The sequence below is a fragment of the Rattus norvegicus genome, chromosome 2, assembly GCF_021556685.1.
Source record: "Rattus norvegicus strain SHRSP/BbbUtx chromosome 2, alternate assembly SHRSP_T2T, whole genome shotgun sequence".
In the NCBI taxonomy this organism is placed as follows: Eukaryota; Metazoa; Chordata; class Mammalia; order Rodentia; family Muridae; genus Rattus; species Rattus norvegicus.
In genome coordinates, this window is record NC_141535.1 from 197,647,501 (window position 1) to 197,713,447 (window position 65,947).

At 47.3% G+C, this 65,947-nt stretch overlaps 4 protein-coding genes across 13 annotated transcripts; 2 read left to right on the forward strand and 2 right to left on the reverse strand.

Moving 5' to 3' along the window:
• The first annotated feature begins 6,088 nt into the window (after window positions 1-6,088).
• On the forward strand, window positions 6,089-20,004 carry Eps8l3 (EPS8 signaling adaptor L3). Of its 4 annotated transcripts, XM_087620328.1 has the most exons (20): window positions 6,563-6,747; window positions 6,852-6,936; window positions 8,591-8,645; window positions 8,785-8,849; window positions 10,280-10,438; window positions 10,698-10,847; window positions 11,020-11,075; window positions 11,515-11,672; window positions 11,760-11,878; window positions 12,036-12,156; window positions 12,238-12,299; window positions 12,510-12,584; window positions 12,908-13,056; window positions 16,744-16,825; window positions 17,041-17,075; window positions 17,541-17,733; window positions 17,912-18,040; window positions 18,341-18,414; window positions 18,891-19,023; window positions 19,241-19,539. In XM_087620328.1, exons 3-20 carry the CDS (start codon window positions 8,615-8,617, stop codon window positions 19,250-19,252), a joined length of 1,803 nt encoding a protein of 600 aa, XP_087476454.1. In that variant the 5' UTR covers window positions 6,563-6,747; window positions 6,852-6,936; window positions 8,591-8,614; the 3' UTR covers window positions 19,253-19,539. The 4 variants fall into 4 exon arrangements, with proteins under 4 accessions (XP_087476444.1, XP_087476454.1, XP_087476451.1 ...); XM_087620325.1 differs by having other exon boundaries at window positions 6,601-6,747; window positions 12,036-12,299; NM_001106463.1 differs by lacking the exon at window positions 6,852-6,936 and having other exon boundaries at window positions 6,610-6,747; window positions 19,241-20,004.
• Window positions 20,005-23,517: 3,513 nt separating this feature from the next.
• Gstm5 (glutathione S-transferase, mu 5) lies at window positions 23,518-26,481 on the forward strand. The gene is made up of 8 exons (NM_172038.2): window positions 23,518-23,593; window positions 23,889-23,964; window positions 24,248-24,312; window positions 24,917-24,998; window positions 25,090-25,190; window positions 25,616-25,711; window positions 25,881-25,991; window positions 26,243-26,481. Exons 1-8 carry the CDS (start codon window positions 23,546-23,548, stop codon window positions 26,339-26,341), a joined length of 678 nt encoding a protein of 225 aa, NP_742035.1. The 5' UTR covers window positions 23,518-23,545; the 3' UTR covers window positions 26,342-26,481.
• A 9,841-nt stretch (window positions 26,482-36,322) lies between these two features.
• Gstm5l (glutathione S-transferase, mu 5-like) lies at window positions 36,323-41,972 on the reverse strand. 7 transcript variants are annotated; one of them, NM_001106464.2, is made up of 8 exons: window positions 41,750-41,828; window positions 41,354-41,429; window positions 40,917-40,981; window positions 40,548-40,629; window positions 40,351-40,451; window positions 38,856-38,951; window positions 38,663-38,773; window positions 36,323-36,960 (listed from the first exon to the last, which is right to left on the reverse strand). In NM_001106464.2, the coding sequence occupies exons 1-8, from the start codon at window positions 41,783-41,785 to the stop codon at window positions 36,871-36,873; spliced, it is 657 nt and encodes a 218-aa protein (NP_001099934.2). In that variant the 5' UTR covers window positions 41,786-41,828; the 3' UTR covers window positions 36,323-36,870. The 7 variants fall into 7 exon arrangements, with proteins under 7 accessions (NP_001099934.2, XP_087476483.1, XP_087476476.1 ...); XM_087620357.1 differs by having other exon boundaries at window positions 36,327-36,960; window positions 41,354-41,621; window positions 41,750-41,972; XM_087620350.1 differs by having other exon boundaries at window positions 36,327-37,112; window positions 41,750-41,966.
• Window positions 41,973-58,588: 16,616 nt separating this feature from the next.
• Gstm7 (glutathione S-transferase, mu 7) lies at window positions 58,589-64,037 on the reverse strand. Its single transcript, NM_031154.2, has 8 exons — window positions 63,984-64,037; window positions 63,637-63,712; window positions 63,138-63,202; window positions 62,771-62,852; window positions 62,573-62,673; window positions 61,453-61,548; window positions 61,257-61,367; window positions 58,589-59,212 (listed from the first exon to the last, which is right to left on the reverse strand). The coding sequence occupies exons 1-8, from the start codon at window positions 64,017-64,019 to the stop codon at window positions 59,123-59,125; spliced, it is 657 nt and encodes a 218-aa protein (NP_112416.1). The 5' UTR covers window positions 64,020-64,037; the 3' UTR covers window positions 58,589-59,122.
• Between the last annotated feature and the right edge of the window lie 1,910 nt (window positions 64,038-65,947).

Genomic DNA, 65,947 nt, shown 5'->3' on the forward strand with positions numbered 1-65,947 from the left:
CGTATTGCCTCACCTGGAGGTAGAGATCCTCAATTTCTTTATTAAATCCTCCAAAGGGGAACTGTTAGGAGCAGATATGTCTCAACCAAAGATAAATAACTTTACATCTTATTATTTGTGGAGTTCTGACGATTTTGAAAACCATCTATCTATATATGGCCATCTGGGCTGTTGTCTACTTACTGTCTTATTATCTTGAAAGTATTCTAACAAACTCAGAGCCATGAATTTGTTATTTGGCCCTTATCTCACATGTGTAATCAACTCTATTGTGGCACCAATAGAAGGACTGGCTCTAAACCTTGTCCTTTTAAACTTTTTTAACAAATAGTTTCTATACCAAGGCAAAGATACGGTTTTAGCTTAGTTACCAAATGAGATTATGGCTATGCAACTCAATCTGTTAAATTACAATCATTTCTAATTTCCTCGTAAAAACAACCTCAGAATAACCACTTTCAGCCCCCCAAAAGTCCAGGGAATCTGGGCGACGACTCTTCAATAACTTCTTCAAGTTGTATGTGAGCATTGAGGTATCCTTGGGGGGTAGGGAGTAGGGAAAATGGAGCAAATGTTGTAGCTGGATGTGTGTCTTGACTGGACCCAGCTGAAAGTCCTTGAGACCAGGAATCAAAGTAGGTACATTCTGCAAAACATAATTCTCAAGACAAAAGAATAGAGATATCTTTTGGTTTGATTCTCTTGAATCTAGCTTTTCAGGTGGTCTCCTCTCAAATCTGATCAGTATGACTATATGAGGTTTTCAGAGTCTAATTACCGTTTTTAAAAATGCAAAACCAAAACCTTTCTCCCAAAATACTGTGTTCTCTAGTCTGTAACCAGAAAAGCTTGTATCTTGCACTCTCTCCCAGAGTAATAATATAACCATAAAACTCAAAAGCCACACCCATTATGAAGATTAAACAATTTTAAAGAAGGAAGTAATCTAAACAATAGTGTGTGAGCCTGTCAGGCTTTTTAAATCTGTCATATCAGGAATATAACCCAAAATTCCTGTGGAGCCCACTTTAAGAGAATCTGAGCTTCCTGTTGTGGAAAATATCAAAAATAACCACAAACCCTCGCTGGCCAGCCTTAATGAGCTATATGGCCTTTAGCGGGGTAATTCATAAAACAAATTAAACACCTTCTATCAATTCTAATACCAAATAAGCAACTTATCAAACCAGGACTTTACCCCAAAATATATCAATCTGTCAAGCTCTCTACCCGGAGCTTCAGATTTTTATTTAACCTTAATAACTTGTAAATATCATAATTTTCTACTTGGAGTAACTAATTTTTCCCTAAATTCCAAACCGTGGGTGAAAATCCCCACATGATTCGGATAATCTCTGTACTCTCTTCTTAAAAACAGACTTAATCACCTTCTAATAATACCTGTCATTAAGAAGTAGCTTGTCTAACTGGGATTTTTTAACCCAAAATTCCTGTGGAGCCCATGTTAGAAGGAATATGAGTATCCTGAAAGACTTTCTAAACAACTTTCTTTAAAAAGCAGCTTTTAATCTCTAACTCTCTGAGCTGTCACTACTTATCACAGCAGGGGACCTACCGGGCTTTGTTTAAAATTCCTGAGCTCCAGACATCAACATGGTGCTGGCCTCCTCTCAGAAAACAAAACTTTCTCTCAACTCTTAGGATTACTAGTGGATTCTTGCCCACCACGTTGGTTTGCCTGATTGCTGTGGGAGAACCCAGTCCATTGTGGGTGCAGGCACCCCTGGGCTGGCGATCTTAGGTTGTCCAAGAAAGCAGGCTGAGCAAGCCCTGAGGAGCAAGCCAGTAAGCAGCACCCCTCCATGGCCTCCGAATCAGCTCCTGTCTCGAGGTTCCTGGCCTGTCTTGAGTTCCAATTCTGACTTTTTTTTGAATAAATATGGAAGTGTAAGACAAATAAACCCTTTCCTCCCCAACTCCCATTTTGGTGTTTATCACAGCAGTAGAAACTGTAAGACACCAGCGGTCAGGTAGTAATAAATGAGTCAGATGTGAGCTGAAGACAGAGATGCCAGGCCTTTTACCCCTTCTTCATCCTCTTATCAACATCCGCCAGCCCAAGAAGACAGTCAATGCTTCTTTTGAAAGATTTCTTTGATAACGTGGGTGGGTGTTTCCCTGCGTGTAATGTCTATGTATCACAAGTATGCAAGCACAGTGCCTTCTGAAGGCAGGCGTCAGAACCCCCTTAATCTGGAGTTAGAGATGGTTGTGAGTGGCCAGATGGGTGCTGGGTATGGAACCTGGGTCCTCTGGAAGAGCATCCCGTGCTCTTAACCACTGTGCCATCTCCACCCCCTGCCAATGCTTTTTGACAGAAGTTTCCTTCGAGTGCCTGAAACTAACAAGGTGAATGCCATCCTCAAAACTCTCAGGGCAGAGTCATTATCCACAGTAAGGCTACTGCTCATCACTGATCGTTGATCAGCAGCATGGCCTCTAACAAAACTTGGTGATTTTTCTATTATGCATTTCCTGGGTTTTATTTTAAAAGGGGGTGAGTAGCACTGAGGTGAGCCTGAATCTCTCTGCTCAACCATCCTCCCCGACGTCTGCACCAAATGTGCCAGAACCACCCAGTGTTCCAAGTCCAAACCCCGGCTCCTCTGCGTGCTCCCTCCCTCTTCCAGTCCTCTGCTCTACAATAGCACCTTTGTCTCCGGTGCATCTGCAGCCAGGCTGTCTTCACTGCCCACTTCCCATCCAGGTCCCTGCGGTTCTCCTCAGCTCACCCTCCCACCTCATTCCAACACATCCTCCCAGCCCAGGCAAAGGCAAAAAACTACAGTGCACAAATCAGAACATGCCACTCCTCCACTTCAAACCTCAGTGTCCTCCCACAATCCTGAATGGAAGCCAGACTCCAGCAAGACCATGGGCCACGTGTTCTGGCCACTGCCTACCACCCTGGGCTGCCACTCCCATACCCAGTCTATCTGGATTCCCTTCCAGCCACATGACCTTTGCCTGGCTGATCTTTTCTGACTCTCACCCACTGCTTTGTTTCATGAGACCCAGCTCCTTCTTCCCAAGGTTCTGAGGTCGTGTACCCCAACTTCTTCCCAACCTTCATACCCTCACACTACAATCCGTACCCCTCCCACATTGTCCTCCCTTGCTTTTCAGGAACCTGGTTATTATCATTGTGTGAATTTGTCTCTTCTACCTCGGAGATGTAAGCTCCCGGGGAAGGGACCTTCATCTCTCTGGTCCACTCCTTTGTTTGCTCAGAGAACTGTTCCCCCCACCTACCCACCGCATTCCAATAAAGAGCTTCTTCCTCCACAGCCCTTGGAGTTTGACACCTCAACAGAGCCCATTCTGGCACTTCTAAGGGATCCAGGCCTTCTTCCTGGGTAAAGATGGCTCTGAGGGCTCCTTGGTCCCTTCATTTTGAGACCTATGTGCATGCTGAAGTCCCCATCGGTAGCCTTTTTGTATAATGAACAGCCACAAATGGCAAAGCCTTCCAGGCTACAGCAGAAGTCACTTCTGTAAAAATCTCAAGAGTCTTCTACTAATAAGTGATGAAGAAATACACATACCCTATTATCTGCTGCTGCATGTGCACACACACACACACACACACACACACACACTCACACATACATACACCACATACACACACATACACACACATGCACACACATACATACACACACATACACACACATACACACACATACACATACATACACCACATACACACATACATACACCACATACACACACATACATACACATACATACTCACACACATACACACACATGCACACACATACATACACACACACACAAACACATGAACACACACATGCACATAGACACACACACACATACACACACACTAGGAGGGGGAGTAAGTTTGGGATATGGTCACACCCAGCTTCTCACCATGCGTTTCACCTCTCCACCCCAAATTATTGTTATAACTTCTACCTGACATCCCCTTCCCTCTTCTTTTCTTCGCTGGAATCCTTTCTGGCCTCAAAGGTTGACACCATCAATTGCCCCTCAGAGTGTCTTTCTGATGCACTCAAACAGACAGAACATAGCCATTTGTGCCTTCCACAGCACCATGCAATGTTTGTTTACGACTCATTCTCATCTCGGTCGTCATAGAGACTCAGAGATGGGGCCACAGACCTCAGTGTGATGCAGGCACTCACAGAATGACACACGTAGCAGGTATCTGGAGCCAAAGGCCAGAATCATCACATCCCTAGGCAGAGAGAAGGAGGTTTCTCAGAAGGCAAGAGTCACCTGAAGACTGTTTCCAATCGGTATCCTAGGCAGAGACAGCACCCAGTCAGGTGCAGAGGCATGACTCAAATAGGATTACAAAATGTCCTCCAAGTGCAGGGTAAAGTCCAAGTAGCATCAGGTGGTGGGAGATAAGGCGTATTTACAGCAGGAACCTGGACTTCAAGGAGGGACTCAAGGGGAGCTGAAGTGGTTTTGGTTCAAAAATGAATAATCAAATCCCCACTCAAGGAAGATCTTTATCCATCCACAGCCAAGGAGGCAGGATTAATAAGAACGAGGGTGGAGGCAAGGTGACAAGTTATTGGACTGTTGTAGTCAGAGGCAGACAATCTGACAGTCTGAAGGAGATGACCACAGAGTGGGAGAGGAGGGATGGTCTGCGTACTGAGGAGGAGCCCACACATGGGGCGGTGGGGCTGGCTGATGTAAGGGCTGAAGGGGGACTAATGAATGACTCCAGTTCCCCCGTGGGACACCCACAGGTGGGACCATGGCAGAAGGGCATGAGATATTTAGAGGGAGGTGATGAGCTGTATTTTGAAGTGACTGTGACTCACAAGTGTGTGTTCTAGCGCCTGGCACGGTGCCTGGCAGGAAGCTGCGGGGCAAACTAATGGATGAACAACGAGAGTTCCCCCAGTCTCTGTAGCCTCACTTCCAGGAAGATTCTCTCTGAGTTCTATTTCCTTCCCACCCAAGCCCCAGCTCCTCATTCACAGCCAGGATTGCTTGGGACTCAGAACTGTCTTCCCAAAGAAGCTCCCTTCCCCATCCCTAGAAGTGAGTGGCCTGGCCTCTCTGTGCTTCCTAATGCCCTGCTCTAGTCAACTTCCAAGCGCCTGGCACCAAAAAGCTCCAGTCCCACAACTCTAAGGACACCCAAAGGATCATGGAGTTCACGATATTGAGAGTTCCTGCTGGTACTCATCCTAGTCCAAAGATGTCGGCTAGGTCTCTATTGTGGGTTGAGTCTCTGCCCAACTCTGTTTCCAGGTAACCTGTGGAAATCCTTGCTCTGTTTACGTTGACTTGAGAGACAGGGTCTGGTCTGAGTTGGGAAGAATGAGGTCCTGGCTGGTCACCCAAGCCAAGCCTGAGAATGAAATATGACTATGGCCTTGATGAGGGAAGGCAATAAAGAGTAGGTCATTCAAACCTGGAAGCGGTACATGTGGCTAAGACCCCAACCAAGAGAAGGCCCAGGGAGGTCTAGAGGGCTAGTTCACATAGGATCATGGCGTGGTGCTGATCCAACAGGCAGTTTGACCTCTAGGCCCCAGAAATTGGCTGCCCAATGGACTTCCCTGGGGGCTCATACCAATTCAGGTCCTTCCTAGGTCCCTGGACTCTAAGGCCATCAGAACAATGCTGCATGAATGTTGGGAGCAGGACATCATCTCTCAGTGGGTCCTGAGGAAGCCAAGGACAGAATCCTGACTGTAGGCGAGTTATATGATCCGCATGAGTCTTCTCCACACATCCTAACCCCAACAGGGCCTGAGGCTCTGTCCCAAGAGGCCTAGCTCCCACATGAGCATCCCTGCCCATCCCCCCTTCCTTCTACTTCTGCCTCATTCCTTTCATGTCTGTTTATGTCTGACTTCCTACTCCCAGCTATGAGTTTCCAGAAGGTAAGAAGTCTGGCCTGCTCCAGGCACTATAGGAGGTTTTTAAACAATGCAACTTGCAGGTACTAGGCGGGTTCTTGAATATCGAAGGGAGGCCTTGGTTTGAAGGTATCTATCTATTTAGGGTAGGGCAAGGTGAGGAAGAAAGAGTAAAGAACAAGTGTGGCCAGGGTAGAGAGGGGACAGAAGGTGGACATGACCAGGACGAAAGAACCCTCATTGTCATGCCCAAGTGACCCTAGCTCAACTCCTCTGACAGGCCATGTTCTATTCACAGGCAAGACTTGGGCACACACCACACCCATGAGTGCAGCACATTAGCATAAAACACACGTACCAACCCAAAGCTTTGCTTGGGCCTCTGGTCCATCAGTAGCCTGTCCCTAACTCAGAAACTAGGCTCACGAGACCACATATTCCTTTTCTTGTTTGTGGCCCCAGTGCCTGATGCTAATCCAGGGGCCCCAGAGGAGATATGTAAAAGGTAGGGAGATGAGGGGCCACACCCGAGGCCAGAGGCCAACAAGGAGGAAGCTGGGGAACAGGGGTCTCTGGTGAGGCTCTGGCACCTGTCAGCATACTTACTTAGGTCCACTACAGTGCTGTGCGGTTGGTGGCCTGAAAGGCCTCCCCGCCCTCTAGAGTCCAAAGACCACAGGTGTGGCTTCCTCAAAGCCTGCTTCCTGGCTCTCAGGCCACCTGATCACCAGTAGGTCTCTGCCTGCGGCGCTGGCAGAGAAGCCAAAACAGAACTCCCTCGGACAACACTGGACCACTGGCTCAAGCATCGGCTTCCTTGGGAGACCAGACACCAGACTGCACTGGGAATCAGGTAAGAGCCTATCTCCAGCGAATAGCAAGGATTGGAGATCCTGGGGCCAGCATGGACACCGCTGTGGCTTCCTATGGTTGGGACATCTTGTGGTATCTTCTTAGATTCAGGAGCAAGGATTAGCCTCGGGAACTTAGACACCTGCTGGAGACCAGGAAAGGCAAGGAGCTCTAGAAGGCTTCCTCCAAGGTCAGCCTTATAAATATTCCTTCCTTGCTCTATACATACCTATGTATACAAGGGAGAGCAAAGGCCAATGCCTGACCTTAAAAAGGCCCAGGCAGGTCAAACAGCCCCCAGCCCTGGAGTGTAGTTTCTTTAGCAGTAGCTGTTATCTCTACCAGCCAACAGGAGCCCCTGGTGACCTATAGGGACCATCCTGATGTGGAAGACTGGGACAGGGCTAATCTGAAAAGGGCTCCTTTTTCTTCCATTTAGAAGCAGGAATTGAATGCCACAGCCTAGAGGGTGACGGAAGGTAGAGGAAAGGAACAGGATTCTAGCACCCTTTGCTCTTCTAGGAAAGGGGCTCTCCCTGATAGGGGAACAGAGATCAGCTGCTTGTCTGTGTTGCCATGACGCTCACTTGGAGAATAATTTTTTCACCTGTGAGTCACCTTACCCGCTCTCTATCATTTTCATAACAGTCCCCATATATGGGCGTGGGTGCTCCCTTACACTTTGGTCAGGATATTCCAGGGTTACAAAGAACCCAAGTGTGCCAAGCCGATCGATACATGAAGACGCACAAAACTGTGTTAAAGGCACATGGATAACACATTCTCTTGACACACACACACACACACCCAGCACATACAACTGCATGACATTTAATTCCACTCCATCTCAAAAGATGTGTGTTCTAGTGCGGCCCTCCTCTATGACCCACTACCTAGTAACAGGGACACATTTGTAAGCCACATAGTTCCGGTTCATTTCCCTACTAAACAATCAGTGTGACCCTAGGCCTGTTGTCCTCTTTGAGTGGCAGAGTCCTCATCTGAGAAGTGGGGATAACAGCTTCAGGTCTGGGGTTCTTTTGAGTACTTGCTGGGTCACTGAGGCAAATCCCTTAAAGCTACGCTCACCACTTGGTGCTGGAGAATTACCAGTTGTCAGGACTGCTGTGACCACTACTGTTGTTAGGGGGGAACGGGCAGCGCTGACAATGGCATCTGGGAACACTCTGGGCAGGCTGTGGTTATACCAGGCAGTTGGCTGTGAGCTGGATTTAGGGAGTTCAGGTGGGGAGGGTCTCTGGGAGAGCATCTGGGAGCACCAAAAGGAAAAGAGGCAGGAGTGGTGGTCAGACATCAGATGAGTGTAGGTCCCTAGCAAGTTCCACAGAGCACCTCCCACCGCAAGTCTGTCTATCTTCTATCTCTAATCTAACACACACACACACACACACACACACACACACACACACACACACACACACACACACCAGGCAGGGTCATTAGCTGGGAGCTTCCTCCCTATTTGCAGAATTAAAACAGGGCTTGCTACTGTAACTGAGGCCTCTGCCCTCCCAACAGAAGCAACTCATTCATGGTCTCTTTCACATCTACTCCCAGAGTAAGATCTGAGCCCAGATTCAAATAATGGGAAGCCATCCATGTAGTGCCCCCTGCCCCAGGCAGGCCCCTCCTCCCCTGATCCATGGTCTCCAAACCTAACAAGATGAGGACTTCTGGAGCAGGACATCAGATGGCTAGATTGGTCCCCTGGAGTCAAGGGCTTTAGTTCTGGTCACAGAGTCCCCAGGTCAGAGCAACAGCAGCCAAGCCTTGTACTCCTGTTCCTTAGTCCGATGACTGTCTCTGGTTTATTGTGATTCTAGGAAGCTGTCCTCAGCAGTGTCGACATGTCCCGGCCCAGCAGCAGAGCCATCTACTGTAAGCTTCATTCCTTTCCTTCCCTGCTCAGTCCCACTCTGGGCCAAGCTCTCCAAACCCCATCTTCTCCACTATCCCTGCAATTGTCCAAGCCTCACCTCCCTTCTGCTGCCCACTGCCCTTGACTTTGTACCCACAGTGCACCGGAAGGAATACTCCCAGAGCTTGGCCTCAGAACCTACCCTCCTGCAGCACAGGGTGGAGGTGAGTACCGCTGGGGCCAACAGTTTCTGAGTAGAGCTAGCATTCCTGTGTGCCCACTGCCTTACCAAAACATAGAAGCCTGACCCTGACACAGCAGCTCGACCTGACTGAACTCTGTGGAGTCAGTCACCTATCTTGAGGCCTAAGGGTCTGCCGAGCCAAGGGGAGTATAGGATAGTTCCAGGCAGGTCCAGCTAGAGGTTGTGGGAATGGGTGCTGGGTCCCTAGACAGAAGTGACAGAGTAAATAGTCAAGAGCCACAGAAAGCTATCTTTTTGATCTCCCTTGTTTCCCAGCCCATCTCCTGCACTTTGTTCAGGATTACACAGGGCTGCTGGGGAAAAGGTATGAGGGTTGCAGCTATAAGGGCCAATGTCATAGAGGGGAGAGTTATCCTGCACTCCCAGACCGGGTCGAGCCACTGGAATGGAGTCTTTGGCCCCACCCAAGTGGACAGCTGGCACTTGGTGATCTGGTCATTTTAATTGGCTTTAAAATGACAAGGATGTGGTCAGAAGAACTTTTTCAACTAGGACATGGTAGGGGTCACAGTGCATGGGAGTAGGGGATGGACAGAACCCACCCCAGCCTCTGGTGTTAAGAGACAAGTAAGAAACTCACAGTACAATAGAGAAGGGGCTCCCCAGCCACTATTTAGCTTCTCTGTAGAGTAGGGCTGAGAACTGGCTTCATTGAGACCCATCAGGTGAGAGCAAGAGGAGGTGGGCTCAGGGCAACAGGCTATTGGGCTCTGCTGAATTACTGGCAGTGTGGCCGCAGGCTGCAGCTGTTCAAAAGTGAGGACTGACAGTCCAGGGGCAGGAGTTAGACTGATTGTCCACAACAGGAATCTGGCGCACAATTGGAGGATGATTCAAGAAGCCAACATTTGGCTTTGGGAAGAGAAGAGGGTGGCTAAGGGAAATGGCACGGACTTGGGGGGAGCCTGAGAGCGCTTCAGGTCTCTCTGTGCAAGAATCAGGAAGAAGATCCTTGACCTTCCTGAGAGCCCCGCAGCTCTGGGTTGGCAGAGCTGGAAAGACATCTGGGTATGGGCAACAGGTATGGATAAAGGCACGGGTCAGGCAAGTGAGGTCACAGACCTGGGGACAATATGTCCTAAATGCAGCAAATGGACTGAGGAAGGTCCTGCAGCCCACACAGAGGAACATGGATTATTTTGTCGGATGATTGGAACCCACACCAATGACCGCACAGTGGTCCTGGAACACTCCGTGTATCACCTTAGCTCTAGACCTGGAAGCCTCTTCAAGAATCCAACTTCTATGAGCTATATTGAGAAACATGACCTCCCTTCATGGGGGACCAAGGACACACCTTCCTCCCTCACCGTCTTTTCCCTGTCTGCTAACTATCAGGGATCCTCTCTCCAAACCTCCTCCAAAACCAGTCTCTTCCTCTCCCCTTAGCATCTGATGACGTGCAAGCTGGGGACACAAAGAGTCCGGGAGCCAAAGGATGCCTTACAGAAGCTTCAGGAGATGGATGCCCAGGGCCGAGTGTGGAGCCAAAACCTGTTCCTGCAGGTCAAAGATGGCTGGCTCCAGCTGCTGGACATTGAGACTAAGGTCAGCCTTCCCTCTAAACCCAGTCATGGGTCCTAGCTAACCCAGGATGCTATAGAGCAAGGATCAGGCTCTCTGCCTGCTTCTCAGTGCCTCTCCACATCCAACACACATCTCCAACCAGGTAGAGGCAGGGTGGGAAGTAGGGAAGAGGCCTAAGAATCAGGATAGAAACTCTACCAGCCCACTGAGGGCAGGAATGACCCCTTCAGGGGTCAGTGTCTCTCGGTGACCTCACTCTTGGCCTTTCCATCTGTTTTAGGAGGATCTGGATTCTTACCGCCTGGATAACATCAAGGCCATAGATGTAGCACTTAACACCTGCTCCTACGACTCCATCCTGTCTGTCACTGTGCAGGAGTCTGGCCTGCCAGGCATCAGTACTATGCTGTTCCAATGCCAGGAAGTGGGGGTGAGTGACTGGATACGGTGGCCAGGGGTGGAGTCTGGTGATCGTCACGCGTGCGCGCACACACACGCACACACACACACACACACACACACACACTCACACACACACTCACACACACACACACTCACACACACACTCACACACACATTGTAATACCTGATGCTTCCTTCAGGCAGAGCAGCTGAGGACAAGCCTGCAGAAGGCCCTGGAAGAAGAGCTAGAAGAAAGGTAGGCTGCCTCTGCCCTGTGACATATGGGGTTTCTTAGCTCATGTTTAAGGGTCACATCCTGGCTGCACATTAGGAGAACTCATGATTCTGGTATCTGACAGACACATGCCTAGAACTAATGAAGGCTTAGACCGATGAGGGGCATGGAGAACATGCTGAGTGTACTAGATACTATCTACAGAGGCTGATATAGAACCCAGGAAAGCCCAGGGACTGGGCAGAAGAAACATGATGGAGTCAGGGAGGCTCAAGTAGAAGCTACGGAGGAGTTGGGTTCTTAGAGAAAGATGGTGAAGTCCATGGGGCAGAAGTATGGGCTTAAGTTTCTCTCTGTGTGTCTCTATGTCTCTCTGTCTCTCTATCTCTCTGTCTCTCTCTCCCTCCCCCCGCTCCTCAAGATGTTATCAAAGTTATATCTTTCACTATACCCTCAACAGACCTCGATTTGGAGTCCATCATCCAGGCCAGGACAGATGGAAGGGGTCTCCCCTGCAAAGGCCAATCCCTATACATCAGGCACCCCCTCTGGAGCAGAGGTTCTCTCCAGAGCCCAGGTTTCCTCCAGAACGGCCACACGACATGACCCCAGAACGAAGTAAGTTTGTCTGAAGGCAGGTATTGGAGAAGGTTTGGATCAAGTCAAAGAAGTTGTAAGCTCATGATCCCTCGCCATCCACCACAGGCATCACGCCATCCTCAAGGTCCCTGACACACTACCCAAGTGCCCGAGAACCCAATGGCTTCACTCTGCCTCCTCCCCCGAGGCGTGCTCCCTCTCCTGAGAACCCAGAGAGGGATGAGGTAACTGAAGGTGGTCAGGGGCTTCCAGACTCCCCAGGTAGACAGGGCAGAGCTGGGAACCAAGGCTGGGAATTATGGGATTATAGCAGGACCAGGGTGGGGAGTTTTGGGGTTTTCATAACCATCTACTCAAGGCCATGTGTTGTTGGGGGTCCAGGAGGTGCTGAACCATGTCCTAAGAGACATTGAGCTGTTTTCTGGAAAGCTGAAGGAGATCCAGGCAAAAAACAGTCACAAGAAGATAAAACTTGGGAGAAAAAAGAAAAAGTACCAAAAGGGTAAGTGCTTCGTGCCAGGCGAGAGACGCAGGGTCATCTTGGGAGGACTCGTAGACCCCACCTATATTCCTTCTCCCACAGAGATAACACAGGCACAGTACATCGACTGCTTCCAGAAGATCAAGTTTAGCTTCAACCTCTTGGTAAGTGGTTCTGGCCAGTTCTGGGCCCTTCGCCCCTAACTTCCCTTCTCTCTGATGTCAGCTACCCAAGCCTTTCCCTTCTCCAGCTTCTCCTTCTCTTGGGACTTTTGAAGGGTACCAAGCTCTAAGCCAGGGCACAAAACACTTATGGGGTGCTAGGGTTCTGGTGAAGTGGTGAAGATGGTAACCAGCATTGTCCTGTGTCTTCAGGGGAAGCTGGCCTTGCGGCTGCAGGAAACAAGCGCCCCAGAGTTCGTGGGCCTCATCTTCCAAACTCTGAGATTCGTAAGTGGAGGGCAAACAGCCTGGCAAAGGGGACAAGCTGAAGACCAGGGGCAGCAAGGAAGAGACAGAGGCTGGGGAAGCAGCAGGGCAGAGGGAGCTGTGCGACCTACCCTTTACTCAATACGTACCTTTGATACAGGATGTCACTCAAGACAAAACCCCCAACAGACCCGAAAGGTTGACAACAGAGTCAAGGATGTCCAGTCATAGAGGGGCTGGGGGACAGGCAGGAAGTGAGGAAACAGAGCAGAGGGACCCTTGGGCCTTTCCTAGTCCCTTCTGACTAAGACTACAGAGCTCTTCTGTTTCCATTCTTCTTCCAGATCCTATCCCAGTGTCCCGAGGCTGACCTTACAACCAAAGTGATTTCACCCCTCCTCACCCCCAAAGCTATAGACCTGTTGCAGTCCTGTCTAAGCCCACCTGAAAGGACTCTCTGGAAGTCACTAGGCACAGCCTGGACCACCAGCTGGTAAGTGAAGACAAGGGCCATGGAAGACCCAAAGCAGATATAATGTGTGGCCCAGTGTGACTCTGTCACAAACCAGGACCACATCCAGAGAATGGGGAGGGGGGCTCCAAATGGAGTACCCAGCTTTTCACTGAATGCTGCCTTTACCCAGTGAGGAAACATATTTCCTCTGGAGAAAAAGCAGCAAAGCCAGTCTTCTACTAAGGTTCATTTTCACTAGAGACAAAGTGAAAACTTGGTCTTGGGCTAGCTCAGAATTTCACAACAACTGACACAGGAGATGCCACAGATGTGACATCAGAAAGTTGATCCGGCAACCTTCAAGGCAGGAGTTAAGAGATCCAGAGAAGCCATGTTGCTACGGCTGGTCAGAGTGGACATGGGAGCAGTTAGAGAGTCTGGGAATTGGAGAAAGAAACTCACCTAGGCTAAGCTGTCATCACAGGAGCTATCTACAGAGGCCACACATCTGGGCCCCCAGCTGAGAGGTCCCACCTATGTGATAGAACAGTACCAGAGTGGACACAGTGAGAGGCTTGTGGTTAATCCAGTGGGAGCCCCTGGCTTTGCTTCCTTAAGCACAGTTTGTTCTAATTCCTGATAGCAAAGCCCAGGGCTCTGGGCAATGGTTACACAAATAAAGCAGAAGGCGGCTGGGCATGGTGGTGCATGCCTTTAATCCCAGCACTCGGGAGGCAGAGGCAGGGGGTTTCTCTGTGAGTTTGAAACCAGCCTGATCTACAAAGGGAGTCCAGGACAGCCAGGGCTGTATCACACAGAGAAACCCTGTCTTACAAAACAAAATCCCAGGCAGAAGGATAAGTAGGTGGAAGGCAAAAAGAAATCAGAGTTAAGAGAACCCACAAAGCAAAGGGATACAACTAAAATTAAAAAAGCTCATCAAAACCCCAGAGACATCAGCAGGCAGACATCAAGTCCAGAGCCTCTGACTGGGAAAGAAACCTACCATCTGTTTGATGAGCAGTTCTTTTCAGTTCAGGCCCACATGAAGTTTTTGTCCAGTTCAGTTAAAGACATGAATTAGTTCCAATGCAACCTACTTATTTTGATGGTAGAATATACAAAACAAAATATACCAATTTCAGCATATACTTCAGTAGCATTAATTATACTGGTACTGTATACCAACACCTTTTTCTAGATCCAGAATTTTCTCTTCCCAAAAGGAAAGGCTAAACTCCATAAAGGACAACTCCCCATCCTACTGCCCTGAGCCCTAGCTACCTTTGCTGTATGTCCATGAATGTTGGACTTATTCTAAGTGAAATAAGGCAGGCTCCATCATTTGTGATCAGCTGATTGTATCCATATGTCCTCAAAGTTCACCTGTTAGAGCATGAGTCAGAGTTTCATTGCTTTTGTGATTGACAGGTATTGCTTTGTGTAAGCATCAGCATTTTGTTTACCCTTTATCCAGCAATGGACATTTTGATTATTTATACCCAAGGCATCTATTTTAATGGCTTTATTTGTCTAGTTGATAAATGAAGAAACTTATAAATCCTGGGCCTCTTGTAACAGTCTTAGAACCTGGATCCTATGGCTGCACTGGGCTTACATAGCCCTTGGGGACAGCTCTGATGTCTGCCTGGTACGATCAAGATGGGAAAGCAGGGTCTGTAGAGGACTGAGACCATGAGCCCTCAAATGCTTTCATTCAGCCACCTTAGAAATGTTGTTTTATGTTTCAAAAACTAGCATTACTTTACAATTTTGAGAGATAGTCAAGGGGTTGGGGATTTAGCTCAGTGGTAGAGTGCTTGCCTAGGAAGCACAAGGCCCTGGGTTCGATCCCCAGCTCCGGGGGAAAAAAAAAAAGAGAGATAGTCAATAATGTGCCTGCTGTGCAAGCATGAGGACATGAGTTCGAATCCTCAGTACTCACATAAAAGCCACGCAGAGTACTGTGTCTTGTAACCCCCGTGTCAGGGTCAGGGTAGGGAATGGAAGGTCCATGGAGTGCCTCAGCCAGCCTGGCTAAAAAGAAGTGTGCTGCTTCACCCAGGAGGCTTGGTAAAGAGTGGACCTTAGCTTAAAAGAGGTCACTACCTGGTCAACAGAAGACCTGAGCATATTATAGGACACAGGGAAGGCACCAAAGAAGAAGAGTTCACTCCTAATAAGTAAACATGTATTCTACAGTACCAATGACTCAGCCATAGTGCAAGAAAGACAGCCCCTTGCTGCCCCAGCCAGGAAGTACAACATAGTAATAAACAGATCTAGGAGCCATGTACTATAAAGTGAGAGGCTATATATAGTAAATGCAGAGGTGAAAAATTCAACTGCCCCAGTGAGACAGGGAGAGGAATTTCCAGAGTTGAGTAAGCATTCTCAGGCAGTAGGTGTGGAGTCCAGAAATGGCGCAGTCCTGAGCTGTGTGTAAGGGAGAGTGAGCGCCAAGTACCAGCCCCATCCTGGCATTGGGGCAGAGCAGCCTCACTGGGATGTGTCTTCTACAGTGAAGATATTTGTGCTGTGTTGTGTTAAGGAAAGAGAGTTAGAAAAATACTGAACGGATCAGGCATGGTGGCACAGGCCTGCAATTTCAGCTGGAGGCTAAGGCAGGAGGATCGCAAGTTCAAGGCTAGCTGAGGCTACAGAGTGAGTTCAAGGAAAGCTTGGACAGCTCAGTGGACCCTGTCTCAAAAGTAAAAAATGTTTTAAAACGGGTGGGACACAGTGGCAGCAGGCACAGAACCTGCACAGGTCTGGGCCAGCTGGGATCCCAATGCTGAGAGAAAAGGGCTTGAGCCTCTATCCAAAACCTGGAGGCTATCTCTAATCAATAACTGCTCACAAATGAAAATTTAGTTTTCTCACCAGAACAGAGTCTCACCAGGTGTACAAACTACTTCAAAGGCTGGGCCTTGTGCATAGCCATAGATGGCCAGCACAGAACCAAGTGAATAGCATTTTTGAAGTTTTTTTGTCTTTTGTTACATAATGCTTTGTGACAAAAAGGCAACAGTCCTCCTCCTCCTCCTCCTCCTCCTCCTCCTCCTCCTCTTCCTCCTCATCTTCTTTCCCTCCTCTTCCACGTCCTCCTCCTCCTCTTCCTCCCCACCTTTCTCCTCTTCCTTACAGGTCCTTTGTGCATATATTATGTTATGATTTCCAGTTTTGTAGTTTTTGGGGGTTTCTGTATGTGTGTATGTGTCACTGTATGTGCTTTTCTGGAGCCTTTTCTTTGACTCTTTTTCTTCTACTTGTTTATGTCCTATTATTGGTTGGTTGTTTTTGTTTTATATGGGTGGGGATAGGGAAAGATCTGGGAGGGCTTGGGGGAGAAGAAACTAATCAGAACATATTGCATGAAAAATCTCTTTTCGGTATAAATAAATAAACAAATAAATAAGAAAGGGTAGAGCCAGTCTTTGAAAGACCCCAAAGGGGTCTCCACATTACACTACTTTAATTCTAGGGAGGCAACAAAGCTGTACTTAGGAATCAAGATGAGGGTGCCCACTGATTCTTACACTGATGGATGTGCTCCTGAGGAACTATTTCCTCCTTTATGGGTTTCCTGTAGCTTTTCTTCTGTATACACGCAGCATGTCCCCGTTAGCCACAGATCCCTGAGGCTAGGCCTTCTCATCTCCTCCCTTTCTACATCCCACAGGCTGCTACACAGTGGCCCTAGACTCAGCTTTGTTCTCTCCTCAGGGCTGACTGGACGGGCAGCGAACCACCGCCCTACCAACCCACATTCTACGACGGCTGGCAGATCCCAGAGCCCTACTCCACGGTAAGGGTTGCTTAGCACTGAGATCTACACAAAGTTCTTCCAGTCCAGATCAAAATCACAGGACAGCTAAGGGCTGGGTTATATAGGTACCTGTTGGGGACGTGAGCAATGGCCAAGAGGCCGCTGTCGCAGGCCTGTGATGGGCTGGTTAGCCCCTCCCTGCCACTGTGCTGGTTACCTCCTGTTCTAACTCACTCTGGTTTTGTTGCTTGCAGAAACCCCTAAGAAACCAGGATTCTCTTTCCCTCCGGTACGTCACATGCTTAGTGGATTCTCCAAGTCACAGGGAGGGAGGCACAGGGCAGAACCTTTGCATCTGTGAATCCCAGAGATGTCCGTTCCCTTATCCAGACACAGACACGTGCAAAGAAGTCTCTGCTACCTTGGGTGAAAATGCAGTGCCTTAGCTCTTAGCTTCCAAATGCTCCTTGTTGTAGCCTCTGAGTACCCATAGATTATGTATAAAGTGCTCAGAGCAGAACCAAGATCCAGAAAATTTTACCACCGGAAATGTTTTCAGGGACAAAACATTTCAGAGCTTTTCCTGTCCTATAAAAACATCTTCCCTAGTGCCCTGCTAACATTATCGTCATCCAACACCGTGAAACCCAAAAAGTCACCAACAAACCATACTAGGAGCTATCTGGGGCTCTTGTGGCTGGCCAGGGGCAAAATTCTCACTCTTCGTGCATCCCAAATCTCTCTCTCGTGTTAGAGGTTCTAGGATGAGAAGCAGTCTACATTTCCCTCAGGATGAACCATACAACGATAGCCGTGAATATGAGGATTCAAACCTTCCACTCCCCAGCCCCAGCCCTGACAGAACAGCCCTGAAAATGCAAGTCCTGTATGAGTTTGAAGCAAGGAATGCACAGGAACTGACTGTGGCCCAGGGAGAGATTCTGGAGGTGAGGCCTATGCTTGAAGCCAGAAAAAAAGGAGGTAGGTGGGAAGTGCAGTTAGCCTAGAGTGGGCAGCTCTCAGATAGAGAAGAAAGTGGGAAAGGTCAGGGAAGAGACCCAGTCTTGGGGACAGAGGGGATGGGGGGATCGAGGCTCTGGTGGCTGATACGGTTATTCTTGGCAGATTCTGGACCAGAGCAAGCGATGGTGGCTGGTGAAGAATGAGGCGGGACTGACTGGTTACATTCCCAGCAATATCCTGGAGCCCTTGCCAGCTGGAGCCCCTAGAGGCCACCGACAGTCATCCTTTAGGGTACTGCCCAGGCTGGGATACCCAGAAGCCCTGAGTCCTAAGTCAGAGGTGATAGTAGGGAGGCTTAGGTGGAAAACTGAGATGACTTCAGTTCAGTTTAATCAATATCATTGCATGATTCCTTGGTGCCAAGTTCACTGTAAGGTCTGAACAGAGGTTAAGTCAGGGTCTCTGCCAAACTAGAAAACCAGAGGTAAGATAAGGAGCTTGCTGGGATCTCAGTAGAAGGGACCAATATCGGAGGCCGTGCATGTTTGTAAGATGAGATAACCTCTGACTTCTACTATGCCTTGATTCTAGGCTCCAATGCTTCGTCTTAGCTCAAAGCCTGAGGAGGTCACAGCCTGGCTACAAGCAGAGAACTTCTCCACTGTGTGAGTGCCCAGTCCCTTGGGGGATGAGGGGAGAGCCCTATAAGGGGCTCAGGTGAGAACCACAGACCCCTTCCCCCTCAGAGACTTAGAACATGCAACCTAGCTTCCACTGTACATGATGATCCCATCTTGGGCTTTCTTTGTTGAACGAAAGCTGCTTATCCAAGCCTAGGGTAGGGCACCCTGTGGGGAGACCATATGTGACGAAAGAGAAAGGGTCAAGGGTAGCAAATTCTGGAAGAACCTGGGCGGCCACCTTAGCCATCCTTTCCTTCCAGAACATTTTCTTCTAAAGCACTTCTGCCCTCAAACCTAGGAGTTCTGTGGTTCACTGAGACCAAACCAATAGGCTTGTTCCTGTACCTGCGGATACGATACCTAATTCCTGTAACCCCAACTTTCCCTCTCTACACAAATACTAAGACCCGGTATCTCCCCACCCTCCCTCTGATGGATTCCGCCATTGTCATTTACAGCACTGTAAGGACACTCGGGTCCCTAGTGGGAAGCCAGCTACTTCACATGAGACTTGGGGAGCTGCAGATGCTGTGTCCACAGGAGGCTCCACGAATCCAGGCCCGGCTGGAGGCTGTCAGAAGGATGCTGGGGGTGAGGAAGCCCTGGGATCCTGACTCCTATTGAGAGGTTTTTTAATTCTGCTGGGGTGAGAAAGGGAAAGCTGGGGTCACTAGGCATGGGGTATTCCTCTGGGGGCTTAGCTTCATCATTCGGGTGAGTCTTGAAGCTCTAAATCGTATTGGAGGGATAAACTCTGGGGGATCCCTCACTAGTAACCAGCCCCATCTGAATTATGTTCGTCCTTTAGATGACTCATTAGAGACCAGCTCAAATACCTCTAAGACCAAGGACCTCTCACATGCAAGACGGAGTATTGGGTACCCAGTCAGAGCCCTTGGAAGCCCTCTTCCTGCTAGTGGCAAACGATGTATCCCAGATCACACAGCAAGGATGAACAGACACTGAGGCAAATGGTACCCTCATTGGGTTGGAGCCCCTGTCCAGTTACTATTTATTTTATCCTAAGCTTGGTGTACTTATTCCTAGTCTTATTCCTAATCTCTTTAGTCCCAATCCTTCCAATAAAGAGCATCTTGAAGCTTGTTATATGACCCTCCCCTTACCATTTATTCTGGGCCTGACTGGGACCCAAAGCAAGAGACAGCAGGGAGCTGGGGTACTGAGCATGGAAGAGCAGCAACTCTACAACTACACTGAACGGAATGGAACGGAACCGAACTGAACCACACGTAACCCAACCAAACTAAGCTAAACTACAACTGAACTAAGAGAATTCACTGAAACCTAGAGCTGAGGATCAGCCTTCGGGGACTAGGGGACATTCTTTCTCCTCTCTAAATAAACTCCAAAACGAGGCTACATGCACCATCACTATCCTATGAACATTGCTCCCAGCCTAATCCAAAGTTCCTAGTCCAACTGTAGGCACAGCATATCACTGAGACAATATGCTGCTGACAGATGCAGGCTTTGTTCACTCTAGCTGGTGATGCCATAAGTGAGGTACCATGTGCTCTCCTTGTGAGCTTTGTCTTTCAAGCAGTGATTGTTAGGTGAGTCAACCTTGAGCTTCCTGTCACCTGTCACTTCAGTGGCAGTACATAGGAACATTGCACTGGAAGGTGAAAGTCCTCGGGTCCATTGTGTGAACTCAGGCAAGTTGATTCACTCTCCGGATCTCTGTCCTAGGGTTAAGTGAAGGGTTAGGGCTGTCAGTGGCTTGTACTGTCTTTCGGCATATATAGTTTACTTCAGGCTCAAAACTCATAGAATGAACTTGTCTCCATGGAAGAGAAGCTATGCTTCAATTAAGAGAGTCTACAGTCAGGGCTGGAGAGATGGCTCAGTGGTTAAGAGCCCTGACTGTTCTTCCAGAGGTCCTGAGTTCAATTCCCAGCAACACGTGGTGGCTCACAACCATCTGTAAGGAGATCTGATGCCCTCTTCTGGTGTGTCTGAAGACAGCTACAGTGTACTCATATAAATAAAATAAATAATTCTTATAAAAAAGAGAGATCCTACAGTTAAGGTTTGGTGTTCTCATGGATTCAAGAACCCCAATAGGTTAAGATTGTCCAGGAAGTTTCTTATGGCTGAATTTATTCAAGCTCATAACATCACTCAGAACCAAGTATCTTATTTTCAGATGGACTCTATCATCCACTCTCAACTTCCTGGCCTCACAAAATCCTCTCTTGTAGTCAGTAAATAGAGTATGAAAGCAAAACCTTTACCAAGAGAGAGAGGGGAGCAGAGGGAGGGGGAGGGGAGGGGAAAGGGGCAAGCTAGCAAGCTAGTCAATTCAGAAAAGTTAAGATCTTAGAATGGAAGGAACCACTAATTCATTGGCCTTCGTCCATCTTAGAGATAAAACCAGGGAAAATCTACGGGATTAGAAAACAAAAACGTGAGCTGGAGAGATGGCTCAGTGACTAAGAGCACTGGCTGCTCTTCCAGAGGTCCTGAATTCAAATACCGGCAACCACATGGTGGCTCACAACCATCTGTGATGAGATCTGATGCCCTCTTCTTGTGTGTCTAAGACAGCTACAGTGTGCTTATATATAATACATAAATAAATCTTTAAAAAAGAAAAAAGAAAGAAAAGAAAACATGCTGTCCCTCAATGTTTCCCCCTAACTTCGTAGAAAAGACTATGGCAAGGTAAGAGGCTCTAAGGCTAGCCAAGGACCGTGGAGCCAGCAAAACTCATGGAGCATTAGGCCATCCTGTCTGAATCCTGGACCACCCAGGGAAATTGAGTGGTCCATCAATCTTCTCCAAGCTTCAATTCCTCTGTCTATAAGATGGGCAGAACCTAGTCACAAAGTTACTTAGTCTAAATTGGGATCTACTATCAAACAAGCATTCCCTGGCATGCTGGTATGCTCTGTAAGTTTTAGAGTCATGCCTCAAGTTAATTTGTCACTGGCTTTTGGTTTCATAGGAGGAATAAACTTAGACGTTATAGAGTCACGCGTTTCTATACCATTTCTTCTTTATTTTAGCAAATTGTCCTTTTACAAAGTTTGAAGTTTGATTTGGCTAAACTAATGGGGAAACCCTAATTTCCCACACCAGACTTGGGGAGTCCAGAGAACTGTGCTGGGTTGAGAGAGCAGAGCAACTCTGGGCTCCCCCAACCTGACTCCTCCACCACAGCTCACACAGCCTCCCCCTGCCCAGCACTGGCAACGGTTTCAAGCGTCTGCTCACTTTTCAGTCTCCTGAACTCTGAGTGAGCACAGAAGCTTGCTTCTTCCTCACACTGTGGGAGCATCCCCAAAGCTCATACTATCTCACAGGAACTATAACACCTATGTTGCTAAATCCAACTGCTCATCCTCAGACTTCATTATACATGACCTGTCAGCCACATTTGATGTGGTCATTTACGTGGTCGTCCCAGAGTCTTCCATTGGTCTCCAGGACACCTGGTTCCCCTTCACCACACTAGCCACTCATTCAGACTCCTTCAATGGTTCTTCGTCATCCCCCTGCTTCTAAGTGTCTACCACAGCAGTTCAAGCCCACACACCTTGTCTCTTATCTGTGGCCTTTACTCCCCGGCTGCCTGTAAAGTGCCGCCTTCCTGTATGTTGACATTTCTCTGCCGGAGTTCCCAGTCTTCTGCACCAGTACAGTAGATTGCTTCCCGGAACTATTCACTGGAGAGTGAACATCTCACTAGGACCACTATACACACAATCTTCCCACAGGAGCCTCCACTCCCTGTATCCTTCTTTGCTGTTTTACCCTGCAATATGCTTAACATTCTCAGACTTACTGTACACTTGATATTCGTTTGTTTCTGCCTCTCCCCATTAGTGTGCACACTCCTCCAGGGCAGGGACTATTGTCTGCTGTTTCCAGTTTCAGCTCCCCAGCACCTAAAACAGCACCTACCCATAATAGATGTGCTAATAAACACCAAGGGACAGTAGAGCAGGATTTCCTCCGGCCAACTCTACACAAAGAAGCCAGAGCAGCTTCCTGAAGAGGATTCTGGCTGTGTTACTCATTCCAGCAAAGCGTCCAGAGCCATACAGTTCACAAAGTAGGCGTGTGCGTATCCTGAGTGTGAGAATGAGGATACCCTTAGTAGAGGTGTGATTTAAGGGTAAGGTACTAAAACACAAAATAGAACACACCTCAATAATTTTCACATTACATTCTGAAAGTATATATTGGGCTAAATAATGTATACTATGGATTCACCACCTCCTTTCTTTAAAAACTAGAAGCAAACATTTAAAAATAATCACATATCTGTCCTCTATTATACTTCTAGTGGGCATTATGATCTAGATCCTATACACTCCCCACAGAGCAGAGAGAAACACTCAAAGCCTCTGGCTGGCTGTCCAAGACCTTTTGCAACTTGTCCCCAAACGCTTAACATTCTACCTCTTTCTCCTACAGTCTTATAAACCAGCCTAACACGATGGCATCTTCTGTTTGCCTTGCATATCTATTTCTCACTTTCAGTGTTTGCTCTACCTTCCTCTTTCCTGGAGTGTCCTTTGAGGCATTTCCAGTGGGCATGACCTATCCTTTATCACAGTGGCCCTATTCAGTGTCCCCGGCCTCCCTCAGTCTCCACAGAGCCATTTGTATCTTGCATAGAAAATGTTTCTACCCACAAAGTACTCTAGGTATTGCCTCTACCAGAATCGTTTCCTACCTCACAGTTTTATGTGTCTAAGTGATTTATTGGGTTTTGTTGTTATTTCATCATGCATTCCTTCTCAGCCCTTCCCATGTCCTACCAAGGGAGCCAAAGACAGCGGTTCCCTTGTGGTCAGAAACCCGCAATGCCAGTTCGTTGTGCGAAGTGACTCACGCTCCCCAAGTAACCCACTGCCGAAGAATGGATGCATCAACAGCTCTGAGAGAAGTTCGCACCAGAGTATTTCAGGAGCCGCAGCATCTGCGCCTGCGCAAGGCCAAGTGACCACGCGGAGGGCGGGTGGAGCACAGAGCGAGAAAGGAGGAGGCAGTTCAGTCGCGTTGACCCCGCCCACAGCGTCCAGTATAAAGTTAGCCGCCCACAGTCCATCGCGTATCCCAGAAGGGGCTAAGATCTCCCAAAATGTCGTGCTCCAAGTCTATGGTTCTGGGTTACTGGGATATCCGCGGGGTGAGTGAGCCCTCGCAAGCCCAGACGCTGGGACAGAGAGGTGCAGGCGGGTGGGCGGGATCAGGGACAGGCGAGCCGACCTCCGGCCGGCCTATGGGGTCCCCAGGCCCGTGGGTAGAGGAGGGGACTGGACGTACCCGGGTGTGAGCTAAAGGGCTGCTTAACGACAATTTCCCTCGACAGGATGCAGGGGCTTGGCAGCGTTGGGTTGGGGACGTTGATGGACGGGGGTTAAAAGCAAGTGGGCACTGCGCAGGCGCTCTGACTGGGGTCTTTCTCCATCCTCCGCCTTTAGCTGGCTCATGCCATCCGTATGCTCCTGGAGTTTACTGATACCAGCTATGAAGAGAAACAGTACACGTGTGGGGAAGGTAATGAATGTCATGGGTGCCAGTGGCCCATGATGGCTCTTCAGTGGTCTTTTACCCAGAGGGTTGCACCACACAGAGATTGTGTGGGACCCCTTCTCCAGTCAGCTGGGAACTTTGCCAAAAGAGACCCATAGTTCTCGCTGGCTGTCCAAGCCCCTCTTAGTAAGCCGCCTTTGCAGAAACTCAGGGGTTAGCTTTTGGGGATTGGGAACTTGAGATATCAGGTCTAAGACGTTTCTCAGCTAGGTTGGTAAGGGGCTTGGGTCCCACTTCTCTCTTACAGCTCCTGACTATGATAGAAGCCAATGGCTGGACGTGAAATTCAAGCTAGATCTGGATTTTCCTAACGTAGGTAGCCTTGGAGGAGTGGGCAGAAGGGAAGGCCTTTGAGTGTATCTGTTTTTACTTCATCTCTAGTTTGGGAGAATCTAGAATAGAGGCTCTTCATGCTTATAGAATGGATAGAATTCAAGGGTCATTGAGCAGAAGTGAGAATAACATTTTATTTCCTACTAAGGACTAAGAAACACATTCTCCTCTCAAAGACATGCTAGAAGAGACATTAGTTGCTAGCCAGGTCTCTGACCTTATCACTGATAGTATTTTCATAGTATCCTAAATGTGCCCTTAAGGGTTTTGGTTGTTAAAAGACCTGTTCTTAAATGTGTCCATAAGCACACTACTCTTACAGTTTTGCTTGAAGGTATGAAATAGATACATTTTGCTTTTTAAAGTATTCTGAGAAACGTCTATATGCCACACTTGCATTCACAGTGGCACACAGGATTAAGCATCCTTGTCTAGGATCAGGTGAGGACCAAGTGCTACTTTCTATTTATTTTGTTACTTCTCCCAGCTTCTCCTCTCTCGTGTTCACACCTTGCAAGTCTTCTCTTTTCCAGGCGAGTGGAGGACCTGGAGGTCTAGGTTCACATTAACTTTCCCCTTCTAGCTGCCCTACCTTATGGACGGGAAGAACAAGATCACCCAGAGTAACGCCATCTTGCGGTACATCGCACGCAAGCACAACATGTGTGAGTGGGCTAAAGGTGGCATGAGAGAGGAGGCAGCTCGCCCACCTGGAGGTTGGTAATCCGAGGCTGATTTACTGCCATCTGGCTACAGGTGGTGACACCGAAGAAGAAAAGATTCGAGTGGACATCATGGAGAACCAGATAATGGACTTCCGCATGCAGCTGGTTCGGCTCTGCTACAATTCTAACCACGTACGTTTCCTCATCTGGAACCACCCATGTTGGGCTTCGGGCCACAGTGCTAAGGATTCTTCTGCTCCCTTCTACGGTTGCCATCTTTCTATCAACCCAAACTGTAAGGATTAGAAACGGACTCTGCAGTGTTGGGTTTGGGTTTGTCCTGTAAGTCTGGCGTTAGCTCCTCCTCCTTTCCAAAGCCCAGCTCTCCATCCTGCCTCCTCCAAGTCAAGGCAGAAAGAAGATGCCCAGAGAAAGGTGTGGTGGGTCCATCACTGGTCCAGGCCCTGACTACAGCTATTAGCAATTCTGGGGGGGCAGGGCAGTGTGTGTAGAGGCCCAAAGACAGCATTAATGTGGGACCTGGGGATCAGACTCTGGTCACCCCCAGGGAACCATTGTGACTACCCAACAATAGTATTGCTCTTTTTCCCTCCTAGGAAAGCCTGAAGCCTCAGTATTTGGAACAACTGCCTGCACAGCTGAAACAGTTCTCGTTGTTCCTGGGGAAATTCACATGGTTTGCAGGAGAAAAGGTAGGAAGAAGGCACAGGGAGAGGCTGCCTGGCGGCTGCCCGCCTACCCACCTGCCCGCCTGCCTGCCTGCCTGCCTGCCTGCCCGCCTGCCCGCCCGTCTGTTTGTCTGTGTGTGTCTGCAGGTATTGGTGAGCTCCCCAAGCCTGACACTTCTTATCCTCGTTCTAGCTGACCTTCGTGGATTTTCTCACTTATGACGTCTTGGACCAGAATCGTATGTTTGAGCCCAAGTGCCTGGATGAGTTCCCAAATCTGAAGGCTTTCATGTGCCGTTTTGAGGTGATTTTCACTATCCCATTCTCAAAGAACTTTGCACAGGCTCCCCCATAGCCCGTGGACCCCACTGCACTTGCCCAACACCAGCTTCTGTCTAAATGGTTAGACACCTCTGGGCTTTAAGTCTCGGGATGATTGTGGCCTTTACACTGTGAAAGCACTGGCAGAAGTAGGTGAAGGCAGGCAGCATGTTTGTTGTGGGTCTGCAGGGCTGGGCCAGAGTCCTAACAAAACCCGGAATGCTTTTCCTTCAGGCTTTGGAGAAGATTGCTGCATTCCTGCAGTCTGACCGCTGCTTCAAGATGCCAATCAACAACAAGATGGCCAAGTGGGGTAACAAGAGCATATGCTGAGCTGGAGCTCGCTGCTGCTGAGCCATCTTTCCCTCAAGGGACCCACCCTCTGTAAGCTTCCTGCCAGCCTTGTCCCATCCGATCTGGAGGGGCCCGCACTCTGTCTCCTCTGCTCCTTCCAATAAACAGCAGTTAAATTATCTGGTGTCTAGATGGATTTCTTGGTGTAAAGGCCAAAGGAGCGGCGAGGAGATGTTGAAAATGAAGATGTGAGTCCATGCATAACTATGCTGACATTCTTTACTCCTCGGCTGAGTTCCAGGGCTAGAACTCCTCCCTGAGCCCAAGTGGGCACCGGGAGGGAAGGTGTCGCCCAGTTTGGGTGGCAGGTGCTTTTAAACAGACATGGCGCCCCTGCGAAGCCATGAGGAAAGTCCAAGCTGTGTGGTGCTGAGAGACGGCAACAGAACTGGAGCTCACAAGCGGCCCCTGTTGAGCCGGGCAGAGAGCGTAATGTGATAAAGATTTCAAACTGGCAGGCTTGTGAGAGCCGGAGCAGTTGGTAACGGATTAAAACCTAGAGAGCCTTATACCTCACACTAGCAATGTACACAGACAGTGCTGGTGAACTTGGAAGACTGATCCAGGTCCCTGAGGAAATGATCTCAGCCCTAAAATGCAAATCCTATCCCATGGCCCAACTACTGTTTCACGTGAGCTCACTAAAAACCTGTATACCCAAGAAGGCAAATTGTGGTGGTTCCTATAAGGAGCAAGTAGATGCCGTACGAAAGCTAGGGACTGTCAGGTGGCAGGAAAGGCATGGAATGACGCGGATGCCTGGTGACTGTGGGGACACACACTCAGAGTGCCAGCGTTAGAGAGGCAGAGACAAGCAGGTTCCTGGAGGTGTACTGCCCAACGTCTAGCCAAATAGTCCCTGGCCAGTAAGACACCCTCTCCAAACGGGGGGATGTGGGAGGGAGGTATCCTGAGGAATGACACCTGAGATTGTCCTCCAGCTTCCATGTATATGTGAACACGCACACACGTGTACAGGTGGACACACAGTGTGCAGTTGGGTGCACACACAGAATGAGCTATATGAACCAACATGGATTCATCTGAAGGCTGTAGTCAATGTACAGCAAGGGTCAAGATCCCCTCTCAAGGGCCAGTTGGATGAGGATCTGCGACCAAGCTTGTGATCGTTGGTACAATTCGATTTCTGCTATTTTGCTGAACAGAGATCTCAGCTTCTTGATGGGTAACAGCCAGAAGCCGCCACCTTCCTCTTCCTTGTAAATGAGTCTCCTGGGGAGAGAGAGATGTAATTTTATGTAACACAGCCATGGCACTTACATCCCATGTCTCTGTCCTAACTGTTAAGGTATGGACATCGAATGCCCTCCAATGGCCAATATGCTAAAGATTCCTCCAGCTGATGGTGTTTTGGGGAGGCGGTAGAACCTGTAGGAGAAAGGGCCCTTGGAGGAACATGGGGCTTTGACTCCTTCCTCTGTCTCTCTCTCCCTCCCTCCCTTCTCCCACCCCAATTTCCGGGATGCTACAAGGTTAAAGGGCCTCCCCAGCCACCCGATCCTATCATGAGGTACCGGGGCCACTACAGACCCAAAGCAACAGGGCCAAGGGACCAGAGATTTCCATCTCTGAAATTGTGAGGCAAAATTAACCCTTCTACATTTCAAGTTGATTTATCCTAGGTATTTGTCCCAAGGGCAGAAAACCTAGACACCACTGAAGGTAAATCAGCCATTGCAGGGGAGGGGATTACACGGGGCCCTAAGCTGGAGGCATGGAAGCCATCTCAGCGTCTGCTCACCCCAGGACAGAGGCAAGGAAATAGGAAATTAGTCGTGCAGCCTCTGAGTAGCAGTTCTACGGCAGGTGACATGAATTAGCATACAACACAGCAAGCAACCATCAGGTAAACACTTGAAGAGCACATGTCTATTTTGTGGGGTTTTTGGTTTGCTTTGGTTTGGTTTTGGCTTTTTTGTTTTTGTTTGCTTCGGTGTTGGTTTGGTTTTTGGGGGATTTTTGTCCTGACTGTCCTGGATCATACTCTGTAGACCAGACTGGCCTCAAACTCACAGAGATCCCCCTGCCTCTGGCTCCCAAGTGCTAGGATCTTCTATTTTTTTTTTCTTGGCATCACATTGATGCCAATTGTATGACCCAAAAGTGTAATGCAGGAGAGAGGTGGCTCACCAGTCCCCAGTCAGTCTTGAACTCTTAATTCTAATGTGGCTCAAGGAAATAATTCTGTTACAATGGCCACCTTTGGTCACTTCTGGTGAAGATAGCCTATCATCTCATAAGGACAGAGGGACGAAAATACTGAAAAATTAGTGACGTGTTTATTCAAGGCACCTCAGTAGGTAAAAAGGCCTTGTTCTCCATGCATTCCATTTAGTGGAGCAGTTCCCCGAAAGTGTTAGGAAGCTGGTTGGTTTTCTTGTTGTAGCTCGAGTACAGGCTTAAAGCATTTCCCAATCACAGGGAAAATAGCTTACATGATTAAAAGACCATTCACGGTGGAGGTTGTTTCCTGATGCGGTGGGCGGAGCAGGGACACTGATACCCTAGGCTTAAGTCTGCCTGGAAAGCCAGCTTAAGAGGGGCTTATGAGAACACCTGGCCTCTATAGAAATTACACATTCATTCCTATGTCCTCCAGCGCAGGACAGAGCCTTTAAATGACTGTGCTGGTAAAAAAATGCTGGAGCTGGATGGTGAAGGGGAGGAGGAAGGAGTTGAAATGTGCCAATCACTTTGCTGCTGACCCCTCTAGTGGCTTCTGAGGTCCCCAGCTAGCCTTGATAATGACCTCTGCTCCCCTCCCAGCTATAGCTTTTCACCTGTGTCCTCCCCACCAACCCTGGAATGCTGGCTTTGACCTTACTGAATTCCTTGTGGAACAGCTCAGGTTGGACTCTAGATGTGCACAGCCTAGATTCCCATCCTGATTCTTCCAGTCCCCACCAGTGGTAGCCTCCTGTGTACAGGTCTATTCTAATGAGCGAACTGCTCCCCCGACTTGTTCTGAGCAGGGAGTTAGTATTTCTAGACTCCTTGGCAATTGATATTATAAGTATTATACCGACTTACCGTCTAATTCCATGAGGCGCCATGTTTTCTTCTGCGTTTTCATGCTTCTGACCTATTCGGTTGCCCTTTGTTTTCTCTGCAGCTCCCCACCCCATTCCCCCATCCCCCTACTCACCTTCTCCTCCAAACCTAGAACTGACTTCTGCTGAAGCTTGTGGAAGCCATCACTTCCCAGTGAGAAGCCTCCACAAACCTCTCGATCCCAAATGCAGACTCAGCACCACTTTGGCCCACTAAACACAATAGAAACTCCACACGTATCCCGTGAGGAAACTCCACATGTATCCCGTGAGGAAACTCCACACGTATCCCGTTCCCACACGGGCCTCCCACTCCTGCTCTGCAAGGCTCTCTGCTCTGCTTGGAGACAAATGGAGGTAACTCGGATAGAAATGTTCAGTGTTGGCTCAGCGCAGCTTCAGGGAGATCCAGGAGGACAGACGAGAGCTGGGGCCAGAGAGTAGGCTATTTGATACCGTGGCCAGCCCACTCCCTGCTTAGGACAAATGGAATGAAATGCTTTTGAAAAAGACCAGGGGTGGGTTTATAATGTACTTATGTGGTTTTTAATGGAAATAATTATAGGTGACTTGTATGTAGGACTTAAATCCAGAAGAAAGGATTAGGTGGATGTGCGTGTATTTGATTCTTAATTAAATGTATGCTGCTGTGTCAGACTTGTCTAACACAGGTAATACAGACCTGCTATATTAGAAGGAGGTGTTTTCAATAAAATAGGAATAGAACAGTCAGGGTAACGTTCATATTGTTACAAGTTTGAAGTGAACTAGAATTTTAAGGTATCTATATTTTATTAAGGTGTGATGTTTCAATTATATTAACAACTATTCCTTTGTCGTTGCTGCTGTTGTTTCAGACAAGGCCTCATACATAGCCAAGGTCACCTCACATTCACAATGACCCCGCTGCCTCGCCCTTCTCAGTGCTCAGATTGCAGGTGTGTGCCACCACTTTTCTTTTTAAAGAGAAATTAAAATCCTTCCTGCTTCCCTGATAAATCCTGTTTCAGGTGAGAGGAGAACTATGGGAGTGCAGGTGGTTTTTACAGAGCCTAAGGCCTCTCAAGCAGACTTGTGCTTTTGGGGAGACTGAAGCCACCTCCTAACCTGACTTGGTTGAGAAAAGCCTGTTCTGTTTAGAAGTGTAAATAGTAGAAATCTGTGGATCGGCTGGTAAAGTAATTGCATGCAAGTGTAAGGACTTGGGTTCAAGTCCCCTGGGCCCATGTAAAAGCACCTCACAGCAGGGCACTGTGGGGCATAGAGACAAGTGAATCCCTGGAGCTTGCTGGCCAGCCAGTCTAGACAAGTTGGTATGTTTCAGGTTCGGAGAAATCCTGTCTCAAAAAAATAGCGTGGAGAGCAACAGGCTGTCAGGCATCCATCCCCCACGGGACCCCAGGAGTTAGTAGTTGTGAGTTTCAGGGAGTGTGCTGAGAACCGAACCTGGAACCTCTGGAAGAACAGCCAGTGCTCTCCTGATCCACCCTTCCAGCCCTGACCAAGAGACCTCTTATTGATGGTTCGATGATGTTACTCATTACTGCTCTGCTGAGATTTTCTATTTTTGTGTTTTATATTTGGTAAGATATATGTCAAGGTATTTATTGATTTATCGTATGTTATCAAAAACTTTGTTGTATACTTGCTCATAAAAATGTCAGATCAGCCTGGGTACTTCTGTCAAGTTCAATGTCTCCCTTGCCATCTCTGGTGTCATTAGTGTAAGTCTTCTATCCTTTCCTTTCATTTTTTAAGCAACGTATTTATTTTTATGTGTTGTGTCTGCATATGTAACTGTGTATCCCATGCGTGCTTGGTGCTCTTGGATTTACCCTCCAACATTACGGTCACATGTGGTTTTAAGCCAATATGTAGGTGGTGAGAATTGAACTTGGGTCCTCTGAAGGAACAACCAGTGCTCCTAACTGCTGAGCCATCTCTCCAACCCCTTCTCTCTTTTTCTTAGTTAACTGTAACTAAGAGTTTGTCCACTGTATTTATTGAATAACCAGCTCTTTGTTTTGCCCTTGTTTCATAGTCCTTTAATCTCAGATCCATTTATTTCTACTCTTTATCATTTCTCTCCTCCTATGAACTTGGGCATTGAGTGCCTTGTTCTTCTAGCTCTGAGAGCTGCAGGGATAAGTTATAAATTCGTGCTTTGTTGTAGACACTGACTGCTATACAACCTCTTCTTTCTTGGTACTACTTTTATTGTAGCCTGCAGAATTTGGTATATTGTATCTTCAATAAATATTTTGATTTCTTGGTCTTGTCCTTGACCTACTTTTCATGTATTTGTTGTACCCTTGCCAGAGTTTTTTGTTTTTCCTGCTGCAAAGTTCTATTTTCATTGTGTTTTAACCAAAAAAGATCCTTCGTAAAACTCCAATTTTTAAAGTCCGTTGAGAGCAGCTTTACAGTCTGTCATGTGATCTACCATGGAAAGCATTCCATGTGCCACTGAAAAGATCGTGCTCTGTAGTACATGATAGGTCCATTTGGTTTGGAGTGAAACTTAACTCTTCTGGTTTTCTGTTGATTTTCTGTTTGGATCATCAGTCTGTTTCCAAAAGGAATATATTAAAGTTCTCAAATGATAGTTTCTATTATTGTATTAAATCTATCCTTATCTTTAGGCCTATTTATGCTTGTTTTGTATTTGGGTGCTCAAAAATAGGTATGCATAGATAGAGCGATTTATAGATGATAGATAGATAGATAGATAGATAGATAGATAGATAGATAGATAGATAGATAGATAGATAGATACTAGAGGGGGATTATTACATTTTGTTTAACTGACTCCTTTAGTATTCTATAATGACCATCTCTGACTTTTTAAACATAGATTTTCATAGTCTCTTGTCTGTCTTATCTGATACAAGTCTGTCTTTCTTCTGGATTACATTTATAACACCTTATTCTATTTCCTCATTTTTGGTCTATGTATTTTCACAGAAGCAAAATGAGTTTCTTATAAGCACCATATGCTAAAATTTTGGTGTGTTTGTCTGTGTCTGTGTGTATCTCTCTCTCTCTCTCTCTCTCTCTCTCTCTCTCTCTCTCTCTGTGTGTGTGTGTGTGTGTGTGTGTAGGCCAGAGGACAATCTAATCAGGAGTCACCTACTGTTTTTGGTGAAGCCTGGAGCTCACAAGTCGGATAGCCAGGCAGGCCAGCAAACCCTCTAACTCCGTTTGTCTTCACCTCCCCAGCTCTGGGAATATATGCACATACCATTATTCTGTTTTTAAAGAATAGTTCTTTAAAAAATTCATGCATGTATTCAACATTTCTTGATCATACCCACTCCTTGCTGCCCTTCCTCAAATTCCCCCACCATATGTTCCCATATATTTGGGGATGGGAGCTTGGTCCAGTCCATGCTCACTCTTTGGTTGGTGCTTCAGTCTCTGAGAGCCCCCAAAGGACCAGGTTAGTTGACTCTGTTGGTCTTCTTGTGGCATCCCTGTCCCCTTCAGGTCCCTCAATTCTTCCCCCAACTCTTCCACAAGATTCCCCAGGCTCTGTGTAATGTTTGGCTATCGGTTTCTGCATGTGTTTCCATCCTCTGCTGAATGGAGCTCTCAGGGGACAGTTATGCTAGGCTTCTGTCAGCAAGCATAAAAGAGTATCATTAATAGTGTCAGTGCTTACCCATGGGATGGGTCTCAAGTCGGGCCAGCCATTGGTTGGCCATCTCTGCTCCAGTTGTCCCTGCACATATTGTAGTCAGGACACATTTTGGGTCAAAGGTTCTGGGGTGGGTTGGTGTCCTTATCCCTTCCCGGGAGTCCTGCCTGGCTACAGGAGGTGGACACTTCAGACTCCATATTCCCCACTGCTAGGAGTCTCAGCTAGAGTCACCCCCATAGACTCCCTGAGGCCTCCCCATCCCACCCGCCCCAGTCCCAGGTACCTGCACAGATTTCCATTCTTTCTCCCCCTCCTACTCCTGATCTGCCACCCTGTTCTCTCCATCCTCTTCTACCCAGTTCCTTCCCTCCATCCACCTCTGATGTCTATTTTCTTTCCCCTTCATAAGCCTTTTTTATTTACATATACTTAGTTTTAGTTAACCTCCCCCAGGTTGTTATCCCTACAGGACAGACCCTTATGTTTGTAAAGCAATGTTACACTGTCTTTTACCTGGAGAATTTTGTTCACACAGTTAAGATAATTATACATAAAGATATGAGAAGATGTTCATGGGTAAGAGTGCTTTCTGTGCAAACATGAAGACCTGAGTCCTAATCTCTGGCATCAGGATAAAAGCCAGGCCTGGATCCATGGGCCTGTCATCCCAGGGAGGAGGAATAGGAATAAAGATAGGCAGGCCCCTGGAGCTCGCTGGCCAGCCAGCCTGGGTGGAGCTGTGAGCTTCAGGTTCAGTGAGGGACCCTGTCCTGAGGAAATAAGGCAGAGAAAGATAGAAGTTCTCCTCTAGACTCAGCTTGTGTGTGTGTGGGCATACACACATACACACACACATGTACATATAACACACACAAATGCATGCACAATAACACACACATGTACATACACATAAAGAACACAAATGCATGCACACACACAAATGTATGCACATATAACATGCACATACACACACATACAGAACACAAGTGTATGCACACATAACACACATATACATACACACATACACACACAAATGCATACAAACATAACATACACACAAATAAAGTCTTACCACAATGATTTTATAACTTGATCTCTATTTTCATTGTAGTTCTAACTTCTGTCTTTCTCTCTTTGTCATTCTCTCCTCTCTCTCTCTCTCTCTCTCTCTCTCTCTCTCTCTCTCTCTTACACACACACACACACACAGAGAGAGAGAGAGAGAGAGAGAGAGAGAGAGAGAGAGAGAGAGAGAGAGCCCTTCTGTGGTGATTTACTTTAGTGGTGTGCTTTGATTCTTTGCTTATTCTTTTGAGTTTGTCTAGTGTAGGTTTTTGCCTGTCACTACCACAGCCTTACAAACCCACCTTTAAAACAAGTATAGCCGATTTGAAATTATATCAACATAGTACGACCGTACAGACAAGAAGAGAAAACAGAGAACATTTAAAAGTTAGACCTTTCCCTCCATTCATTCCTGTTTGAATTTTTGACACCTTGTTTTGCATCTTTTTTATATTTCTAGCATATGGGTTAATGTAATTATTGTTTTGCTTTTTACATTTCATATCAAAGATATGATTTTCACACCAGGTTTATCATGTTAGCTATTCTTTTTAAATTTTGTTATTGTTGTTAAGGGTTTATTTTTATTTTATGTGCATGGGTGCATATATGTATGTGTATCATATGCTTGTGTGGTGCCCACAGAATTCAGAAGAGGTAATTAGATCTTCTAAAACTTGAGTTATAGGCTGTTGTGAGCAGCCATGTGGATGCTAGAGATTGAACCCTGGTGCTGTGTAAGATCAGCAGTTGTGTTTAACCATCGCGCCATCTCTAGTCCTCATGTAGTTTTTATCTGTGAGGTGTTTTTGGTTTTGTTAACTTTTGTCTTAGTCAGGGTTACTACTGCTCTCATGAAACACCACAACTATGAGCAAGTTGGGGAGGAGAGGGTTTATTTCACTCACAGTTCCATATAACATCGTCAAAATCAGTGAGGACAGGAACTGAAGCAGGGCAGAAACCTGGAGGCAGGAGCTGATGCAGAGGCCATGGAGGGGTGCTGCTTACTGGCTTGCTCCTCACGGCTTGCTCGATGAAGGCATTTTCTCTACTGAGGCTCCCTCCTCTCAGCTGACTCGCAATTGCGTCGTTGACATAAACTGTCCAGCACAACCTTCTAATATTTTATTCTCACTCCTTAACATGTCTTTCTTTTCATTTGAAACATTCTATTTGGAATTTCTGGCTAGACAAATCTGGGCATATCTGAGGTATTCTCTCAGGCTTTGCATATTAGGAAAAATCTAACAAGACCTGCATTTTCCCTTTGATTAGCTTAGGACAGAGTAAGGTAAAATACACAGTCACAAACTGAAAATGGTGGGGGCCACTTTTGGGGAAACATCCTGAGAATAGGAGGAGAGATGTCTAGTTTAGGGAAAGCAGCTGGGAGAAGGAAACAAAAGCTACTTGGCCTAATGGAGCCTCTCCCATCAGCCCAGAACCTCTGTCCATGGCTGTGGTGGCACTGTGACTGCTGACTAGTGAGGAACCCCATCACAGAAGCAGCACCCTCCTCTTAGGAGTCCAGGTGGGCAACACAGAATTAATGGCAAGGAACATTAAGAATTGTAAGCAATCTTATACTCTGTGTGGCCATCAAGATCCCACACACACATCCCTGCCCTTCTGTGGACAACATAACAAAGGCCACCCAACCAAGTCAACATGGTTTGTCCTGAGAGACACAGGTAATAAGACACAGAGCAAATGTGGTTCAGACTTCATTGGGGATCAAAAACGGCTGGACAGTCTCATGTTGGGGACCAAGATTTGCAAACTAGAGAGCTGGTCTTTCTGGCAGTGCAGGGCAGCCTCCCACTGAAGAGGAGTGCCTCCACATGCACAAGGTTGGATTCTCTGGCAGTGCTGGGGAACCAGAGTCAAGTGCATCCCTTCATCACCCCAGCAAAGCGGAGGGCTACTTGGATCCAGGACAAAGACAAGAAAGGAGAGGAAGAGACTCTGAAGGAATGGGGAACTGGGGTGAACAGAGGTTTGGCTTGGGGAGAGGTGTTGTGTGTAGTTTTAAAAACAGGCTACTGCCTTTTGCCTGGGACCACACCCAGCGCTCTGGCCCCTCCTGACTCCCTTGTTCCATCCAGCTTAGCTCCTGAGTGGTTGTGTTACTAGCCCATTCCTGCGACCCTGGAATTCAAAGCTAAAAGACACACAAACAGCTTTATTACTTTAGAATTTGCCTGCTAGGCACAATTGCTGGGCTCAGATAACAACGGCCTGGAAAGGCGTGCTCTTACCAGTTTATTATCTCCATCTCCCTCTGCCCTAAACTTAGTGACTTGTATCAGCCAGCCCCTGCCAACATCCTTGGCTATCCGCCTGTTGCGGAGGCCACAGGCCCTAGCTGCCGGAAGACCTTACATGACTGTTACCTTCTTACTCCGAAGCACAGCAGAAAAAGCCCCTCTATCTTTCCCTGAATCTCCTTTTTCTCTTGGGACCCGGAAGTCCCACCTATACCTTCCGCCCAGCAATTGGCTCCCAGCCTTCTTTATTGACACATCAAGAACCAATTAGGGAACTAGACCTGAGTTTGAGAACCTCCCCTTACAGAAAGGCTGGGTAGAAAGCGGAGTCACTAACACCTTTCAGAGAAGAACGGAGGTGGGAAGACTGATACAGAGATGCCCGGGGACGCAGATGGGCCCCAGACCATGGACCGCAAGCATAGAGGTAAATCTCCTCCTGGCCCTGGTATTACGGGCGCTCTACTTGTTACCCCACAGCGCTGTCTTCAAATACACAGGGCCTGAAAGGAAGCGGCTGGACTTCATGTAGGCAGAGATCTTCTCAAGGGTCTGTGAGTGGAAAGAAGACAGCAAACCGCTGGCTTGGAGCACCACCGGGCTGAGCAGCTCAACCCTATGAACTCCATGTGGGCCCAAGACCTGGAGCAGGGCAGTCCACCTCAGCTCTGGCAAGTAATCTCTTCAAGTTCCAAGTGTCCCACCTTAGGAAGAACATCAGATGGAGAAACCACCATCGTGAGGGCTTTGTGTCTTTTAGTCTACCATAGGTTTGGAAGAAGAAAAAAACACTCAATGATCCTACAAGCTAAGTCCTAACTGATCATTCATCAGGAGGAAACCTGAAGACCAGAGAGGTTAAGCAACTTCTTCCTAGTCACACGGCCATGTCACTGTTGGCACAGGCATATTCTTTTTCCATAGGGAAGCGCCTGCCTGTATTTGCACACAGAGAAGGGAGCAGGCAGGAAGAAAGGAGTTTTCAGAGCAGGCCTGAAAAAGAGCCCAGATCCCACCCCAGATCCTGGGTCGAAGCATCTGGGATGGAGGGAGGCAGGGCAGGGTTCTGATCTGTTATCAGAGAGCAGAAAGTCTGTTTCTCCACCTGCTACCTGAGTCCAGTATTACCACACCTCAATACAGGAACCATGCTGAATTCACGCAGCCTGCCTGAATTCTTACCAAGATCCAGTTCTCGGGCTAAGTAACTGCTGAGGAATTCTAAAACCCAGGACTACTGTATGCACCAAGCCAGAACCCCAGGCCCTAGGCTGCAACTTCCAGGTCTCCCCCCCCCCACTTTCCCCACAGTGATACCAGCTCTTGCGTAATCCCCAAAACTCTTCCACTTGAACGGAAGCAGAGCTAATGAGAACTAGCTAAGGAAGCACATCACTTGTTGGCAAGTAGGGAAGGGAAACAGATCCCAGGCTGAGAAACAAAGCACTAAGTTAACAGCTCAAATAATAACATTTATTGAGCAGCTGCGAGGTTTCAGACTTGAATCTCTGGCCCCAGGTGATACTGCACCTCACAAACTAGTGCGATCACCCCTGTGTGCTCTACTTAGGCCCAGGATGAGGGTACAGGGCCTGTCCTCTGGGACCTGACAACGTGCCTCACATGAAAGGTTTAAAGTGAATGTATGACTTCATCTCACTGGAGCATTAGAAGACAGGAGACGGAGGCAAGAGAGTCCCCTACCCTCAAAAAGATAACCCCCCAACAAGGGCTGTGCTGGTCTACTCAGTCCAAGTACTGTCTCCAGCCCTAAGCTCCCACAGTGGGGATGTGAGAAGCAAAGTGCTCTACAGGCCAGCTACAAAGACTCACTGTATTGTAACACTTCACACGCACCCTCACCTTCCTAATAACTAAAGCCAGCTCCAGGCTTGCACATGGCTGTCACGTTCTACTCCTCAAAAGGGTCCTGGACAGGAAACCCTGGTTGAACATAGTGAAGCTTTTCATTTCAACACAAAGAGAAAGAACCATTCCAGTGCTGTCTACACAGAACAGGCCCAGAGGGTGGGACTTGAGCCCTTGAGCAAGTGACAGACCCATAACTCTTATCTACCTTGTAGGAATCTTGTACTGACAAATTTGATCTTATAATGTAAGATGCTGAGCCCATGTCCTCACAGAAAACCAATGTTCAATAAATGATAATTAGTCTCTTAAGGATTAGGAAATCATCCTAGAAAGGGGGAAGGGAAGTAGGGCATCCAAGAGGAAACAGGGATCAGGGCATCACCTCAAATCGAGCCATGAAGTCCTTCAGATTTGGAAAGGCGTCCAGGCACTTGAGCTCAAACATACGGTGCTTATCGAGGACATCATAAACAAGGAAATCCACATAGGTAATCTGCAGGAAGCCCAGGGTGAGTGCAGTGGAATTTGATGCCTGGGAAAAATGGCAGCTCCTCCTCCCCACCCCCTCCCTTTACCTTGTTCCCTGCAAACCATAGCTGCTTGCCCAGGAACTCAGAGTAGAGCTTCATCTTGTCAGGGAGACCCTCTAAGTACTCTGGCTTCCGTTTCTCCTGAGGTGGGGAAAAAACAATTCCTATCCTGGACACAGGCTCCCACAGACACAGGCTCCCACAGACACAGGCTCCCACAGACACAGGCTCCCAGACTCATGCTCCCACAGACTCATGCTCACACAGACACAGACTCACACAGACACAGGCTCCCACAGACTCATGCTCCCACAGACACAGGCTCCCACAGACACAGGCTCCCACAGACACAGGCTCCCTCAGACACAGGCTCCCACAGACACAGGCTCCCCAGACACAGGCTCACACAGACACAGGCTCACACAGACACAGCCTCACACAGACACAGGCTCACACAGACACAGGCTCTCACAGACACAGGCTCCACAGACACAGGCTCCCACAGACACAGGCTCTCACAGACACAGGCTCCTACAGACACAGGCTCCGACAGACACAGGCTCCCACAGACACAGGCTCTCACAGACACAGGCTCCCACAAACACAGGCTCACACAGACACAGGCTCACACAGACACAGGCTCTCACAGACACAGGCCCACAGACACAGGCTCCCAAGACACAGGCTCCCTCAGACACAGGCTCCCTCAGACACAGGCTCCCACAGACACAGGCTCCCACAGACACAGGCTCCCCAGACACAGACCCCCTAGCAAAGAGTTGACTTTAACAGGAATGTGGAGGAGAGTACATGCCTTCTCAAGGCTGGGCCTGAATCAGTCTCCAGATTTTAAGCTAAGTCATCAGTACTGATTAGACTCCTTCAGACACCAGGTCTCATTTGTTGAAGGTGATTGAGAAGCCAGATGAGTACAACCCTGCCTTTGAACTCCACTTATTGCCCAAGTCAGATCCTGTGGGTCGGACTCAGAAGTGCCTATCTCTGTGCCTGGCACACTGGACTCAGATGGCTGGTGCTATCAAAGAAGCAAGATATTCAAAGATCTCAGGAGGGGAGGCAATGTTCCCCCTAGCAGATGGCAGAATAGTGGATATTCGAGTACTTTTTATAAAGTGAAGGCATCTTTGATGTTGAAAGGAAGGAGGGTCAGGGACCTATGGTCAAACTTGAGCTGCCTGTTGGGAAGTGGTCCTGATTCCTTTTGCTACTACAGGCATTGTTCAGAGAAATAGCTGTGCCATGTCTGAGGCCATCGTGTGTAACACTCCCTCTCCCATTCTTTATTTTAACTCATGGTTTTAGTCTCCATATTCCAAGAGCATATTGATGACATAAATAGTTGGAACAAAAGGTCTATGAGAGTTAAAGGTTGGAGATGGAAAGGACTCTAAATACATCCTCTAATGTTTTAAAAAACTGTATTTCTACCTTGTAGAACCGAAGTTATAGGAGTCAATATAGACAGGAACATAAGCCTTTAACTCCAAAACCTGTCTTTCCCACCCATGGGGGGACTCACAAACTCAGGGCTGTAGCAGACCATTGAAAGCTGCCTACGAGTGTCCACGGCCTGGTTCTCCAAAATGTCCACACGGAGTCTCTCTTCTTCTGTCTCTCCACCTGCAGCACACACACCAAAGACCATCAGCATCAACCCCCCCCCATAAACCCAGGGAAATGACTGCCATCCCCCACCCTGCAGCCAGCCCCACTCACACAGGTTGTGCTTCCGGCCAAGGTAGCGCAGGATGGCATTGCTCTGGGTGATCTTGTGTGACCCATCGATTAAGTAGGGCAGCTGGATAGACAAGCAGGGATGGTCAGATGGGTTATGGGGTACCTGAATCCCTTCCCTGGGTGAGGACAGACATGGACCTGGCACTCAGTGTGCCTGCCCCGGGAAACCCTCCATGAGCACAGTGTACACTGAGTGGGAGAGCCGGGACACAGCCCATCACAGAAACACTGTGCAGCCAGCAGGGATGGAGCAGGAGAGCAGAAACACTGATGCCATCCCCTCAGCCAGGCCAGGAGATGAGGTGAGAGCACCAGGCCTTCCCCACACCTCCCCTTCCCTGCACCTACATTAGGAATGTCCAGGCCCAGTTTGAACTTCTCACTCAGCCACTGGCTTCTGTCATAGTCGGGAGCTGTGGTGGACAAGAGGATGTGAAAGGAAATCACCCTAGTTTCTACCCTCCTACAGAGACCTGACTGAGGAGTCGGAAACCTCCCAAGCATGGAATCTGCAATCTGGATCATATTCCAAGGTTGCAGGAGTGAAGAGTACTTGGGACTGTGGGTCCTCCATTTCTAAGGCTTACAAAAAGTCTTGGCAAATGCTAAATTACAAACATTGGAAGACTAAACTGCCTTCGCAGAGGTTTCCTGAAGGTGTGAACTCTAGCTAGTTTTAGCTAGAAGAGTGCCACAGACCTGGGCAACAAAGGGCCAGGCGCAGGGGCTCCTGGGGACTACCAATCAGAAGTTAGGGAAGAGTCTGACTAAGAGGGTGTCATTACCGTCCCCCATGGTGTATCTCTTCTCCTCATAGCTTGAACCTGTGTATTCCAGGAGCAGACGGATGGCTTGACCCAACTAGGAGACACGGATGATCAGAGATGCACTGGATCCTGACTTTGTGACCTCTTCTCTCTGCTTGAACCCCTATACTTGATCTAACAGCACGCGCGCGCGCGCACACACACACACACACACACACACACACACACAAACGGGGAGGGGGAGGGGGAGGAGAAGGGGGAGAAGGGGGAGGGGGCGTCAAACATCCTGAGCAGTGAGAGGTACAGGCAGAAAGAAGAATCTATCAGGTGTCTTACAAGGATCCATTTCCTAAAACTACTCAGTACGTTTTCCACCCATGTCCTCATCGCTCTTAGACGTCAGACCCTTCTCACCCCACGGATGTCCCAGTAACCCAGAGTCATAGGCATGGTGCTGTGCTGTCTGGCTTCTGTGGAGCTAAGTAAATGAACTGTAACTATATCCTGGTGCACAAGGAGAGAAGCCCTGAGACTGGTAGTGAGTCCCGCCTCCTTGGTGCCACCTCTTTCTTCTCCATCCGGCCCCGCCCCCGAGAGGCTTAGCTCTCCCCTGGGTCCTCTCTCACCTTCCAACCCTAAACTACTCCTCAGAACAAGGCAGGGGCAAATCCAAAGTAGCCTTGGCTATGTTTCCGCCCCCACCCCCGACCTCCCCTGACACCCTCCTACCCCCATCCCCCACCCCCACCCCACCCCTGCACCCCCGGCCTAAGGTTTGCATCCGACTTCTAAAGTCTGATGGGGAGTGGTTCAGCAGGTCTGCCTCATGCCTCCTCTGCCTACTCCTTCTCTCCCTGTGCCCCAAGCTGTCAGTATCCTTGGAGAGGCCAGATGTAGAAAATGTAAATATCTCTCCTTCTTTCCTCTTATCATTCTGCCCATTGCTAGTCCAAAACAGGACACCGCAGAGGAAGACTTTAGTCTTATTGCTAGAAGGGCCAACTTGAAAAACAAACACGTAAGGAATGGTCTTGTCTCCTTTACAAGGACAATAAAATGGACCAACCCAAGGACAAAGGGCAGGCAGTATTATCAAGTGGTTTCAGTGTTTGGAATCTAGTGTGTGTTTGCAACTCTGGACGCTGAGGCCACTGAGACCCTGTGACACCTCATAGCCAAGGAGGGCAGTGGTCTGCCATTGCTTTACTCGGCCATTGCCTGACCCTGGCCACCAGAGGGACAGGTTGGAAGCACAGAGCTCACAGCTGGAGACTGTATGCATGTGATCCCAGTGAACTGACTCCTCTCGGGCTTCCTAGGGACGAGAGGATGCTGTCAAAGCCGATCCTTGGAGAACTCTGCACAGGACCCAGGGAGCCAGATCTTCAGCTGTCAGGGTCCCTGACCCATATGTGTCTAGGGATGAGAAGAAGCCTTAAGTAGCTTGTTAAGTCACCATTTAAAAATAGTGTACAACTTCCAAAAGGACAATGTCCTATCAAGAATACTGTCTTGCCTACCAGCCTACTTCCTTGAAGGCAAGATTATTTCAAAATCAAGAGGTGTGAGACTAAAGGAAATGACAAGACGAAATTAACACTGAAAACAGATGACCCAGACACTGCTAATTGAAGGGCAAGGTCTCGGCTATAAGAAAGTATATTTGGAGAATTAACATCAGTGAGGTCTTGAGGGTACAGTTTAAGTGTGCCTGGGACAGGTTGAAGCTATTTTGGCACGAAGGGCAGAGGAACTACATACTCTGTGGATCCTTGTGTAGCCCAGAGCTCAGAAACAGTGTCATGGGGCTAGCAGAATTCACTAGCGGAATGGTGCTAGCTGTGGCAAATGCTACTTATTGTTTAGACATGGCCAGTTCTCTCAACTCAAGTCACTAAACTGTACTTTAGCCTCAGAAGGAGCCTAATGCCCCCAAATAAATTCTCACAGAGCTTTCCCCTGACCAGAGTCTACTACAAGGCATAAGTGCACGGACACTCACATGCACAGGTCTCAGAATCACTGTTCAGGATATGTGCTGGGTAATTTTATGTCAACTTCACAAAAGCAAGACTCATCTAAGAAGAGGGAATTTACAGCCATGGGCACCCCACATAAGGCTGGCCCATAGGCAAGATTATGGGGCAGTCTTGATAAATGATTAATGATTAATTAATGATGTGAGAGGCCCTGGGGCTGGTGGTCTTGGGTGCTGTAAGGAAGCCCAGTGAACCAGCCATGGAAAGCGAGCCAGTAAGCAGCACCCTTCCATGGCCTGTGCATCATCATCTCCTGCCTCCTGCCCTGTTTGAGTTCCCACCCTCCCACCCTGACTTCACTCAGTGATGGACTGTGGTGTAGACCTGTAAGCTAAAATAAACCCTTTCCTCCTGGAGTTGCTTTTAGGTATAGCGTGTTATCAAAGCAATAAGGAAGACAGGGCACACCATGGTCTTCGTAATTATGAACAGGGAGATATATAATTTTTGACTCCAGTTGAGAAAGTAATTTTTAAAGAAAAACTCATGCAAATTAAAATAATAATCTTTAAAATATAGGACAGGGTCTGGAGAGATGGCTCAGTAGTTTAGAGTATTTGCTGCTCTGTCAGAGGATGGGAGTTTTATTCTCAGCACCCATACAGGGGCTCACAACTGTCGGTAATTACGGTTCCAGAGCATCTGCAACACTTGCTTCTTACCTCCACAGGCAAAATACTCATATACCTAAAACAAATTTAAAATATATTGGACAAATACTGGGGCCTCAGTGTTTATCCACCTAGCCCTTCCTTAATATAGTTTTAAAAAGCAGTTGTTGACATCTTCCTACAGACCAGACGCTATGCACAGCACGGTCCTTCTGTGGACTGGTGAGTCAGGAAATATGGGCCACACCATCCTGTTTCCACACTCTCTGAAGAGGGGAGAGGAAGGCAGGGGCACCAGGACAGGAGAGCCATGCTGGCCAGGACAAGCTCTCTAAGGAACTGAGAAAAGGGACTTAGAGTCTTCTAGGGGAGAGCAGCTATGCTCAAGGAAGAGAAGGAAGGATTAGGCCAGCAGGCTCTCAAAGCAGTGTCCCCAGGGACCAGAGAAGAGAAGGTTCATAGTGACCTCATAGGATTGACCCCAGAGTTGCCAGACCCTCTGGATCTCCAAGTGCCTGGTCCCAGCTGCACAACATGGACAGTTCTAATTGCACAAAGGGACTCTGTAGGACCAGCAAAGTGTTCTGGGCAAAATGTGGGCAGGGCCTATAGAATGACCTTGGGGGCTGGGGGTCCTAGCTCCTTCTAGATCTGTAACTAGCATTCTAATATTCTCAAGGCTAATTCACAGAATTTTCAAATTAAATCGGGTCAGAATTTCAGATTTTTAATATACAAATCGTTAGATCTAAATGCTAACAACATGGATCTAGAATTCTTTCACTGTCTGTGAAACATTGTTCATCTAAACTTAGAAAATCTATGGTACAAAAGAACAGTTTCCTAAATCTAAAGAGAAGAAAACAAAATCTCAGTCATAAGATGCTGACAAACTAGAATTCTGTAAAAGAAACTTCCCACGTGCTTTATATGTTAAAAATAAGGTAAAATATAGGTTTTCAGAAGGCAGAAAAGCAACCCAATCTGAAATTATAAAAGATAAGAAACATTTCTAAGAAGAAAAACAGGGAAACTTTTTTATTGTTATTTATTTTTATTTTATGTGCATTGATATTTCGTCTACATGAATGTCTGTGCACCATGCCTGTGCATCGCCCTCAGAGGCTAGAAGAGGTAAGCAAATCCTCTAGAACTAAAGTTACAGGTGGCTTTGAGCCATTCAGTGGATGCTGGGACCTAAACCCAGACCTTCTAGAAGAACAGCCAGTACTCTTAATGGCTGAATCAATCCGCCGGCCACAATCAGGAAACCTTTACAAATATGCTTTTTAATGGGATAGCTGGGTTTCTAGAAACATTCTAAAGGGATAAAATATTAGTCCAACAGCCTAAACACATAACTTTAGAAAAGGTCATCTGGCCTGCCCGTGGCCGTCTATATCAAGACCATTGGATAGCCAGAGATTCCTGACTGCAGCTAGTAAGGAGTCTAACTTGAATAGATACACTGTGAAATGACTCTCAAATCACACCCTTCTCTGTATATCTCTTAGAAACAGAACTTAGTACTGGAGAGATGGCTCAGTGGGTAAGAGCACTGACTGTTCTTCCAGAGGTTCTGAGTTCAATTCCCAGCAACCACATGGTGGCTCACAACCATCTGTAATGGGATCCGATGCCCTCTTCTGGTGTCTGAAGTCAGCTACAGGGTACTCATAAGATGATGATGATGATGATGATGATGATGATGATGATGATGATGATGATGATGGTGGTGGTGGTGGTGGTGGTGGTGGTAGTGGTGGTGATGGTGATGGTGATGATAATAATAATTTTTTTAAAAACCCATAGCATTTAGTACCTTAGTCTAGAAATACATTGTCTCCCCCCTATCTTTCACTGTATAAACGTACAAAAACATCAGACTTTACTCATTGCTTTTAGACTTCAATCTCTAGGGAAGATTCCACGACCACGTAGATTGTGAAATGTTTGTGGTTTCTCTTGTATTGCTTGGGCTCCTAGATTCAACCAGCGATCCCAAATGAGAATCATCCTCTAACCACTTGACACCCAGTGTATGGCTTGCCCTCACTGACTGGAGCAGGGTTCTGCGCACCCCACCCTCCCAGTAGGGAGTCTGCTCCAGCTGAGATCCTGGGCTTCAGGCAAAAGGTGAGACTACTTTCTGGTCTTTCTGTGTTGCCTCTCTAAGAAGTGCAGCCACTGGCCTGCAGACTGGTGAGTAAACGGTTTCTGTTTTAACAGCACTTTTTTTTTAGACAAAAATTTGCTGTGGATCCCTAGAATATAACAAAACAAAACAAAACAACAACAGCAAAAAGTTGAGGTTCCCTTCTTGAATTACATCAAAAGAGTGGCTTTATGAGCAAAGGGAACACCTTCTCCAAATTCTGCTCTCTGAGACACAAGTGTGTTCTGTAGCCAGCTGCGACCTGGGAGAGCTGAGCAACACTGTGTCCAACCATGCCAGACCTGAGGAGTCTGCAAAGGGAGTTTTCTCAGTCTGTTGCCTGGCTACCATATTTTTGTAGGGGACTGGAGGTATTAACCATACAGGTAAACACCTTTAATCTCCTGTGGCAACAAACTTCTTTTATTGTTTCAGTCAGTCCCCAAGAGTGAATTTTGGATCCTAGCTGTGACACTCTGTAACTAGTTTAAGAATAGCTCTGGCTTCCTAATCTGTTTCTGCTTACACAAACCTGTTGGCAGCCTGGTTTCTCCTAGCTTTATATGGGACTCTGTTACACGTTGGCAGTTTTCCTTTGTGTTTAGTGATTTCTCCTGCAAATGTTTCAAGTGTCATGAAATTTTATCAGCAAAACATTGCAAAGTTTTGATGCAAAGAACTCTCTGCTGACCCATGCCCTCTGCCCTGAGAAGTGACCAGGGAGGATCTCTGGGTGGTTTTCTCAGACAAATCTTACCATGTTTTAAAAAAAAAACACACTGTAAGATGCCTCTTTAGTATGGGGGTACATTTCTGTCTTATAAAAATGTATCTTAAACTCCTTTCTCAATGAATTCCCTTGGGCTCCAGAGAGGGAAAAAGGTGTTTTGACTATTTTGAATTGTTTGTGTGGCTCTTGAATTCGGGGTATGATGTTTTCTTCTTCTATGGATATCTTTTGAATTCCTGCTTGTCTTGCTTCTTTTGATGTTCCTTCTCTGAGGGGGATACACAGTGTTGAGGCTTTATATACAGGATCAATCAGAATACGGCCTGAAAAGATGGCTACATAAAACATATGGGCAATAACTGCTATGGGTGATGAGGAAGTCCTTTCTTCTTTTGCCTCTATTGGAAGTCCTTTGAATTTTGACAGAGCATTATTTCCTTGTTGGAGAGCTTGGTTGCTTTTGGTTTTGTTTTTTGTTTGTTTGTTTGTCTGTTTGTTTTGTGTGTGTGTGTGTGTGTGTGTGTGTGTGTGTGTGTATGTGTGTGTGTGTGTTTGTGTTTGTGGGGGGTTTTGTTTTTGGTTTTGTTTTGATCCTTTAAAATAATTATTCTTTAAAAAAAAAAAACAACAACTCGTTTTAAGCCGGGAGCTGTGCACATGCTAGGCAGGCATTCCAGCTCCCTCTCCTTCTTGTTTGTTCGGCTCTCACACATAAATAGTGGTTATAGTTTAAGTTGTTTGTTTAAGCATGCCTCTGGTTTAAAATTCTTCTTCTTTGTAGAGCATGACAACAACTTTGCTTTATCCTCCGCCCCCCAGCTGAAATGAATTACAGACTCAAGTGAGCAACAATTGAGGGTCTGGGGGTACAGCTAAGTGATACAGAACATACCTACACGCATGAATTCCTGGGTTCAACCTGTGCACGCGTGTAAACACACACACACACACACACACACACACGTGCGCGCGCGCGCGTGCACCGTACACCACAGAGTTGTCAAGACATTTAAAAGACAAACAAAAGTCAGTTTTCCAGTGTTTTAGCAAAGCACCTAAGGTAATCAAACTTAAAAAGTAGAAAGGTAGAGGCTGGAGAGATGGCTAGACGTTAAGAGCGCTGTCTGCTGCTTTTTCAGAGGTCCTGAGTTCAATCCTCAGCAACCACATGGTGGCTCACAATCATCTATACTAGGATCTGATGCCCTCTTCTGGCATGCAGGTGCATATGCAGATAGAGCACACATGTACATTAAATAAATAAATAAATAAATAAATAAATAAATAAATAAATAAAACGAAAAGTGTATTTTGGTTCCCTTTGGGATGTCTTAGTCCATGGTCCACAACCCACAGCTTTGGAGCCTGCAGCAAGACAATTCATCACAGTAGAGCATGTGCAAGAGGAAGCTCCTTCACCTTAAGGCTGAAAATGAGAGAGAGACAGAGAAGCAAATAGACCAGAGTCCCATAGTCCCCTGTAAGGCTGTATTCCTATTCCCTAAAACCTCCCACTATATTCTACTTCATAAATTTTTCACCAGTTCCCAGTCACACCAAGCTAAGGACCATGATCTTAACACATGGCCCTTTGGAGAACATTCCAGATCAAAACTACAGAACTACTCTAAACTCAAACCAGAGAACTTTTTTGTTTTGTTTTGTTGAAATTGGTTCGCACAACCCCTCAAGCTGGCCTTGAACTAGTGACATTGCAGACGGTGACCTCATTCTCCTGACTCCACTTCCTGAGTGCTAGGAGTATGAATACTGCACCACACTGGGCCAGCGGACTCTCATTCCCATCTGCTGGAGTTTGAATGCTGAATATCCCAAGGTCTGTGTGTTAAAGGCTTGGTGCTCAGAAATCCTATTAGGATGTGGTAAAGCCTGTGAGAGGTAGAGCCCAAGGGAGAGTATTGTGGTCTGGATAAGAAATGTCCTTTCAAAGAGGTTGTGATGCTAATCTTGTCAGCTTGACACACCTGCAGGAAGAGAGCCTCAACTGAAGAGCTGTCTTCATCGGCCTGTGGGCCTGTGGGCATACTTGTGGGACATTACCTTGATGGTGGTTGATGTAGAAGGGCCTAGCCCACTGTGGGCGGTACCATCCCTAGGAGGTTGGCCTGAGCAACAAAAACCAGCTCGCTGAGCAAGCCAGTAAGCATCCCTGCACCACAGTTTCTGCTTCAAACTCCTGCCTTGATTTCCTGTCTTGGCTTCCCTCAATGATGGACTATAACCAGTAAAGGAAAAAAGGAGGGGAAAAAAACCCTTTCTTTCCCAAGTTGTTTTTGATTGAGGTATTTATTATCATGACAACAACAAAAACCAAACTAGGATGAGGATCATGACTTAAAAGCTTGGTTATCAGCAGACGGGGTCTTGGGAATTAATTAGATGCTGAGGGCTTTGACTTTGTTACTGAACTAATTTCTTGATAGATTGATAACATGGTAGGACCTAGTTATAAGAAAAAGTTCCCTTAGGAGGCATAGCCTGGAAAGGTATATCTTATCCCTGGATCCTTCCATTCTCCTCTACATCCTCATCCTGTCCATCATGAAATGAGTGTCTTTGCTCTGTCACACGCTCCCTACCTTGCTGGTTTAGCCTTGCATCAGCAATGGAGCCAGTTGACCATGGACTGCCATCTATGAAACTCAGAGGCGAGATAACCCCTTCTGCAAATTAACACTCAGTCAGATGTGATCCCAGCCTAGTCCTTTAGGGGGTTGTCTTTGAAGAGGATCTTCAGACTCTGCCTTCCTCCTCCTCTTTTGCTTTCTGTGTGTTCTACCACAGCCTCCTGCTGTCCTGTGCTGCTCTGCTGCAGGCCCTAAAACACTGCAATCAGTCCTAGGCTGAACCTCTCGATCTGTGAGACATTCAGGCTGTGATGAGCAAGGCAGCCACAGTGGCTCCCTGGGAGAGAACCTTAGGATCTGATGTTTGCTCTGTTACGTGTCTAGTTTGCTTTGCGTCGGACTCTCTCCCCTTACTCTCTTCCTAGTCCTCTTTTTCAGAGTAGGATATTTACACTGTCCTTGTGCAAGCATTGACTCTTAGAAGTTCGCAATGTAAAATGTTTGTGTATTCATTTGTCCATTTTTTATAAAGCTTCCTGCCTAAAGGTTTGCTTTGAGGCTTGATATCTTGGACTTAGACTTGTAAGCCATTGAAATTTGGGGATCTGTAGGATAGAACATATGGCTTGACTCATAAGATGGACGTTAACATTTGGGGGCAAGATGAGATGGTTATAGTTTGGACATGGAATGTCCCCCATAAGTCCATCAATTAAAGTGGCATTACAGCATAATAGGGCCTTGGAGAGATGGGACCTTACAGGTGGTCCTTGGCACTTTGGAGGCACACCTTTAAAAAAGATGTAGAACCCCGCATTCTTCCTCTTTTGCTTCCTGGTATAAATTGAGTGGTTTTTCTCTGACATATATTCTTGGTGTGATCTATTCCTCATAACAGGTCCAAGACGATGGGGCCTCCATGACCATGAACTAAAAATTTACCTTTCTGAGTTAACTCGGGCATTGCTTCACAATAACACAAAGTTGAACAAGGTACCACCTTAACTAAAAATCTGTGCACTGACGTAAATGAACGAATTATCAACTATGCAATCAGGTAGTCATATCTACCTCTTGGGGAAATTAAAAATGAAGTGCCACTCTTTTTCTTGGCACCTTCTAGGAGGTCATCCGACCCAAGATGGCGCTGAACATCTCCTTCCAGATGCGTATTGAAGTGGATGATGAACACACACTTTGTGGTTCCTATAAGATGCATGGCTGCAGACATCGCTGCTGATGTTCTGGGAGAAAAGTGAAAAGGTTTGGACGAATGCTGCTTACATTATGTTAATTTGCATCCCCAAAATTGTTTACACGAGAATCTGCACATCCACATGTAAGACAATTGAGGAACCTTGCCCCCAGTTGGTTCTGATTGGTAAAGTTGCCGGCAGCCAATGGCAGGGCAGGGCAGACCGAGGCAGGACTTTTAAGATTCCCGGGTGAGGAAGGGTAAGGGAGTCAGAAGGAAGGAGATCCGCCATGCTAGGAGGAGGAGAGGAGAGGTGCCACGCCTGACAAGGTGCGGGACAGAGAGCATAGCCGCCATGTAGGAGCTGGCAGAACTCGGCCCAAAATGGCTGCACGTCTGGGTCCAGGGCAGCCAGGATGGAATATAGGTTTGAGTATGTAATAACTCAGGAATATCGGAAGGAAGTGGATTAGCCACGAGGCGGTTAGGAAGTGGCCCAGTCACTGAGCTGATTATGTCATTCAAAATATAAAGGCTGTGTGTGTGTGTGTGTGTGTGTGTGTGTGTGCGCGCGCGCGCGCGCGTGTCTTTCATTTGGAAACCCAGAACATTGGGGCGGGTAGAATCAATTTGAGCATTTAATTGGGTACGACTACAGTTATGTGCTCTGAATCAGTGCTGAGATCAGCAAACACATTTTTCCCCATAAACCAAGCTGTCTTGACCCAAAGCAAAGCGCTCCTGCTATTGATTGGAGGTGGGGGGGGGGTCTTTCTTGATATAGACCAAGGCAAACTGGAGAGAAGAAGCGCAAGGTCTATTCTGAATGCGCTGTGGATGCCAAGCTGAGCGTTCAGTGTGGTTATCATTTTAAACACACACACACACACACACACACACACACACACACACACACACACACACACACAGACACTCTCTCTACTGGGAAGTGATGTGGTGTGTGCTGGATAGAGACAGGTGCCCTGCTGTGGACCCTACAAGGCATAGCACACTCCTACAGCAAAGGAATATGTGGTCCCAAACCTTAGTAGTGATGACTTAAGCTGCCATTTAGAGTTGCTCCTCGGGAGGTCCTTTTTGTTTTATTATTATTTTTTAAGGATAATTTAGGTCTGGTTTCCAGAGACACAAGCAGAATGACCTTGTTAACTTCCTGGGCAATTAGTGCCAAGAATCATCTGTGGTTCATTCTACAAATTAAACCACGGGTTTTTAATGAGCTCAAATCCTCATGAGTCAAATCCTATTGGATCACCTTTGCCCTTTTGAATTGTGTGAAAGGTTCCAGGTCCCCTTGGCTAAGACTGTACAAGAACTCATGAGTCACCACCAGTAACAGGGAGGTGAAACTCATCCTGGGCCTGGCTCATGAACAAGGGTGAGCAGGAATATGGGTCCCTCTCCCCTCTATGAATGAACTGGGGAGACCATTTTCATCAGAGAACACCTTTGGTCCAAAGTCCAGCCACTGGGTAGGTTTTTGAGAAACCACAGCATATTCTAGAAGTGGTGTAGAAAAGATAACATTTACTGAATTGTACCAACAGAGAAGCTAACAGAGAAATGTACATTAGGGTCACATGGCTTATGGGAAGCAACCATGAGAAGTATGTTTAGAAGCACTGGAAGGACTCATGGCACCATCAGACCAAGAGCACATGTTCTCTCTGTAGCACCTCTTTAAAAACTTGGCACAGTCTGTACCCCGCAAAAGCCAGATTCAGCTCTCCATCCTTGAGTCTATTGAAGCAGCAGATTAACAGTGAAAAAGCGGAAAATATTAATTCAATGCAGCCACACTGAAGACAAGGACAGAGACACAGAAATGCCTTCTGGCCCATCTTTGGGATCCTGAAATGAGATTAAAGCTTAAATGGAGGGTCAGGGAGATGATCATGTAAGCAGTGTCTGTCAAGGTGTTAACGCACTGCCTGTGGCAGGTGCCCTAACAGGTTTTGCCCTTTCCCCTGCCCTCTCACTTGCTAAACCATTAGATTCCATTCTTAAAGCTCATCCCGAGGTCCAGTCCCTTATTATGCACTGACTCATTCCTGAGACTGATCACCAAGGTCCAACTCTCAAACACCATGGTCCAGCAATCAAAAGTCATTATTTGGCTACACCGGCTAACCTGTCCAATCAAGATTTACCAACTCACCCTAGCGTAGACTTCCCACTTCTCCCCTTTAAAACCACTTTATCAGAAACACCTGCTGCTTGCTGTCTTGACTGTCTGATCCCCCAACCCACCCCCCAACCCTTGTCCGTCTGGGCCTATCTGAGGCAACTTTAAAGGGAGTTCCAGCTACTACAGTCTGGAATTCAGTCTCATCCTGCAAGGTAGTCTGACACTATATTAGAACTATAAGAGATCTCTTTTCTGGGAATCAAGCTCTGTCTCTCTGTCACTCTGTCTGGTCTAGGCTTTGCCGTTTCCTTCTCCCAGCAGGAGATTTCCTGGAGAAAATTTCAGTTTCTTGGAGTCCATTAGTCAACAGTCTGAAAGCCAGATTGAGGAACACACTCATTAGTTTATTCATTTCTTCCAGTCACAACTTTACCACATAGATTCCCAGAGGGAGGGGAGTTTGTTTTTGTTTTTTTAAAGATTTATTTATTTTATGTCTATGAGTACACTGTCGCTGTCTTCAGACACACCAGAAGAAGGCATCAGATACCATTACAGATGGTTGTGAGTCACCATGTGGTTGCTGGGAATTGAACTCAGGACCTCTGGAAGAGCAGTCAGTGCTCTTAACCACTGAGCCATCCCTCCAGCCCGGGAGGGGAGTTTTAAAGATGGCATTGATAGCTTGCTCTGTCCTTATGGGACCAGAATTCCAAGGAACAGCTGATCTCATATACACACAAGGAGCAGGTTCTAGTCTAGATAGCATCGGTTCGCCCCAGTTCCCAGAAGCCTGAGAGGGAGTCAGTGGTGCTCCAGATGGTCCTTTTTCTGAACAGCCTGGTCTTGGCGCACTACAATAGAGGGCATAGTGTCCAATGTCCTTTCTTCACTCATCGTACATCACCAGCCAGGAAAGGGTTTTGTCTTAGATGAAAACTCCTCCTGTGGCTCCAAGGGAGGCCCTCTGAGGCTTCTGTTACTGGTTGAAGTCAAGAACCTTAAAACAGCCAGTGCCATTTGGCTTATTTTGATCCCGTTCCAAATAAGATGACCCTGTGTGGAGCATGACACCAAGAAGACATTGTTGAAGAGACTGTAGTCGCATCAAAGGCTTCGCACTTCCCCGGCTGTAGAACGTGGTTGTTGTTAAGTGTTAATCCTGGCGGCTGTTAACTCAGTTCTCCATTCAGCTCATTACCAGTGCCTTGGAATATGTGGGGTTTGATCTTTTTATCTTTTACCCAGTACAGGCATTATACCAGAAATTAATATGATGTGAGAAAAGTTTATTCCACCTGAGAAACTGCAGAACATTCAGAGAGTGACGGGGACTCCCTGTAATCCTGTCTCAGGCTGCTGGTATTGGAATGAAAAATCTCAGCTTGTGTTCACCACAGAAAAGCTCAGGGTGGCTGAGCTTGTGCTAGCGGAAACAGAGTCTTAGCTAGCCCTCCTCCAGGCCAGATGTGCATGCAAAGCCAAAGACTAAGCCTTTCTTGGGAATTGGCTTGAAGGTGTGGTGTTTACAAACAAAAATATAAATTTATTTTTCAGGGGTTGGGGATTTAGCTCAGTGGTAGAGCGCTTGCCTAGGAAGCGCAAGGCCCTGGGTTCGGTCCCCAGCTCCAAAAAAAGAACCAAAAAAATAAATAAATAAATAAATTTATTTTTCAAGAAAAAGTCTATAAAGAGAAAAAAAATCATGAAATAAAAAGGTTGAAACCCTTGAAAACCTCTACTTTCTCTGCTATCTATAAGGCATGGCTTATTTTATAGATGAAAACATTTTGTCAGGGTCTGATGTGATCTGGTCGTTTCTGTTCCCCATTCTCTCCTACAAAGAGTGTACACGTTTTATTTCATCTACACATCACAAATACATTTTTATCTGCTTGCGTACAAATAGCACATAATGTGTTGTGAGTGAGACAGATAATTGAAAGGAAGGGCGTCACCCACGCTCCTCTTCCTTAGATTTTAGTTAAAGGTGGCAATACTCACTCATAATAACCTCTTATCTTTGGGAAGATAAAATGTATTTTTTTTCTGATAGAAAAATAAATGTTAAATATGTGATGAATTGAAAGTCAGATATTTATATCAAGATGATCAGTGTCTGTTCACCCATTGAAGTAAAGTGAAATGATCTCTCTTCCTCTCTCTCTCTCTCTTTCTTTCTCTGTGTGTGTGTGTGTGTGTGTGTGTGTGTGTGTGTGTGTGTGTGTGTGTTTAATGTTTAGCATTTAAGTCGTCTAAGCCCTGGGGAAATGTTGGGTAAACAGAGTTTTACCCAGAGAAAGTCACCGGCCTTGATCTACCAAGTGGAAACAAGAATGAGCAGTAACAATTAGCCAAGAAAAAAGGGGAAGAACTTCAAAGAATCGTTATAAACTTCAAAGGTGCCGTGAAGTGGAACGATGGACAGGACGCCGAGTGCCTTGGCGACACATGAAAGGGGCCGCGTGTCTTCCTGGTGACACCATAATTGTATTTATAGAACAGGTACTTAATCTCTTATAACACCACACAGCTGGTCTTCCCCTTGGCCCCAGACGGTATCTTTTGGGGATCATTGAAAATACAGGAAGCAAAAAAGGAAGACAATATATTTAAAGGTAGCCATAGTGGTGTAACGAAAGCTAAAAAGTTAGAGGTGGCCAGTAGCATGAAAAGGAATAGGAAAGTTGTACTTTATTTACAGGAAGGAGTATAGACAGCAGCTAGGTCTCATAAATGTACACATAAGCAGAATGATGATGTGTCCCACTTTAATATACATTCACCACAGCGGGCTAGAGTGGTTTGCTGGTGCTCGGCGTGAGGACCTGGGTTCAGATCCTCTCAGTTAATGATCCTACCTCAGAACTTAAAGTGGAGAACAATAGAGAAAGAAAGGCACCAGTGTTGATAGTCAGCCTTCACATGTTCACACACAGACAACTGCACCTAAAGACAACTGTGTGCTGTGTACACACACACACACACACACACACAGAGAGAGAGAGAGAGAGAGAGAGAGAGAGAGAGAGAGAGAGAGAGAGAGAGAACAGTTTATGGTCTTGTCTTGCCTTTATTCTTTTTTTATTTATTGGATTGTTTTTATTTACATTTCAAATGTTATTCCCTTTCCTGGTTTCCTGTCCATAAAACCCCTATCCCATCCCCATCCCCCAGCTTCTATGAGGGTGTTCCCCCACCCACCCACTCCTTCCCATCTCCCTGCCCTGACATTCCCCTACACTGGGGCATCAAGCCTTGGCAGGACCAAGGGCTTCTTCTCCTATTGATACCCAACAAGGCCATCCTCTGATACATATGCAGCTGAAGCCATGGGTCTGTCCATGTGTACTCCTTGGGTAGTGGTTTAGTCCCTGGGAGCTCTGGTTGGTTGGTATTGTTGATCTTATGGGGCTGCAAACCCTTTCAGCTCCCTCAATTCTTTCTCTAACTCCTCCATTGGGGTCCCCATGCTCAGTCCAATGGTTGGCTGCAAGCATTCGCCTCTGTATTTGTCATGCTCTGGCAGAGCCCTGAGAGAGACAGCTAAATCAGGCTCCTGTCAGCATGCACTTCTTGGCATCCGCAATATTGTCTGGGTTTGGTGGCTGTATATGGGCTGGATCCCCAGGTGGGGCAGTCTCTAGATGGCCTTTTCTTCAGTCTCTACTCCAAACTTTTTCTCCGTGTTTCCTCCTGTGAATATTTTTGTTCCCCCTTCTAAGAAGGACTAAAGCATCCACACTTTGGTCGTCCTTTGCCTCTTTTCTTTCTCATGCAAGAGATCCAAGCCAGGGTTCTGCATGTGCTAGGCAAATACGCTACTAGCGAGACACACAGCCAGATCTCATGTGTTTTAAGTAAAGTGTTACAGAAATAATGAACAGGACTTCTAAGGAGTAGAGGAAATGCTGGGTGAGCAAAGTCTTGAGTGAATATGTCCTTTGACATGGGCACAACCATGTTGAGGACTACAAGACCTCATGGGACTATTGCCAGATCCATTACTCATATGGCCCACTCTCAAGAGGACTGGCAAAGTTTTTCTTGGGAGTCTCAGTGTGTGTGTTTATGAACAACTGTTCAGTATGAGCAAAGGCTAATGACTGCAGCTCCCTCCTCCTAGATGTTCACAGCCTGAGACTGCTTGATTGCAGGGACCTACCCAGATTAGCTCACCCTCACCCCCACCTGACCCCTATAGTCTTTATAATAAACACACTAAGGATCCAGGTTGCAATGTTGTTAGAACCCCACCCAATCCCAGCTTCACTGTATGTGTGTCTGTCCTTTCTTCATTCCCTCGCTGCCCTTGCCAGGGTTCTGGGACCCAAACCACACTGATCCCAGGAAGAACATATGTGCCCATAAGACTTACCTGTTTAAAGTAGACATTATTTGAAGTCAAGAGAATCTGAAGTAATGTCACTAAATAGGCATTTACCAAATCCCTACTGTGTTCAGGGCATTTTCTAGGTGTTAAACACTTAAAACACTAGTGCACAAGAAGAAACTAAAATACATGCCACTTTGTCATTAGCATCTATGGACAGAAGCACACAAAAAATGTGAACAGTAAGGTTACATAATGTGTATTTCCCACTGATTGGTGGAACTCACATACTGTAAATGTGTAGCTCTTAAACGTTTATCTGTGTGAGTTTCATATCTGTATTCTCTGTGTAATTATCATCTAGATCTAGATAAGGAACTTTTTCAGCACTCCACAAGCTCCTGTCAGTAAATGACCCTGCCAAAATCAACATGCGTTTGGCCCAATTGCACTTCCCATCTATAGACAATAATAATAAAGAATGCACTTTCCACATGGATCAACATTATGTCATTGTCAACATTAGTCAACATTATGTCTACATGCTGTGGAGTAGAACAACACTACATTTATCTTAACTTATAATATACTATGTCATTACATGATGACGGCTTTATATTAATAAACTACACTTGATTTATTCATTTTCTGCTGATGAGATGCAAAAGTAAGCACTTTCCCACATTTTTGCTCAAGTCTTTCACAGCTTCTGGAAGTCAAAAGCCTTCATTCCGGTTGGGGACAGTCCCAGGTAAGAGGTCACTACTTGCTCAACCTTAGTTGACATTGTCAATGCTCCAAAGTGATTATGCTCACAGCGTTATACAAGTTTCACTACTTCATAAATTACCAGCTATTGCCAGCCCGGTGGATCTTAGCCATTTTGGTTGGCCTATGTTAGAATATAACAGTGTTTACAATGACTCTCATAATTAACGGTGCTTGTTGTCCTTTTACAGGTTAATTGTTTACCTGGATATTGACTTTTAGGAGACGCCTGTTTAAGCCTTGATTTGTTTGGTAAGGTATCTTTCTGGCTATATCATTTTTGGATAAGAGGTCTTTGTCAAGTAGCCATGTTCTCCCAATAGAACCTGGGCCTGAATGCCTATCCAGGAACCAGCTCTTTCTGGAACCATGGATGGGAATCGTTGAAATACTGGCTCTCCTAGAGCTTGCTCTTCTGGGTTGTTTTAAATTGCTTCAGGAGTGAGTACCAGATGCAAATGCAGAACTGGTGAAAGAGACGTCTGAATAGACAAACTTTACACTAACAAAGTACATAAAAGGATTCTTAGTACCACATAGCAGGTCTCCCCTCTGGCTTTTGACCTAGAGACCTCAGAAGGACCACAGCCTTCAGTATCATCTACAAGGGGTTTTTGAATCCACTGGGATCGGGCTTCTCATCAGCTGTCTGTCAGTGTGACAAAAGACCAAAGAAAAACAACCTAAGGGGAGAATGATTTATTCTGGTTTGTGGTCAGGAGGTACAGCTCACAGCAGCAGGAAGAAAGAGCGGTAGGAGCGGGTTACAGAGGCAGTGACAAGTGCTGGGGACACAGCACACCTTGCTCATAGCTAGTCTCGGGAAACAGCAAGAAGAGGGGCTTGGCTACGGTGGTCAAAGCTGCTAGCAATCTACTGTCTCCAGATAGACCCCATCTGCCGGGGAGCCTGCACCTGCCCAAAATAATCACATGTTGGGAGCCAACTATCCAATCACATGAGCTCGAGGGGTGGGGGCGGGGCACTTTAACTTTAGAAGGCTATTTTGCTAATGGAAAGGAGTTGCTAGGGCTTTTAAGAGCCTGTGTTTGGCAGGAATTTGATGACCAAAAAATGAGAGCTGGTAAGGCTTGGGGACTGGAATGGAAGGAAGGAAGAAAACATGGCTCTGGGGCTCAGGAATCCTGCCCGCTCCTTAGGGCTCTTGGCAAACCCAGGAGATTTGGTATCTTTCTCCTAAAGCCACCCTGTCAGGGTCCTACTTGCTGCCCCAAATAGCCATCTTTGTGAACAGAGGTCTTGGGAGGAAGCGGCTGGACTTCATGTAGTCGGAGATCTTCTTCAGGCCCTGTGAATGAGGGCAGAGCAGGAGGTCAGGTCAGGGGCCCCACCCCAGGAACAGCTTTCTCTGTAGGCTCTAGTATTAGAGTTCTAGAAAGGGAAATCCTCAGCTGCCTCTAAAATGTTGCCTATAAAAGATGCCTGTGCATCGGGATTGTGCCTGCTGTAGATTGTGACAAGAATCCCAATCCATCTTCCAAGATGAGTCTCACTGGGCCTACATGTCAACAGAGGGGCTAAGGTCCATAGTGGTTATATGGCTTCCTCCTGCTTGCACAGCTAGTCCATGGGACAGGACCTGAGTCACACTGGCTCTGCAGCTCCCATTCTGTTCCCTCTCTGCCCAGTCCCCTCCTGTCTTCCCACAGGAGACCCTGTCACTCCTCGCCTTCACAGACATGATCGATCCTTTCTCACAGGGAACATCCTCCTTGCTGGTTTACACAGAAACCTCCTGTAACAGAACAAGGATGTCCACAACAGGCCAGTGCAGCAGGAACAAGGGCCCAGACCTGAGCCAGTGACCCAGCAAGCCCTGGATCAAATGCACAAGGGGAGGAGGGCCGGCCAGCTTGGGATGCTGAGCCGACTCTAATCATTCTCCTGAAAGTCGAGGTCCGACCTGCTCTGTGTGGAGCCTCAGGCCAACCTCACTGAGTCCCAAAGCTACCTCATATCCAGCCCTGCTACAGAGAGCCGTGCAAAGAGACAGTAGGAGTGTTTCCTCCATCTTACCAGGAGAACCTGCTCAGATGATTTCTACAGTGTTCAGAGACCTACAGCTAACTCCAATCAAGGAGACAGGTTCTTCCTATCATGGCCACACCAGCTCTGGTACACTTTCAGGGCCACTGGGTGAGGACTGGACTCAAAGCTCATGAAGCTAGCTGAGAAGATGTATCGCTTGATAGAGGGACAAGATTCCAGACTACAAGCCTGTTGTTCTAATGCCTGTCACCCCCAAATCTCTGAAGGAGTATTCTGTGAGTGTTTAGTAGACTCTGGGGGACTCATGACTAGCTATGCAGTGAGAGGCAAGCTGAGATTTCCAGCACCCAGGTCATACTATGCCCGTTCTGCCCACTGCTCTCTGCTATACTCGGTCTCTGAATGGAGTTCTTTCCATGTGTCATTGGGTCTGATACTGAGCCTCATACAGAGGCGGAGGCCAGTGAATAGGAGTTGAAATACATATATGAATACATTGTAGGAATGGCTTCATGGAGACCTGGGGAAAAGAAAGGGAAGAAAGGCCCTACGCCATATAACTCTTTCAGATAAAACCCTGAATAGGACCCACATACACTCTCACATCTAGCACCACAAACATCCCTGGGGTTTGGCTGTGCTCAGATGGGAATAAACCTGAGCGAAGCTTTCTGAAGACCACATTGTCTACATGTGTGGCTATTTGACACAAATCCCACCACGCCTCCCTCTCTGAACACCTGTGGCTTATACACGCCTACCATTTCTGCCTTTTCCACAGCTTCCTGGACTGCGTAACGCAGAGCACAGGGACCTGAGGCTCTTCCTTTTGACACAACATAGGAAAGATCTACTCCTTGCTGACCTTAGTAGCCACAGGGAGCTGGGCACAACCTCTACTCGTAAGTGACTTACCCTCTACAGTCTGTCTGTTTCTTTTTTTTTTTTTTTTAAGATTTGGTCATTTATTATATGTACACTGTAGCTGTCTTCAGATACACCAGAAGAGGGCAGATGGTTGTGAGCCACCATGTGGTTGCTGGGAATTGAACTCAGGACCTCTGGAAGAGCAGTCAGTGCCCTTAACCACTGAGCCATCTCTCCAGCCCCTGTCTGTTTCTTTATCTGTCCAATGGGACTCACAACGCAATCTGCCCTGCAGTTGGTTGTCATGATACATTTTACCCAGTAGATAAAGTATGCTGAGTTAGAAAGGTCAGAAATGCTCAATAAATGCTACTGGTTTTGCTGATCTTAAGCTCAGTTTCAGGGCTAAGGGCCTTTCACGCAAAGTGGGGAAGGGAGGACCTCAAAGAAGAATGAGGATTTAGAGCGTCCGTTACCTCAAAGCGCGCTATGAAATCCTTCAGGTTTGGGAACGCGTCCAGGCACGTGGCCTCAAACACTTGGTTCCTCTCAAGAACATCGTAAGCAATGAAATCCACAAAGGTGATCTGTGGGAGGCCGCGGGTGAGGGTGTTTGAATCTGGTCACCTGGCAAGGAAGGGAAGCTCCTACCCCCCACCACCACCCCTTTACCTTGTCCCCTGCAAACCATGGCCGCTTGCCCAGGAACTCGGAGTAAAGCCGCATCATTCCAGGCAGTTGCTCCAGGTACCCTGGCTTCAGCTTCTCCTAAAGCAGAAAGCACTGTGACCACCCTCAGTCACAAGATTCTGGGCATAGGCTGGCCTCACAGGGCTACAAAGACCCCACCTTGGCAGAGATGCGGACATCTTCCTGAGACTGGGCCTGGGTTAATTCTGCTTTAATTTATTATGTCACTATTATTAATTTATTATGGCTATTGATTAGAGTCCTACAGGCACCAGGTCCAATATCAGAGGTGATGAGAAGCCACATAGGAACAAGTGGTCCCTGAGACTCACCACAGATTCTCAGAACAACTCCTGCGGGTCACACTCAGAACTGTGTGAGTCAAAGAAGCAAACAACTAAAGCACTCTGGGAAAGAAATGTTCTACACAGTGAAGTGACAGGAAGGAGAACGGTAGGACTCTGGTGCGTTTTCAAAAAGATGAAGTGAGTGGGAGAAAGGAGATGTGGCGAGGAGAGACTTGATCAGCTGTGAACTGACTTTTGGGAATGCGTACTTATCACTATGGATATCCCAGACATGGCTCTGGGAATCTGGTTGGGAGGAGTCCCCAGGCGATGGCTCCCATCCATTTCCAGGTTACTCCACTTTTTCTCTCTGTACTGTACTGTAGAAGCCGTGATGATTTAAGCCAAATCCCAGGGCAGAGAGACTGTAAGCACAGTATTTACTACCCAGCGACTGACCCTGGACTGTGGACTGTTCGCTCTGGTTGCTGAAGTTCATTGTAAGTGTGACAAAACTCGGAGATTTGAGGGTCACTCTGTTGGCGTGTGTGTGTGTGTGTGTGTGTGTGTGTGTGTGTGTGTGTAGAGGTTGGTTTTAATTCGGTGTTTTTGACTTTGAGACAGTGTACTCAGGAAGGCCTTAACCTTCTGTCTCGGCCTCCACGCTGTGCCACCATGACTCTGCCAGCAGTTCAGAACATCGTCTGTAGGTGAGCAGCTCTAAGAAGTTTAGATGCTAACCACACAGAGTGGATGAGAAGGCAAGAGTCCACGTTCCAGTGCTCCCACCTCATGTGGCCCAGAGTAGGACTCACAAAGTCAGGGTTATAGCAAAGTCTCGCCAGCACCATGCGGTTGTCCATGAGCTGATTCTCCAGAATGTCCACACGAATCCTCTCCTCTTCTGTCTCCCCACCTGTGAAAATCACAGCACAGACCCACTCTCAACATCCCAACCTGGTCAAGCCCAGCGGGTGTCCATTGTCCCCCACCCCTGCAGAGGTCCCACTCACACAGGTTGTGCTTGCGGCCAAGATAGCGCAGGATGGCGTTGCTCTGGGTGATCTTGTGTGACCCATCAATTAAGTAGGGCAGCTGGATGGACAAGCAGGGATAGTCAGATGGGATATGAGATCCCAGAATTCCTTCCTTGGGTGAGGACAGACATCAGGCACAGACACAGGCACTCAGTGTGCCTGGCATGGAAAGCCTTCTATGAAGTGCTCACTGAATGAAAGAGCTGGGGTACAGCCCATCACAGAAAGATGGTGTGGACAACCAGGGTGGGTAGATAAAAGTCAAAGAACTAATCCAGACCTCCTCATCTGTGTGAATAGGGACACCACCACCATCTCCAAACCTCCCCTCCCCTGCACCTACATTGGGGAAGTCCAGGCCCAGTTTGAACTTCTCATTCAGCCACTGGCTTCTGTCAAAGTCGGGAGCTGTGGTGAACAAGATAATATGAAATCAAAGGACCCATGTGTTCAAACCCCTTTCCCAAGACTTTCCCAAAGACTCAGAGACAAGACTCTCCAAGGCAGTACACCTGCAAGCTGACTCACGAAGTCACACTGCAAGCTTTCAAGATTGAAGATGTTTGTAAGGGCTGTGAGCTCCCTCATCACTAAAGCTTATGAAAGACTTAGCCAATTGCTAGAGGGATGGAACCCAGTTATAAATACAGAGTATTCTCAAATCTTTCCTTAGCATCGTTCATTGGTAAGTCACACCACACCATCAAGGGTTTTGGAAGGGGCATATTATAGGTCCAACAAAAAGAGGCAGAACTGAGTGATGGGGTTGGAGAGCTGGGTGCCGGTTGCTGGGCAACAATGGGCAGGAGTCGGGCAGGGATCAGACTAAAGGATGCAGTCACCGTCTCCCATGGTGTATCTCTTCTCCTCATAGCTCGAGTCTGTGTATTCCAGGAGCAGGCGGATGGCATGCGCTAGCTGTAAGAGATGACAGGAGATGGTGAGGTTCTTTACCCTCCTCTAGACGAGTCGCCATTCTCTTTACCCCCCATTCACTACGTCCATGGATAGAACCGGAATATACTTGCAAGCGCGCGCGGTGGGGAGTGGGGGGACGCGCGCGCGCGCGCGCGCGCGCGCGCGCACACACACACACACACACACACACACACACACATACACACACACACCTGCAAGAGCATGCCTCCATTGACTACATTTATTCTTGCACCCTGGACCCCTCACTCACCCCACGGATGTCCCAGTAACCCAGTGTCATGGGCATGGTGCTGGGGTCTGAACGGACAGGCTGTGTCAATCTAGCCTCGACTGTTCCGAGAGCTGCCAGAAACAGACTGGCTTCACTCTGTCAGGTCTTCAGACCGCCTTTCCCCGCCCCCAGTTCCAGCCAATACCAGCGTCGAGGAGCAAGGCCAGACCCGCCCTGCAGAAACTCGTTAGAGCCAAGGTTGCTTGAGCTCAGACGTTGTTATGGAGGTGGCTTGGGGTGGTGCCAAAGCAGAAGGCGGGGCTACATTTGCTAGCTTGTTAAGCAGTTCTGCTGGGCTTTTGCTTTAGGGCTGCTGCTTTCTACTCTCTAGTCTGGATGTCAGCAGCATTCCCCAGTGATGACAGTTCAGAAGGCCTAGAACCTTGACAAATGTATCCTGAGGGCAAAATTGTCTCTTATACTGTGAATACTTGAAGAATGGAGAACTGAGAACCATGATAATGCAAATATATTCATGCAAATTTTTCTGACGAAACTCATTTCAGTTCGGTGTGTGTGCATGTATCCTGGGTCACATGGTAAATATATCCATTTTTTCTGTTTTTTTTAATGTGATATAATATTAATCTTTGAAAAAATTCAAAAAAGGAAAGGTACACACATATTGCCTGAATTCTGTCGTCGCTGCTCCCTTGTTCAGATGCCCTCCCCTAACCTCCGTCCCCCTAGCCTGCCTTTCCCTGTCTCCTTGTCTTCCCCCACCCCCTACCTTTGACTCTTTCTAGCATGAGTGCAAAAGCTTATAACCAAGATTCATCCATTTTTCTTTCCCACCAACACCACCCTGGGGGTGCTTGAGAGCCTGGAGGAACTGTAATTGATCATCGACTCTGTCGGGCTGACGCCCAGCCAGGCATTCACGTGGGCTTGTAACTGCTGACAATAATGGAACATGTTTCTCTTGAAAGAGCCTTGAAAGCCTTGTCCCCAGTTCCCAAGGAACAAGAGAGTTCTTTGTCCTATGTTTCTTCTTTATCCTTTTCTTTGTAGAGATGACTTCAGAGGCTGGCCTTGGCACTCAGTGTAACCCAGGCTGGCCATGGATTAGCTTTAGTTCTCCTGCCTCAGCTCCCAAGGGCTGAGAGTAAGGGCATGGAGCACCATACCTGTCTCTTTTTTAGGACTCACCAACTCGGATCTTGATTCTTTAAAACCTGTTTTATGTTTATGTTGGTTTTAGTTGGCTATATAAAAAAGAAGCTGATGGTGAGGAAACCTGCCCTAATTTGAGATACCGTTGCACTGGTATTTTTTAGACCAACTTTTATTAACTTGTAAATCTCAATAACATTGTGGAATGGACAAGGTTCCAGTCACAAAAGGTACCTTTCGTGTTCTAGAGATCCCATGAAGGCTGCCTGCACTGGGGGTGTCCTTCTTAGTCTGCTAGTGTCCCTGTGAACCAGGCTCTATCAGGGTCACCAGGCAGTCCTTAGACGCAATGGTGGAAGCTGATGGCAGTCAAAGCAAGTGTGACTCAAGCCTTATGGGGACCATACGGTGCCAGGCAGGGACCTCACTGGGGTAAACTGCATGTCTCGGTAACATGCGCGTTGCAAGTCCAGAGCCTAAAGACGATGGAATTAGGCTTCCCCGGCTCCTCAGCACAGCACAGCCACTGCCAGGCAGGACAGCAAAGCCAGCCTCAGGGACGGTCACTTCAGGAGACCACTCAGTTGAAAGAAAAGAAGGAACTGAGGTAAGAATGGGGCAGGGACCAAAGAACAGGTAAGATGGTGCCAGCACAGCAGGGGACAATGGCTACTGAGACTTCAGGGTTCCCATTCGGTGCCCTCTCTGCCCAGTCCTCTCCTGTCTTCCCACAGGAGACCCTGTCACTCCTCGCCTTCACAGACATGATCCTTTCTCACAGGGAACATCCTCCTTGCTGGTTTACACAGAAACCTCCTGTAACAGGACAA

Excerpts from the sequence above, each read along its gene's own strand:
- Gstm5l (XM_087620338.1), bottom strand. The coding sequence starts at position 41,722 with ATGAGGACATGGGTGGAAAACGTACTGAGTAGTTTTAGGAAATGGATC. Across the intron at positions 40,982-41,353 it reads GAGATACACCATGGGGGACG|CTCCCGACTATGACAGAAGC; the intron begins GTAATGACACCC and ends TGTCCACCACAG. Across the intron at positions 38,774-38,855 it reads TATGGTTTGCAGGGAACAAG|ATTACCTATGTGGATTTCCT; the intron begins GTAAAGGGAGGG and ends GGCTTCCTGCAG.
- Gstm7 (NM_031154.2), bottom strand. The coding sequence starts at position 64,019 with ATGCCCATGACACTGGGTTACTGGGACATCCGTGGG. Across the intron at positions 61,549-62,572 it reads TTTGCTATAACCCTGACTTT|GAGAAGCTGAAGCCAGGGTA; the intron begins GTGAGTCCTACT and ends TTTCTGCTTTAG. Across the intron at positions 59,213-61,256 it reads ATTTCATAGCGCGCTTTGAG|GGCCTGAAGAAGATCTCCGA; the intron begins GTAACGGACGCT and ends CCTCATTCACAG.
- Eps8l3 (XM_087620318.1), top strand. The coding sequence starts at position 8,615 with ATGTCCCGGCCCAGCAGCAGAGCCATCTACT. Across the intron at positions 10,439-10,697 it reads TGCTGGACATTGAGACTAAG|GAGGATCTGGATTCTTACCG; the intron begins GTCAGCCTTCCC and ends CATCTGTTTTAG. Across the intron at positions 18,041-18,340 it reads ACCGACAGTCATCCTTTAGG|GCTCCAATGCTTCGTCTTAG; the intron begins GTACTGCCCAGG and ends CCTTGATTCTAG.
- Gstm5 (NM_172038.2), top strand. The coding sequence starts at position 23,546 with ATGTCGTGCTCCAAGTCTATGGTTCTGGGTTACTGGGATATCCGCGGG. Across the intron at positions 23,594-23,888 it reads GTTACTGGGATATCCGCGGG|CTGGCTCATGCCATCCGTAT; the intron begins GTGAGTGAGCCC and ends CTCCGCCTTTAG. Across the intron at positions 25,992-26,242 it reads CTTTCATGTGCCGTTTTGAG|GCTTTGGAGAAGATTGCTGC; the intron begins GTGATTTTCACT and ends CTTTTCCTTCAG.